Source organism: Octopus sinensis, linkage group LG6 (genome assembly GCF_006345805.1).
Source record: "Octopus sinensis linkage group LG6, ASM634580v1, whole genome shotgun sequence".
In the NCBI taxonomy this organism is placed as follows: domain Eukaryota; kingdom Metazoa; phylum Mollusca; class Cephalopoda; order Octopoda; family Octopodidae; genus Octopus; species Octopus sinensis.
The window spans coordinates 72,578,550-72,650,638 of NC_043002.1; the positions used below are offsets into that span (position 1 = coordinate 72,578,550).

At 37.5% G+C, this 72,089-nt stretch overlaps 1 protein-coding gene and 1 long non-coding RNA gene across 3 annotated transcripts; one reads left to right on the forward strand and one right to left on the reverse strand.

The window, feature by feature from the left end:
- Positions 1–3,937: 3,937 nt before the first annotated feature.
- On the reverse strand, positions 3,938–50,844 carry LOC115213418 (retinochrome-like). Of its 2 annotated transcripts, none has more exons than XM_036503993.1 (6): positions 50,480–50,844; positions 23,883–24,042; positions 19,478–19,605; positions 9,984–10,080; positions 7,009–7,228; positions 3,938–4,478 (listed from the first exon to the last, which is right to left on the reverse strand). In XM_036503993.1, exons 1-6 carry the CDS (start codon positions 50,544–50,546, stop codon positions 4,263–4,265), a joined length of 888 nt encoding a protein of 295 aa, XP_036359886.1. In that variant the 5' UTR covers positions 50,547–50,844; the 3' UTR covers positions 3,938–4,262. The 2 variants fall into 2 exon arrangements, with proteins under 2 accessions (XP_036359886.1, XP_029638241.1); XM_029782381.2 differs by lacking the exon at positions 50,480–50,844 and adding an exon at positions 40,632–40,931.
- Positions 23,234–46,142, forward strand: LOC118763955. Its single transcript, XR_004999725.1, has 3 exons — positions 23,234–23,382; positions 36,918–36,929; positions 46,122–46,142. It is a non-coding gene; the product is annotated as an uncharacterized LOC118763955 (long non-coding RNA).
- Positions 50,845–72,089: the final 21,245 nt, after the last annotated feature.

Here is a 72,089-nt window from a genome sequence, read left to right on the forward strand (position 1 = left end):
AGCAATTTGGGGAGGGGCGAGTCAATTACATCAACCCCAGTGTTCAACTGGTACTTATTTAATCGACCCCAAAAGGATGAAAGGCAAAGTCGACCTTGGCAGAATTTGAACTCAGAACGTAGCGACAGACGAAATACCTCTAGGCATTTCACCCAGCGTGCTAACGACTCTGCTAGCTCACCAGGGACATCAGATGAATAGAAAGATTTCTCACATAGGCGTAAGACAAGAAACTTTAAGGAGAAGCTGGTATGGTTGATTATATAAAGCCAAGTACCTGACAAGTACTGATTTCATCAAATCTGCAAGATGAATGGTAAAGTCAATCACAGCTGGACTTGAATAATAATTCGAATAATTATATCAACCAAACATATTTCCTTTTTATTACCAACTCTCAAAATTTGTTTCAGCTGTTTACGTTTTAAGTTCAAATCTTACTGAAGTCAACTCTACCTTCCACCCTTCGGTGGAGGTGGAAGGGGTCAATAAAATAAATAGAAAATGTATTCATCAAATACTGGGTTTGATATGATCAACTAACTCCTTCCACCAGATTTATAGCTATAGGTCTATGTAAGAAACAGTTATTATTATTATCATTATTATTATTATTGTTATTATTATTGTCGTTGTTGTTGTTGTTGATGTTGTTGCTGTATTTTTTGAGAAGAGGAGTCTTCAGGAGTCAATATATTTTAATCATTTAGATTCAGTTTTACGAAAAACATAATGCTAAAAGCCAAAAACTTATTTGCGAAAGATTGGATTTCATACACACACACATACACACACACACAGATATGTATATGTTATATATATGTGTATATTGTATGATTTATTTGTATATATTCATAAATATGTGTGTAAGTATATATATATATATATATATATATATATACATATATATATATATACATACACACATACTATATTGGTTTCATATTTTGGCACGAAGCCAATTATTGTGGTGGGGGTGTTTAGTCAATAACATTGACCCCAGTTCTCAACTGGTACTTATTTCATCGACCCTGAAATGATGATAGGAAAAGTTGACCTCAGTGGAATTTGAACTCAGAATGTAAAGACAGACAAAATGCCACTCAGTAGTCTGGCCAGCCTACAAACAATTTTGCCAGTTCACCCTCACCTTGTTTATACATATTATATTATGATTTATTTGTATATATCATTTGGATCTTTTTTAACCAACAGATTCTTTTGGCTATATATTTGAATGCATCAAGGCGCTGAGCTAGCAGAAACGTTAACATGCTGGGCGAAATGCTTAGTGGCATTTCGTCTGTCTTTACATTCTGAGTTCAAATTCTACCAAGGACAACTTTGCCTTTCATCCTTTCAGGGTCAATAAATTAAGTACCAGTTGCATACTGGGGTTGATCTAATCGACTGGCCCCCATCCCCCAAAATTTTGGGCTTTGTGCCTAGAGTAGAACACTATATATTTGAATGGATGTATTGGTTTGATGTTTGTGACAAGTCTGAGGTGATGGTATAATGGTTTTATATGTGTCATTGCTAATGCTTACATTGATATATGAGTATATCTGATGATACATACTGTGTTATAGATGATTTTTATTGTTGGTAGTGTTGTTATTGTTGTTGTTTAGTCCCAAGTTGTCCCTGGTTGACACAGACTTATACTCAAAGGCATGCAAGCCTTGACCAAACTGTCTGTTTAGGTAGGGAAAAATCTAGGACTATTTTATCAAATGGGTTCTTGCAATATTAAGACAGCGGGCAGTGAAGGCTGATTTGAGGGAAGATTTGGCTGCTATTCTAAGCAAATTGAGCAACTGTGTAGAGGCATCCCTCTTTGGCATATTATTATTGTTGATGGTGGTGGTCATCATCATTGCAGTCATTGTGGATATGACAAGATATCATGTTATTCTTATTATTGCTTTTCCTTTTCACTGTTGTTACCATTTTTCATATATTTTCTACATTAAAAAGCATCGTAAAAGCAAAGCAAAAATGTCATTACTGATCATCCAAATTAATGCTGTCGATGTCATAATAATTTTTAAAAGTGGTGGTGATAGCGATGGTGGTGGTGTGTTTGTTAATATGATCTTTATATCTTTATTAATAATCATAGTAAAAATGTTGTTGCTGTTGCCATCTCATTTCTTACAATATATATATATATATATATATATATATATATATATATATATATATATATATGGGTATATATATGTATATGTATATATATATGGGTATATATATATCAGGTTGTCAGAGAAGTTATGGTTTTTGTTTCAACTCCTCATCTTTTCTTTGTGAATCTAAAGTTTCATCCCTTATATTCATACGGCCGAAATACAGACGTCTTCTCAATGCGAAAGTCCGACAAAGCCAAGACCATGCCAAGGAACACTACTTTCAGAGCAGAATGTATGTTCCATGTGTTTCATGTTGGAAAGGGGAGGGGGAGGCAATATTTTTTGACGGGTAGTTTTTTTTTTCAGAGGGTGGGCTTTGTTTCAGTGTATGTAACATATTATAGTTTGGTGGATCAACGAATTGATGGAGGCTGCTCCAGTAAGCAAATCTTCAAAAAAAGATTTTTTTCTCTGAAGAAGTGGGAGAGTATTTTATTTTTCTCATTTTCCCTCCTTTTCTTTAAAAATAGGGGAAAACAAGAAAGATAGCCTCCATTATTTTTTTCCTTTTATACATGTTAATTATTAATTTTGAGAAAAATTTTATCATGAGATTTTATTTTTGTTTCTGTTTTGTTTTTGCTTTTCATGTTGGGGTGAGTTTTTTCTTTTTGTTTTTTAAAGTTGAATTGCCTTTCTAATGCCAGACTCTCAGATACGTATACTGAGAGAAGCAAAATAAAGTGCCTAGGCTTAAAAAAAAACCACAATGCCTCAGGCATGGTTTGAACATAAGACCTGCAGATTGGTTAGCCAGCACACTAGGTGTTCACTCACCATACATCCTATAATTGAACTGATGAGTGAGTATTACATACATATGTGTGTGTGTATATGAGTGTGTGTGTGTGTATATATATATATATATATATGTGTATGTATATGTATATGCATATGTATGTGTGTCTAAGCATGTGTAAGTATATGTGTGTGCGTGTGTGTAGGTATATATATATATATATATATATATATATATATATATATAAATATTCACATGTATGTTTGACAAACAGACATTCAGCTTCACTGAGTAATTCCAACGATGCTCAATGTGTGATTATTAAACATACACAGGCAAGCTTATTCATAGATTATCCACAAACCACTGTTTCAGTATGTATGTACGTGTGTGTATATGCATTTGTGTGTATATGTATGTGTGTTTCTTTTGGTTATACTTTTCTAGTTTCTCTCCAACAGAGAAAAAGTCGGTCTTCAGCCCAGAAACAAATCTCATTCGTTGGAATTTCGACAACATCAACTAGATGGTCTATACACATGTGGTGTACATATATATAATTTGTATATGTATGTAATTGCATGTGTGAGAGATTGTGTGTGCATGTGTGTATGTGTGTGTGTGTGCACACATGTATAATTGTATAAGTGAAACAAGGTGGAAAAAAGAGTACTCGAATACCAGTGGTAGAGTAATATGCTTTATTTAAAGCAGCAGAAAATTCAACAAAACCTGTTACTTTGAGTTTCGCGTTGCCGTTCATCGGACAGTTTTTGCTAGAATAGAACCGATATCGGTTCTATTCTAGCAAAAACTGTCCGATGAACGGCAACGCGAAACTCAGAGTAACAGGTTTTGTTGAATTTTCTGCTGCTTTAAATAAAGTATATAATTATATATATATATGCGTATGTATGTATGTATGTATGTATGTAGGTAAGTATGTATGTATGTATGATTTTGTAACATGCATGTTAAATTTGCATTGATACAACATAAACACAAATTTACATTTAAAAGATACCAAAGGACATAATTTAACATAGGAATAAATCTAATATTGTTTTTTTTTAAAGACTCCTTCAACACATATACATTTAATAAACAAATCTGTGTCTGTATCTAAGCATATATGCGTGTATTGTGTTCATGAATACAATTTCATGTCCGTATGTAGGTTTCTGTGAATTCCATGTGTCTTGGTTTGTGACTATAATTATATTTATATGTTTCTATATACGTATATCTGTTTTTGTATGTAAATATGCAAATATGCATTCATTCTCTCTCAGCTGCGCCATATGCAGTGAGCCAATGGTTTCTCAAATCAATTAAGGCTTCTTGGATTCTGCTTTAGGAATGCTGCGGATACCAGCCACCAAGATGATCAGTGGGTACAGGATGACTCCAGATTTGGACAGGAGAGGGGCCATGGTAACAGACAAATGAGAAAGAGTGGTTCCTCCATCAGTTATTGCTGAATAGATGGAAACATAAGCAAATCCAGACCACGAGACAAGTGCAATAGGAATAAATATGGTTGCCATCTGAAAAGATAGAGAAAAATGCAAGAATCTTTTAAGAATTACATTGATATATATCAAATTCATAGGAATAAGTTAAATTACAGTGTTTATGCCTATGCTGGTGCCGCATAAAAGCACCCCGTACACTCTGTACAGTGGTTAACATTAGGAAGGGCATCCAGCCATAGAAATCATGCCAAAACAGACAAATGCGGCCTGGGCAGCTCTCCAGCCGGCCAGTTCCAGTTAAACTGTCCATCCAACCCATACCAGCATGGAAAAAACAAATGTTAAATGATGATGATGGTGGTGGTGGTGGTGGTGATGATAATGATGATGCATTTCTCAAGAGCATTTTACATTTAAAATGGCCATATCAAGTCCAAATATTCAACCTGTTTTGTGTTCAGACCAACATTGATACATCACATTTACCCTACAATGTCATTCTAAAAATGAACAATCACATAATCGAACTCTTGTCCCAGGTGTTTATAATGATGATGATGATGGTGGTGATAACAACGATGACGATGATGATGATGCAGATACTAATAACGATGTTGATGATGATGATAATGATTCTTTAGTCACCATTGCACCACCTCCTCTATGCTCGTAGCCATTATTACACTACCACATATACCACACCACTACTGTCACATTTTATAAAATCCCAGCTACTGTCACATCCCAGTACCATTACAACTTATATCATATCAACTACAACCATAACAGAATTACAGCTACCACCGTGCTACCACAACCAGTTCCACACCACCTTACTACTACATCACACCATCTTACTACTACAGCCATCACCATATCATTACAACTACCACCTCTACAACCACTATCACCACTACAACCACCATTACAACATTACAAATACCACTATACCTCTACTACTACAACCACCACTACAAAAACTACTACACATCTGCAACCCCACCACCACCACTACAACCACCATCACCACCAAGACTATAAAAACTACTACACATCTACAACCACCATCACCACCACCACTACAAAAACTACTACAAATGTACAACTAACACCACCACCACCACTACAACCATCATCAACATCACCACTACAACTATGATCACCACTACAAAAACTACTACACATCTACAACCACCACTACAAATACTACTATATCTCTGCAAGCACCACCACCACCACCACCACCACCACTACTACAACTACAATCACCACTACAAATACTACTATATCTCTGCAAGCACCACCACCACCACCACCACCACCACTACTACAACTACAATCACCACTACAAATACTACTATATCTCTGCAAGCACCAACACACCAATGCAACCATTATTATACTACCACTCAAACACTATCACATCCTCACCACTGCAACCACGATTCCAACACTGCAAACACCCCACCACCACCATTATTACAATCACCATTCTACTCCTTTTGTTGCCAAGGGAACTGAACAACGGAGTCTAATACCTTAATATGTAAAACGATACAAACTTGAGACATTTTAGCCAAGAGGCTGATAACTTTCTGCTGAAGTTTGCCAAGACACAATAACAAGGGGAAAGGGAAGAATAAATCAAATGATTCTTTGGGGTGGGGGGTACATCTTACACACACATACTCACACTCCCCCCACACACAACACACATGCACATACATACATACATACACTCACAGATATACACACACATACATATACTCATAGATGCACACACATACAGACACACACACACACACGCACACACTCATACACGCATACATACACTCACAGGCACACATGCATACATACACTCAAAGGCACACATGCATACATACACTCATAGATGAGCACACGCATACAGACACAGACAAACACACACACACTCATAGATACACACACATACACTCATAGATGCACACACACATACACAGAGACACACACACACACAACACACGCACACACTCAGATACACACACATACACACACATGCATACATACACTAATAGATGTGCACACACATACACAGACACACACACAACACACACACACTAATAGATACACACACACATACACACTGACACATGCATACATACACTCATAGATGCGTACACACATAGACAGAGACAGACACACACACACACACAACACACACACTAATAGATACACACACACATACACACTGACACATGCATACATACACTCATAGATGCGTACACACATAGACAGAGACAGACACACACACACACACAACACACACGCGCGCACGCACACACTCATAGATACACACACACATACACACTACATACACAGGCACACATGCTCGCATACACTCACAGATGCACACTCACACACTCATAGATATACACACACAAATACACACAGACACACCACATAGACAGACACACATGCTCGCATACACTCACAGATGCACACTCAACAACACACACACACTCATTGATACACACACACCACATACACAAACACACATACAGGCATACACACACATACTTCTTAGAATTTGAAAGAAATATGAAAACAAATGATAACCACTTACAGCAGTTAGCTGCTCTTCAGATAACAAATCACGGTCCTTTTCCTTCTCGCTGTCCGACATGTTGCCAAGTGCTGTCCATGCCTTGGAGACAGCATAGCAAGATACAACAATTGGGAAAGAGTAGGTAACAATAACCATTGACATGATCAAAGACTGGAAGCTGTCAGTGGCATTGATATAAGAAATGGTACAAGAGGTTCCTGTTGGCTCCAGTCCATACCTGTAAAATAAATCAAAATAAAAGTGAATTTAGAGTATGCATGTTATGTTTATGGTGATGGCATGTGGCCTCGTGGTTAGGCTGTTGCACTCACAAATGTGAGATCATGGGATCAATTCCCAGATAGGGTGGTATGTTGGGTGCTTGAGCAAAACACTGCATTTCATATTGCTCCAGTATCCCTTTCGATCAGTGGGAGGTGGAGAATGTTGATCTGCTTACCTAGCCAGTGGAGTAGTGTCATTGGATGGCTAAAATGATGCAAAGCGCATTGTGACCAGTGGTGTGTAACATCATCTGATAGTCTGATTGGTGACGTGATCACGTGTGTTTATGAGAGGGACAGAGAGTGAGAGGTCATGATTGTGAAAGACAGTAAGTATATAAGATAATAAGATAATAATGAAATTATTGTATACAGTGCTCAGGTGCACCACAACTTGTCAAAAAGTGCGTATAAAGTATATGCAGTAATGTACAAATGTCTGGAAAGCGAACAGTGTATGAGTCAGATACATGCTTGCGTGTAATTGGAGGGGAGAAAATCAGGTGTAATGTTGGTGAATCTCAGGAAGCATGGAAGTTTTGAAGGATGCAGTGCTCTGACAACTAACAACTGATGCTGGCAGTCTGTTCCATGCTTCAGCAACTCTTAGCGTGAAAAAATGTTTCCGAAAGTCATGGGAGCTGTGCTGTTTTCTGACTTTGTAAACAGTCCACGGGTGTTAGACAGAGGGAGTTTGAAAAGGTGCTCAGAGTTATTGTTTGTAAGATGGTTAATAATTTTATGGGTGTCTGCCAAGTCAGCTGCCAGACGTCAGAGTTTCAATGTGTCCATGCCCAGGGAAGTAAGGTGTTCAGAATATGGCAAATGCCTGATGGAGGGTATTCTCTTGGTTGCACATCGCTGAATAGCTTCCAGACGATTAATATCCTGGGCAAGATAGGGGTTCCAGACCAGTGATGCAAATTCCAGGTGATATCGCACCATAGCTATATAAAGCCGCAGATAGACAGCCGGAGAGCGGCTCACAAAGGACTTGGTGAGTGATGCCAAGACACCCACAGCCTTCTTGGCAATTTTAGCGATCTATTTTGTCCAACGCAAATCGCTGTCGACAATAACGCCCAGGTCACGTTCACACGAAGACTTTTTGAGATTAGTGTTGTGGAGGGAGTAAGTAGACACTGGGTTTTCCTCCCAAAATGCATGGTGGTACATTTGTCCACAGCCAGCTTGAGTTGCCAGTCCATGCTGGATATGCATTGGAGAGAGAGAGAGAGAGAGAGAGAGAAAGAGAAAGGAAGTGTCTTTATGGGTTCATCAGAGGCAGGGAGTATGCTTGAGAGTGTGTGTGAGAGAAAACATACTTGTGAGTGTGATAGGAAGAGAGAAAGCATGTGAGTGAGAGAGAGAGGAAAAGCATGTTTGGGTGTGTATGTAAGAGAGGAAGAGAGAGGGCTGTAGAGAGAGAAAGCATGTTTATGTATGTGTGTGTGAGAGAGAGAGCGCGAGAAAAAGAGAGGGTGGTAAAGAGAGAGAACATGTTTGTGTGTGAGGGTGCATGTGTATGTATGGGGGGGCAGTATGTGTGTAAGAGAGTGAAAGAGAAAATGCATGTTTGTATGGGTAAATGAGAAAGAAAAGAGAGAGAAAAAACTGGTGTGTGTCTAAGAGAGGGAACACACACACTACTATTTTGGTAGAGCTAAATGGCCACAGCTAATGTACTAAAGGTTCAATATTTTTGAAGGGCATAAAGCCACCTCCTTAAATATTACTCCCCACTCAGTTGAGGGTGTCTTGTGAGTTATTTGGTGACCTTACTAGTTCCAGTGCCAAGTAAAAAGCACCCAGTATACTTTGTAAAGTGGTTGATGTTAAGAAATGCATCCAGCCACAGAAACCATGCAAAAGCAGACATCGGAGTTTAGTGCAGACCTCTGGCTTGACAGCTCTTGTTTGAATCATCTAACCCATGCCATCATGGAAAACAGATGTTAAATGATAATGACAAACAAATCAACGTACAGATGGATAGGTACATAGGTTATAAGAACAGACAAGCACACATATGCAAATGGAAACCGAAACACATGACCATATAAGCACTCACACTTTACTCCACACAAGGACACATATGGAGACACAGATCCACATATATAGAGATGCAGATCCATACATACAAACATAGTACATAGTTGCATAACACACAAACACACACACACAGACATGCACACACAAGGAGACAGAGGTGCATACATATACAAACACACGCTCACACACACACATACATAGAAAATACACAAACACAAACATGCAAGCACATGAATATGCAGGATACATACATACAGATGCACGCACATACATACACATATACATATGCATACACACACATATATACATACATACACATGCATACATACATACACACATACATACATACATGCATAGGCACACACACACACTGACCCACACACATGCGCACAAACAAACAAAAAGGAACGCAGTGTAAATAACGGACAGAGTCAAGACTATTGAAAAGGTTGCAAGACGCAATGAAAATTTTAGGAAAATAAAAATAAGAAACAAGTGATAATTTCACCGATGAGTGTGTTACATTATAAGGCACAAAAAGAAAATGACTCTCCCCAGACACAACAGAATATGCTCCAACACATGAACTCATATAAAGAATCTTGCAAACCAAATCCAAAGACGAAAGATAATGACACAGTTTCAAAGAATACTTACTCGCCCCATCCCAGAAGAGGCATGACAGCCCAGAAAGTACCAACTGAATACATAGCGGCAATCAACAAGGTGTAGTAAATGGAAGGCATTCTTTTGTCTGGAATTAGAAACAATAGCATAATTCAATATTACTCATATGGAAAACATCATGAATAGTGTCTCTTTTTTTTTTTACTCTTTCACTTGTTTCAGTCATTTGACTGTGGTCATGCTGGAGCACTGCCTTTAGTCAAGCAAATCGACCCCAGGACTTATTCTTTGTAAGCCTAGTTCTTATTCTATCGGTCTCTTTTGCCAAACAGCTAAGTTACGAGGACGTAAACACACCAGCATCAGCTGTCAAGCGATGTTGGGGGGACAAACACACACACACACAAACATATACATATACATATATACGACGGGCTTCTTTCAGTTTCCGTCTGCCAAATCCACTCACAAGGCTTTGGTCGGCCCGAGGCTATAGTAGAAGACACTTGCCCATGGTGCCACGCAGTGGGACTGAACCATGTGGCTGGTAAGCAAACTAATTACCACACAGCCACTCCTGCACCTCTAGTGTCCTTAAGAAAGTTTGACAAGCATTTAGAATAATATATAACATTAACACAGAAAAACATTTTACAAAAGCACTACTGCAAGGGAATATGGTAATGGATTGTGGAAACCATTGGGTCAAATTGCTGCATTTACCATTAGTTGGAATATTTCCAGGTCCTCCTGAGTCACTTGTCAAGCAGAATCCTAAACAATTCTCATCTCTGCAAGGTACCTCCTCATTTGCCATTACCATGTGGTATGTGGTCAACCAACACAAGCTGTCAACCCAGCCAGATTCTCAGTGAAGATATCTGCGCAGGAGGACAAAGGTTTGGGTCTTTAGGTCTCTGGTCCTCCCTGTTCTGAAGTAAGACTGCGAGACTGGGACACTGTCCAAGACCCTTAGGAGCTGCCTGAACTCCTTTCGTACCAGGACACTTTGCAGGATTATGGATTACCATTGGTTGGATTTTGTATCCAACAAACAACACAACTCAGAAACAGGGATGCATCCTGTTACATGTATGATTTAGGAGCACCAGCTCACACTCTTTGATCAAATCATTAGAGTCATCTTAGACTGTTTGGCCAAATCCTTAGAGCACTGGACAAAAGACCAGCAGTATTATTTTTTTGAATTCAAATCTTACCAGTGTCAACTTTATTTTCTGTTCCTTCTGAGGTCAATAAAATAAAGTACAAGTCAAGTAGCCTAGCATTGGACTCCATTTAGTATTCCCATAAATCAGGAGTTCCCAACATCTTTCATTCTTTTTATCTCCTGGTACCTTTTTGAAGGTGGATTTACCTTCCACTCTGTTTTATTCAGTAAACCATGTGAAAAGCATTCATGTAAGCATATTATTCAATTGGTTCCTTTGATGTTGTAAATGCAATGAAACAAAGCTAGCCAAAGTAAATCAATGAAAACTCTCTTAGCCCTTTGACAACATAGTTAAATTTCAATTATCATCCAAAAAATAACATTGATATTTTCTGCTTCTGCAATACTTTTTCAGTATCTCCTGTAGGTACAATTTTCATATCTATCACCAAAAGTATTTGAATATTGTTCTGTAAGGGAATTTTTGATGAAATATGTGAAAGGAAGGATAGGAAAATATTAGATTTATAAGCCCTAAAATTCACTCCATAATTGCTCACCGGCATATGGCATTGTGGTTAAGAGCGCAAGCTAATAACCCCAAGATTCCAAGTTCGATTCCAGGCAGTAATTATTATTATTATTCAGTAACCTGAATAATAATAATAACAATAATAATTTCAGTGCCGGTGGCACGTAAAAAGTACCCACGTACACTCATGGAGTGGTTGGCGTTAGGAAGGGCATCCAGGCATAGAAACATTGCCAGATCAGACTGGGCCTGGTGCAGCCTTCTGACTTCCCAGACCCCAGTTGCACCTTCCAACCCATGCCAGCATGGAAAGTGGACACTAAACGATGATGATGATGATGAATAATAACATCAGAAAAATACCTTAGGAATGAGAACCCAGTTTCAAATTTCCCCCAGGTCACCTGATGAAGGCTGGAGAGTACATCAGCCAAAATGTATTAACAATAATGTATTAACAATAAACAAGATGAGGACAAATATCCATCAAATGTAAATAATGTACATAATTCCTCATCTCTCAAAGATAGAATTGCATGTGAAACAATTATGAAAATCTGAAAAATTGTCTTTTGTAAAAGGTGTCACTGGGGATGTCTTCACTTCTGGCTGTAAAAGGAGAGGTTGTATAAAACTGCTTTCTGCAGTTAACAGTAGTGAAATTTTTATCAGATATATCCAGTTTCCACATTCAAAGGGTTAAAAAATATGTCTTTGATGTATATTGTTGACGTCTGTATTATAAATATTATAAATGTATGTAATCATCATCATACTTATCCTCATAATAATAATCATCATTTCTACTATAGGCACAAGGCCTGGATTATTGTGGGGAGTGGGGACAATCAATCACATCGACCCCAGTATGCAACTGGTACTTAATTTATCGACCCCATAAAGATGAAAGGCAAAGTCGACCTCGGTGGTATTTGAATTCGGAGCGTAAAGATGGACGAAATACCACTTAGCGTTTTGTCTGGTGTACCAACAATTCTGTCAGCTCACCACCTTAATAATAATAATAATAATAATAATAATAATAAATGCACTGATGCAGTACCAGGCAGTGGCTCTCGTGGATTCTGATCTTAATTGATTGGAAATGTTATCATGTACATTGTTTTGTCTTGGTATAAAAGATGGGCTACAGATTTGCTTGTCAGTTGTTTGACCGTAACCAGTTGAGCATATCCCTTAGTGGCTGATAATATATGCATTTCTGATCATGAGCAGAAGTAGTGGGGGAGCATCATAGCCTAGTGCTGAGAGAGATTCTTAGGGGTTTAAATAATTCACTTCTGGAAAAATGGGTGTTTCGTTCAACATCCTTAAACAACCCTTATTCAGGGACCTTTTGAGCGTGATGGGTTTACTTGACCAGAAGAAAATTGTAACTAGGTCCCACCTGCAAGGTCATGTGCTGTTTATCTTGATATGAGATGATCATGTCGCACACATATGGTTGTGATGCATGTGCCTAGTGTAGTCATGATGGGTATACTGGGTTACGTATATTTTACCCCAATGTCACTTTGATGGCATGCACTGCTCTCTCACTCAATAATAATAATAATAATAATAATAATAATCCTTTCTACTATAGGCACAAGGCCTGACATTTTGTGGAGGAGGACTAGTCAATTACATCAGCCCCAGTGTTTCACTGGTGCTTAATTTATCAACCCCAAAAGGATGAAAAGTAAAGTCGACTTTGGCGGAATTTGAACTCAGAACGTGAAGATAGACGAAATGCCACTAACCGTTTTGTCCGGCATGCTAACAATTCTGTGAGTTCACCGCCTTAATAATATTACTACTACTACTACTACTAATAATAATAATAATAATAATAATAATAATAATAATAATAATAATAATGGTTTGAAAATTTTGGCACAAGGCCAGCAATTTAGAGAGAGTGGGGTGTAAGAGAAATACACTGACCCTAAAGATAAACTAATAATTATTTTATCAACCCTGAAAGGATGAAAAGCAAAGCTGATCCCAGCAGAATTTGAACTCAGAACACAAAGAGAAAGGAAATGCCGCTAAGCATGTTGTCCGCCATGCTAACAATTCTGTCATCTTGTCACCTTACAATGTTAACAATTAATAACATGTACTAATTATATTGTAATTGTACAGATATATTGTTTGGATTAATAAAATAATATGAGATTATATCAACTGCCATCTATTCAAAAGAATTCCTAACTATTAAGTATCAAATCACTGAGTATCTAAAGTAGTTGTTAATTTAAAAAATATTCTGTTATTGATTATTATGATAGCTATAAAATATTGTTATCACTATCATCATCATCACTACCATTGTCATAATTATTGTTACCACCAACACCACACCACCACCACTATTACCATCATCGTCGTCATCATCATCTTCACCACCACCATCAACAGCAGCAACATCACCATCATCACTGTCATCACAGCCAACAACAGTATCAGTGGAGGCGCAATGGCCCAGTGGTTAGAGCAGCGGACTCACAGTCGTAAGAACACGGTTTCGATTCCCAGACTGGGCATTGTGAGTGTTTATTGAGCAAAAACACGTAAGCTCTATGAGGCTCCGATGCAGGGTGGTGGTGAACCCCACTGTACTCTTTCACCACAACTTTCTCTCACTCTTTCTTTCTACTTCTGTCACAAAGCAGAGGTACCATAGTGTAACCCACTATGGTGTGGTAAACTTTCAGACCCTAGTCTAGATTGTGAATCCTCTGTACCCCAGGATGGTTCAGCTCTCCACCTGTTAAAAGCCACCATTTACGAAATGAGGATAACAACGTAGCTTTTGCACCCGTGCAACCGCCAGTTTCGCGTGTGGTGGGTGGATCTTCAAGTTGCCACACGCATTCTTAGTAGCTTAGAGTAGGCTCGAATTAGAGATTATTCTTCGTGACTAATGGCATGAGTCCTGATTGGAAGAAGAAGAAGAAGAAGAAGAAGAAGAAGAAGAAGAAGAAGAAGAAGAAGAAGGAGGAGGAGGAGGAGGTCCAAAACATTAAGACACTTCATATTCCATTTCAGCTTCTCAAGGATTCCACAAGCATATTTGATGACATAAAGAAATGAATGAGTAGGGCACTGCCTTGAAGAGTTTTCACTAAACAAATTGACCACAGTACTTATCTTTTAACGGCTTGGTACTCATTTTGTTGGTTACAGGGACACAAACACACCAACACCAGTTGTCAAGCAGCAGTGAGGGACAAACAAAGACACAGACACACACAGACATTACATTTACCTATATCCTTTTATTTGTTTCAGTCATTTGACTGCGGCCATGCTGGAGCACCACCATGAAAATTGACCCCAGGACTTATTCTTTGCAAGCCTAGTACTTATTCTATCGGTCTCTTTTGCCAAACCAAACCGCTAAGTTACAGGGATGTAAACACACCAGTATCGGTTGTCAAGTGATGTTGGGGGAGGGGGACAAACACAGATACACAATTATATACCTACATATGTATGTATATATATATATATTATCATCATCATCGTTTAACATCCGCTTTCCATGCTAGCATGGGTTGGACAATTTGACTGAGGGCTGGCGAACCAGATGGCTGTCCTTCCTAATGCCAACCACTCCAAGAGTGTAGTGGGTGCTTTTACGTGCCACTGGGATGGGGGCCAGTCAGGCAGTACTGGCAATGACCTCACTTGAATCATTTTACACATCCCACTGGCACAGGGACCAGTAAGGTGATGCTGGTAATGATCCCGCTCGAATGGTGCCTTTTACGTGCCACCGGCACGGAAGCCAGTTAGCCACTCTGGCAACGATCACACTCGGATGGGGCTCAAGTGCCAGTAAGGCAATGCAGGTCATGATCACACTTGAATGTTGCCTTTTATGTGCCACTGGTACGGAAGCTGCTTAGCCGCTGCTCTGTCAACGATCACACTTGCATGGTGCTCTTTGCTCCTTGCTAGCATGGATGCCAGTCATCGAATTTGATATATATATATATATATATAACGGGCTTCTTTTCATTTTCCATCTACCAAATCCACTCACAAGGCTTTGGTCGGCCCGAGGCTATAGTAGAAGACACTTGCCCAAGGTGCCACGCAGTGGGACTGAACCCGGAACCATGTGGTTGGTAAGCAAGCTGCTTACCACACAGCTACTCCTGTGCCTATGGCTGCTTACCACACAGCCACTACTGTGTCTATGAATGTTTATAAAACATAGAATTCCTGTCAAACCTGAAGAGTCTTATAATTATCTCTACCACCATCACTGTTATTATTACTACCACCATTACTATCCCTACTACTACCATTAATATCACTAACACTACTATCACTACTACAACTGTCCCTATCCCTAACATATTATCAGCGAGTGAACAAAGAAGCAGCTACATGGTTGCTCAACTCGCTAGATATAGCAGCCAATTCTCCCTCATATTACACACCCTTTCATCTTAGTAAAAGAAGAGCATATTGAACAAAAGAGCCCTAGATTTTCAAAACGACGGGATGGTCATGGCTGGAACATCTTCAATCAATTGATCTGATTGATAAATGCTAACCTCTTCCACTATATCTAGTCAATGAAAACCTCTCTATACAGTCATTTAAAATGCTGGCAAAGTACAGCCAAATCTCCCTCAAATCACTCACCATACAGTCTAAGAAGAAAATACAGAATAATGCAGTCTGGGATAAATTAACTCTTTAGTATTCAAACCAGACATATCCAGCCCAAATATTCAATGTTTTTATATACACATACATACATATATATATATATATATATATATTATATATATATATATATATATATATATATATATATATATAGGCGTAGGAGTGGCTGTGTGGTAAGTAGCTTGCTTACGAACCACATGCTTCCGGGTTCAGTCCCACTGTGTGGCACCTTGGGCAAATGTCTTCTACTATAGCCTCAGGCCGACCAAAGCCTGGTAAGTGGATTTGGTAGACGGAAACTGAAAGAAGCCCGTCGTTTTTATATGTACATATATATATATAGATATATATGTGTGTGTATATGTTTGTATGTCTGTATATGTCCCCCCAACATCGCTTGACAACCGATGCTGGTGTGTTTACGTCTCTGTAACTTAGCAGTTCGGCAAAAGAGACTGATAGAATAAGTACTAGGCTTACAAAGAATAAGTCCTGGGGTCAATTTGCTCGACTAAAGGCGGTGCTCCAGCATGGCCACAGTCACATGACTCAAACAAATAAAAGAGTAAAACTAGCCAGATCCAGCCTCTCACACCTACCCTACAGTGTCATTCTAAAAGTAAACAATCACATCATTGAAATCTCAAAGCTACAAAATTATTCATGGTTTATTCAAAACAATGTGAATGAATAAGTATTACATTTGATAGAGTAATCTGGATGCCAAAGGGTTAAGCATAGTAAAGATGATAAGATGGCCAAAGTGTTATGTGTTTGATCACAGATTCATTGAGTGAGGATGGACTTCGAACTAAACAGTAACCCCATCACCACTAACTCAATACTAAAAGCAACACTGCCATAGTAATCATATTTGTTATATAAGCTATCAAAAGGTTCATTTACACACCAAATAAGGTTAATACAATCAACATTCAGAAGTAGCTTACTTGTTAATAGGATTAGAGCTTTAGATTCATTGAGGTGGAAGTATTTTTGAATTCAAATCTGATCAAATACTTTCATACATTCAAACACACAAATAAAAAAAACCCAGTGTGTCCTCTAAGTTTTTTTGTGAGTATGCATAGAAATTTGCTTTTGTGAGGTGGCGAGCTGGCAGAACCATTAGCATGCTGGGCAAAATGCTTAGCGGTATTTTGTCTGCAGTTACATTCTGTGTTCAAATTCCACCGAGGTCGACTTTGCCTTTCATCCTTTCGGAGTTGATAAATTAAGTACCAGTTACACACTGGGCTCGATGTAATCGACTTAATCCCTTTGTCTGTCCTTGTTTGTCCCCTCTATGTTTAGCCCCATTGTGGGCAATAAAGAAATAAGAAATTTGGTTCTGTATAAATTTTGTCTTTCTTTACAGAATGTGTACACATCAATTATGATATAAACATCTTTAAATAGGATAAGGAGTGGTTGTGTAGTAAGTAGCTTGCCTACGAACCACATGGCTCCGGGTTCAGTCCCACTGTGTGGCACCTTGGGCAAGTGTCTTCTACTATAGCCTCGGACTGACCAAAGCCTGGTGAGTAGATTTGGTAGATGGAAACTGAAAGAAGCCTGTCATATATATGTATATATATGGATTCCTCCTTTTCGCCTTCGGCCCAGTGCGTCCATGCTGCCAACAAAGCACGCGGAATTCTGTTCTTGATTCGACGGTCATTCGGAATGCTCACAGCAGCCATATTCCTACCGCTCTATGTCATGCTGGTGAGACCCTTATTGGAGTACGGGATTCAAGCCTCTTCTCCTTATCTCCTCAAAGACATACAGCATCTCGAAAGAGTCCAGAAGCTGGCTACCCGCATGGTTCATGGTCTCAAGAATTTGTCTTATGAAGAAAGGCTGAAGACACTCGACCTTTATTCTCTAGAAAAACGCTGTCGCCGTGGTGATCTCATTCTCCCTCACAACATCATAAGCGGAAAGTGTAACGTCTCGAAAGAGCTGTTCTTCACTCCTGCTCCAGAGCGTCGGCTGCAGGGTCATTCCGAAAAGCTCTATCTGCGACGACTTCATCTCAATCAAATAAGAGGGGCTTTCTCCGTCCGGGTTGCGGATCCGTGGAACAAGCTGCCAGATGAGATGGTGAAGATGCCAGATGAGATGGTGAAGATGCCGATGACCACTTTGTTCAAAGTCTCCCTTGACCTCAAATGGCCTGAACTCTTTACATGAACACCACCCTGTACATAACTACATGGCCTTGCTTTTTGCTTTTTGAGCCAAAAATTAATTAACTAACTAACATATATATATGTATGTGTGTGTGTATACGTTTGTGTCTGTGTTTGTCCTCCAGCATCGCTTGACAACCGATGCTGGTGTGTTTACATTTACGTAACTTAGCGGTTCAGCAAAAGAGACCAATAGAATCAGTACTAAGCTTACAAAGAATAAGTCCTGAGGTCAATTTGCTCGACTAAAAGGCAGTGCTCCAGCATGGCCACAATCAAATGACTGGAACAAGTAAAAGAGTACTGAAACTTTCCATGAATAGCCTGATGTCCTATGCAAAACAGAACAAAAATATAGAAGGAAGAAGAGAACAGAAGGAACAGAAAAGAAGCGGACTCTGCTAGTCACAGCAAAGGCAACCCATCTCAGAGAATGGTAACTCTAAATAAAACTAGTATAGCCTACAGAGACCATTTAACCCCTTAATATTAAACTATAACTACAAAAGTTTGGACCATAATCATAATGTTAAATACATTTACCATGTTTATCATAAACTTGGAGACTGGACGTTGTAATTATAAATTTGGACATTACCAGCAAACACACTTGAACAATGTAATCATGGGCATTATCATTAAACATTGAGCATTACTATCATAAAAATTGGACGTTATCAGCACAGAGCTTAGCACTGCAATAATGAAAATGAATGTTATCATCACACACTGGAGCACAGTAATCACAAATATCAACATTATCAAACACCTGAGCAATGTTTTTACGAAAGCAAACATTACCACTACACATCAGAGCATTGGAGTTACAAATATGGATATTATTATCACATATCTAAACACTAATTACAAAATGTAAATATAACATTATACATCTGAGAAAATAAGTACAAAAATGTAACAAAATACTCACAGAATTCTCTATGGCAAGTAGCAATATATCGTTCAATACAAAATGCAAACAGCATCCATATGTGGGAAATTCCAACAACAAATCCAATAAATCCATAGAAGTGGCAGCCAAAATTTCCAAAAAGCCATCTGCAGAAATACAAGGAACAATGATTATTTCTGCTCAATAGAGAACTTACCATTATGCTATAGAAATGATTAAAAAAAAATTAGGTAAAAATCACATGAAGTTTTGCATTTTTATTTTTCATTTCATTAAGACTTATTATCAAAGTAATTGTTTAGTTTGTTTTAAAGACCAGGAATGGTGAAAGGAAAAGTTGGCCGCCTCAGGATTTGAACTCAAGTCTGGAAAAATATTCCAAAGCAATTTTTTTCTGATGTTCTAATAATTCTGCTAGCTCACAAATGTATATTTTCTATTCTTGAACCCGTTGCTATGATGGTAAAGGGACCTTACTGAACTGAAAGATACAAAACCCAATAAAAGTTCTACAGAGAAACAGAATCACAAAAAAATACTGCAACTTTAAAATATTCGAAGAAAGAAAAATTCAGGTGAACCTGGAATGGAAGATAGCAGTCTATTGATTAAGAAAAACCTTCAGTTAAATCCCTGCTACAGGTACAATATCACTCTAGATCATATATATTATAATATTATTCATATGTATTATAACTATTGTATTGTAGACCTCCAGGTATGCATTGCTGAATTCTTCTAGTTTCCAGGCCTTCAAAAAGATACCATCCAGACTACAAGCTTCACCAGCCTGGACTGATTTGCTGTCTATCAGTGGTGAAAGAACCCTTCCTTATGTAAAGTTCTTCAAGAAAGACTATATCAATATTGCTCTCAGTGATTTCTGGAGGTTTACCTAGGTCTTCAAAGCACTTTTTCTATAATCCAATCATCTCTCATTTCTATTATCCAATCCTCTCTCAGAGCCTTTAGTCTGGAAATATTTCACTTCTTCCATCCATTTTATTTACTGCTTTTTATGCAAGTCTTCAAAGCTGCAGTTGAATTAATTTTAATTTATGGTTCAATAAATGGACAGTTACAGCTTCCACAAAGAAAACTCAACTCTAAATGGCACATGCACCAGAATGCTCCATGTAGTTCTAAATATCTCATGGCATCAATACATAAATAATAAAGAATATAGTAGGACATCCCATATATCACAGAGACAATATGAAAACACAGGCTGAGATTTATTGCTCACAGCTGTTGTAACAAGGAGGGGCTAGGAGCTGAAGACCTTCGGTGACGACCTTCTCATGGTAAACAGGGAAAAGGTAGACCAGTAAAAAAGACTACAAAAGCCAATTGCTTGAAAACATTGGATGCACCACCCAAGATCTTTAAAATGCCAAGGACAACAGAAAGGAATGGAAGACACATGTCAGGAATGCCAAGAAATTTTCACTCTACTAACTATGGTTATTGTTGATGTTATTATATTATATAATAAATATTATATTATATCATGAGCATGGCTCAATGGTTAGAGTGTCAGGCTCATAATCATGAGGTAGTGAGTTAAATTCCTGGACAGGGCTGTGTGTTGTGTTCTTAAGCAAAACACTTTATTTGATGTTATTCCAGTTCACTCAGCTGTAGAAATGAGTTGCAACATCACTGGTGCTAAGCTGTATTAGAAAGGATCACAAAAGTACAGCTCCCAAAATTACTACAGAGCTTAATGACAACCTCGAGAACCCAGTTTCCACAAAAACTGTTTACTGGGAGCTGCACAAAGCCAGATTTCACAGGAGGGCTGCAATCAGAAAATCACTACTTTCAAAAGCAAACGTTGCAAAGCATTTAGAGTGGAGTAAAAACCTACAGAATTGATCCCTAGAGCAGTGGAAGAATGTTATTTTCTCAGATGAGACATCCCTTACCTTATTTCCGACCACCAGCTGAGTATACATGTGGAGACAGCCAAAAGAAGCATTTGACCCAGACTGCCTTCTTCCAACTACTGAACATGGAGGAGGATCTGTGATGATCGGGGGGGGGGGGCTATATCTTAGAAATCCACTGGCCCAGTGGTTTCCCTTCATGGCAGAATTAATAGTCAAGACTATTTAAGCATTTTATCTGATCAAATTCATCCTATGGTTGTGGAACTGTTTCCAGAGGGAAATGCAATCTTTCAGGATGATAATGCACCAATTCACACAGCTAAAGTTATTACAGAATGGTACGAGGAACCTTCTAGTGAAGCTGAACATCTTATCTGGCCACCACAGTCTCCAGATCTCAAAATTATGGAACATTTATGGTACATTTTAGAAAAACAAGTAAAGAGTCGATATCCTCCACCATCATCACTATAAGAACTGGAGACTATTTTAGCTGAAGAATGGACAAACATTCCTTAGGAAACAATTCAAACTTTGTACGAGTCCATACCTAATAGAATTCAAGCTATAATTACTGCCAAGGTGGTCCTACTCTATATTAAAATAAATTTGTTTGAAATTTTAAGGTGTTTCCATTATTTTGTCCAACCCCTGTATATCATATCAAGGCAGCAAACTGACAGAATTGTTAGTACACCAGGCAAAATACTTAGCGGCTTTCCTCCAGCTCTTTAGATTCTGAGTTCAAATTCTACCAAGGCTAACTTTGCTTCTATCCTTTGGGAGTTGATGAAACAAGTACTAGTTACACACTGGGGTTGATGTAATCAACTCATCCCCACCTCCCCCAAGCTGCCGTTGTGGAAAAAATTTTAAATATATTATATTTATTATATTTTATTATATTACAGATAGACTAACAGACAGATATACCAGGTGACCCATTATTCAAATATAAATTGAAACATTGTTAGTCATAAAAACAGATGCAAATGCTATACTACACTTCCTAACATTCTTTTGTTTTATTGTTTACTCATAATTAAATGTGGCAGCTCAAACAAAATGTGAACAAATTGTAGAATTGAAAATGGCTGGCATATAGAACAGTAGAGTGATAAAACAGTTGGGAAAATATAAAGGGCTATGGTGAATACAAACGGTAGCCATTTTGAATTGTAAGTTTATGTGAAAATATTGTGAATAAATATAAAAATGAGTCTGAAAACTTTCATTAACCAAAACCTAAAACTTTTTATTTTATCTTGGTATCTCCCTAGACACAGCAAAATTTTTATTTTAGGATAAAATGAATGAGTAAATATATATGCCATGCCTGGTACTATATACTCTTTTACTCTTTTACTTGTTTCAGTCACTTTGACTGTGGCCATGCTGGAGCACCACCTTTAGTCGAGCACATCGACCCTAGGACTTATTCTTTGTAAGCCTAGCACTTATTCTATCGGTCCCGTTTGCCAAACCGCTAAGTTACAGGGACGTAAACACACCAGCATCGGTTGTCAAGTGATGTTGGGGAGGCAAACACAGTCACACAAACATATACACACACATACATACATATATATATATATATATATATATATATATATATAAAACGGGCTTCTTTCAGTTTCCGTCTACCAAATCCACTCACAAGACTTTGGTCGGCCCGAGGCTATAGTAGAAGACATTTGCCCAAGGTGCCATGCAGCAGTGGGACTGAACCCGGAACCATGTGGTTGGTAAGCAAGCTACTTACCACACAGCCACTCCTGTGCCTATTGGTTAACATTTTAGTTACCTAAGGTCATGTTGACAAAAACTGTAGAGAAGCCAGTATAAAATTTATTTGTTTTTTTTCTTTTCAGTGTCAATATACTGTATTTTAACATGTATAAGGAACCCATTTTTGTCAAAAATTAGGTTAAAAAAGTATGGGAGTTTCTTATACATGGATAGTATTATAATCCCTTAGAAAACCTTTTCTCCAAATTTTAAGTCCCCAAAATTAGGGGATTCCTTACACATGTTAAAATACTGTAATATTTACTAGTGATATATTGAAGAGAGCTGCCATTTAACTCAACAGCTTCTTATAAAAATTCTAGAGTTGGTCTTGTTTCTACTGTTCTACTGATTCTACCTTCACTTTAATATAATCACAATAACAAAAATATGAACAACAGCTATGGTATATAACATATAAATATATAGGCGTAGGAGTGGCTATGTGGTAAGTAGCTTGCCTACGAACTACATGGTTCCGGGTTCAGTCCCACTGCATGGCACATTGGGCAAGTGTCTTCTACTATAGCCTTGGGCCAACCAAAACCTTGTGAGTGGATCTGGTTGATGGAAACTGAAAGAAACCGTCGTATGTGTGTGTGTGTGTCTGTGTTTGATGCCCCAACAACCGATGCTGGTGTGTTTATGTCCCCATCCTCGACTAAACGCAGTGCTCCAGCATGGCAGCATTCAAATGACTGAAACAAGTAAAAGAGTAAAAGAGTAATTATAGACAAACTTACCTTCCAGCAATACTTGAAGATGAATTCAGAGGAAATCCAATATTGACCAAAGCACTTGTCAGAAGGAAGTAGATCAACATGCTGTACTTCCTTCGAGGTTGTGTATTCTGCCTTGCCAAAACAATTGCTGCAAGTCCATTGGTTGCGAAAGCCGTTACACCTGTTTCAATAAGAAATATATAAATAGGGGAAACAAATTAGTAAAATAATATTAATATTATTAGCTTTTCAAATTTTGACTACATCTATCATACTACTGCAATCATTATTATAATTCTGTTGTGTTTGAGGAGAGTCATTTTCTTTTTGTGCCTTATAATTTAACACACTCACTGGTAAAATTTCCACTTATTTTTATTTTCCTAAAATTTTCATTGCGTCTTGCAACCTTTTCAATAGTCTTGACTATTTAAAAGGTTGCCAGACGCAATGAAAATTTTAGGAAAATAAAAATAAAGAATAAGTGGAAATTTTACCGATGAGCATGTTAAATTATAAGGCACAATAAGAAAATGACTCTCCTCAGACACAACAGAATATGCTTCAACACACGAACTCACATAAAGAATCTTGCAAACCAAATCCAAAAACGAAATTATTATAATTATTATCATCAAATCTTATGAGTGGATTTCATTGTCAGAAAACTGAAAGAAGTCTGGAGAATCTGTGTGTGCGTGTGTGTGTGTGTGTGTGTGTGTGTGGTGTGTGTGTGCCTGTGTGCATACCTGTGTCTGTGTCTGTGCATGTGTGTGTGTTGTCCTGTCATGATGTGATGGCTGTAAATTAGCATCACCATCATACAAGCGATGTTGTTTATTTCCAGACTGCCATGAAAAATATTTTCTGGCCTTTGCCCATCATCATCATCTGCTTCATTCATATTCACAAGAATAATTTCCAGAACATGACACAAACATTGTAGAACAACCCACAGATAAATAAACACAATAATGCAGACATATAGACACATACAAACACATATATACTGCACACACACACACACACATGCATTTTTTAATCGGTTTTATTTTTAACCAGCAGAAACTTACAACTGACTCTCTTGCACTATTCTACAGATTAAAAATAAAAGATGATATACATACTGTATATTTCCATTTGAGTCTCTGATGAAGCTATAAAGTGTTACTCAGACACTCAACTAGGAGTACAGTGCATCTTATAGTGAAACAGCTGTAAGCTAATAAAGTTTGTGTCATTTATTCCTTTGTCATCTCTTTTCTTTTATACATACATATTGGGTCATCCCATAAATAATGCTGTTTTTTTCAACTGCATGAACTAAGAGAGGGATGGGATAAACTACCTGCATCAACCTGCTATAAAAGCAGTAATTTTACCTTGTGCTTATTCTTAGTACAAGTTTTGAAGAGTGCAGTTCGATTTTAACAGTTGTTTTTTCAAAGCTATTAAGGAAGTGACAATGGGGCATATTCGCCATGTTTTGCTTTATGAGTTCAATAAGGCAACAGCACAACGGAAAGTGCAAGGAATATTAATGCAGTATATGGGGATCAGACAATAAGTGTATGCCAGTATCAACAATGGTTCCAGAAATTCTGAGCCGGAAACCACAGCCTAGAAGACAAGCATCATTCTGGAAGATCTGTAGAGCTTGATGAGGACACCCTGCAAACCCTAGTGGAACAAAATCCCATTGTAACTGTTGAGGAACTAGCGGAGAAGCTTGGATTTGATCATTCAACTATTCATCAACGCTCACATTAGAAGAAAAATTACCATCTTTGATTTCAAGACAAAAAGTGTTCCTCTATCAGGATAAGGATTGGCTACATACAGCAAGGATGACATTCCAAAGGCTGGAGCAGTTTGAATGGGAAACGATGACCCACCCACCATATTCGCCAGACATTGCCCCATCTGGTTATCATTTATTCCAGTCTTCAAAATCATTTGGACAGAAAAAATATGAATTCTGTAGATGAGGTCAGAACAGTACTGGAGGAGTACTTTTCATTAGGGACAAGTGAATTTTGGAAGAGGAGCCTTGCAAGTCTACCAAATAGATGGAAGAGCATTGTAGAAAATGAAGGAGAGTATATTTTAGATTAAAAAAGAACTTTGATTATCTTAATTTTGAAAAATAAAAGAAGTATAAAAAACCGCATTATTTATGGGTTGACCCAATACATATATATATAAATTTAAAATAGGATAAAATCTTTATAAGAATTTATCAAATAGTCAGCGTGAAAAACCTCATAAGGGAAAACTATAATTATTCCCTTTAAATATATTTATTTATATTAAGGGCATTAATACGCATAAATGTCTCACACTATAAGGGACTCTTAAAGTCTGATATGCAGCTGAATCTGTTTTTAAGGAGCTCGCTTCTAGAGTTGCATTCCCTCGAGTTCGGTACACTGTATTTATTATGGTAGTTTTGACTTTAAGAGTCCCTCATAGCATGAGGCATTTATGTGTATTAATGCCCTTAATATAAATTTTTAAAAAATTTATATATATATATATATATATATATAAAAGAGAGAGAGAGATAGGCAACAGTCTAGTTCCATACAAAATGAACCTGAATCATATATTTAGATGCTTAAAGTAACAAATCCATTAGTCCATTCAATAACGAATTTTGAACCTTTCTTAAAAGTATCTGCACTGATGCTATCACATGTGAATATGCTTACCTCATTCAGTGCATTGATAGATCTAAGTTGATTCCTGTAAACTAAATTTCGATGACCCCTACCCATAAGAAAAAAAAAAAAGAAAAAAGCAAGGTGTAACTCAAGGTGGTCATTCAATTATACCACCTCTGCTTGTCCACCTTCTTGGAAAGTTTTATCAAAAATAATTCTTCACACAAATAGCAAAATGGGATGAAGCAGCATCTGGTTGAAACCATATTTTATGTTATTCTGACAAAGGAATTTCAGAATAAGAAAATACTGCATCATAGGACATATGTTCCTTTGATTACATTATTGTCAAAAAAACGTGTACTGAATAATCTTTCACCAAATACCCTTGTCCAAACCACAATTCTTGGATCAGAAGTATAGATACATACATACATACATACATACATACGTACATATATATGTGTGTGTGTGTGTGTGTGTGTGTATGATTTTGAATGTGTGAATATAATGATTGACAAACGAACAGGAGTTACATAATTACCCCTGACTCTGATGAAGCTATGAGATGTCTCGCTGACACTTAACTCAGGATACACAGTAGGGTGAGGGTGGAGTGAAAATAAAAAATTATGGAAATTGAAAATGCCTGAGGACTAAAATGCTGCTATATTTGATTACTAGAAAAATGCTAAATTTTTGCTGAGATCAGTCAAGGGCATTTACTCCCTCAAGCCCCCTAAATTCCGAAAATGGGGGATTTTTGTAAATTTTTTACAATAGCGGAGTTTGGGGAGTTTGAGGAAGTAAATAAGTAAGGAGTGATCTAAGCGAAAATTTAGCGTCAGGCATTATCAATTTCCATAACTTTTTATTTTCACTCCACCCTAACACACATGTATGTGTGCGTGGGTATATAGATTGTGTAATCTAGGATAGCAGGAAAATAAAAAATTGTGAAAACTGAAAATGCCTGAGGCCTAAAATCTTGCTATATATTATTACTAGAAAAATGCAAAATTTTTGCTTAGATCAGTCAAGGACATTTACTACCTCATACACCACAAACTCTGCTATTGTAAAAAAAATATACAGGAATAGACGTAGGAGTGGCTGTGTGGTAAGTAGCTTGCTTACCAACCACATGGTTCCGGGTTCAGTCCCCCTGTGTGGCACCTTGGGTAAGTGCCTTCTACTACAGCCTCGGGCTGATCAAAGCCTTGTGAGTGGATTTGGTAGACGGAAACTGAAAGAAGCCTGTCATATATATATATATATATATATAAGTATGTATGTATGTGTGTGTATATGTTTGGGTGTCTGTGTTTGTCCTCCCAACATCGCTTGATAACTGATGCTGATGTGTTTACGTCCCTGTAACTTAGCAGTTCGACAAAAGATACTGATAGAATAAGTACTAGGCTTTCAAAAAATAAGTCCTGGGGTTGATGTGCTTGACTAAAGGTGTGCTCCAGCATGGCCACAGTCAAACGACTGAAACAAGTAAAGAGTAAAAGAGAAAAGAGAGAGAGAAATCCCCCATTTTCAGAGTTTAGTGGGCTCGAGGGAGTAAATGCCCTTGATAGATCTCAACAAAAATTTTGTATTTTTCTTGTAATTAAGTATAGCAACATTTTATCTCTCAGGCATTTTCAATTTCCACAATTTTTTTTTATTTTCACTCCACCCTAATACACAGTTCCTTATAGCCAAAACAGCTATAAGCTAATGAAATTGATTATTAACCTCCTCTTCTTTAGTCAGTCATTATTAGTATTACATTCTTCTAGGTACTTCTGATTCATATAAGTCCAGAGTGGAGGACATAAATAAATTCACACCTTCTAAGTACAGAAGCATGGTAATATTGTACATTACAAGGATAAGCATATGGGATTCTAATAATTGCTTGTTGGTAGTGCTATGGCAAAGAATATATTTATATCAGCCCCACAATGTGACAACTTGGACAAACGTCTTCTACAAAGTCTTGTGAGTGGATGTAGTAGACAGAAACTGAAAGAAGCCTGGCATGTGAGTGTGTGTATGTGTGTGTTGTGTGTTTGTGTCTGTGTTGGGTCCCCCACCACTACCTGACAAATGGTATTGTTGTGTTTACATTCCTACAACTTAGCGGTTCAGCAAATGAGACAAATACAATAAATACCAGGCTTTAAAAAATGGTACTGAAGTCGATTCATTTGACTAAACATTCACAGTGCCCCAGAATGGCCACAATGTAATGATGGAAACAAGTAAAAGACATTATATAGGTGCAGGAGTGGCTGTGTGGTAAGTAGCTTGCTTACTAACCACATGGTTCCAGGTTCAGTCCCACTGCATGGCACCTTGGGCAAGTGTCTTCTACTATAGCCTCGGGCCAACCAAAACCTTGTGAGTGGATTTGGTAGACGGAAACTGAAAGAAGTCCTTCATATATATATATATATACCACTGCAAGGCACCTTGGACAAATGTCTTGTCTAAGGAGCTGACCAGAGCCTTGTGAGTAGATTTGGTATACAGAAACTGAAAGAAGTTTGTTATTTATATATTATCTCACCTTGTTTTGACAGCCTACCATGGTTGTAAACAAGCATCGTCATCATGCAGACAGACTGTGTTGATTTGATGGAGGGAGTGAGCCAATGTACAGCATAATCATTTGATCGCTATGAACAAATCATTTGCACAAACAGTTCAGTAAACCAGTGGGTCAATATGATAATGAGTTCTATTGAAGAACCCTCATCTGTCATTTACGATATATTTATATATAAATATGTGTGTGTGTGTATCTATATATTTTTCTTTTTCTTTTATTCTTTTATTTGTTTAGTCATTTGACTGCGACGTGCTGGAGCACCACCTTTAGTCAAGCAAATCGACCCCAGGACTTATTCTTTGTAAGCCTAGTACTTATTCTATCAGTCTCTCTTGCCAAACCGCTAAGTGACGGGGACATAAACACACTAGCATCGGTTGTCAAACAATGTTGGTGGGACAAACACAGACACACAGATACTTGTCCAAGGTGCCTTGCAGTGGTACTCAACTCAAAACCACATAATTGGAAAATATGTATACAGCCATTACAATTGCAGAATTCGAGAATGACATTCGGTTTCTATGAGCACATAGTTTCTTATGAAAACATGCAGTCTTTTATAAAAACATGAAGTTTTTATCAACTCAAGTTGTCTTTAAGAACATGTTCAGTCACTTTATGAATGAAAACTGTTTCTGTGAAAACATTGTTTCTATGAACACAAGCAGGTTCTCTGAATACAGATGATCTCTATGAATGCTTAAGCCTATATCTCTATAAACACAGTCAATTTCTATGGTCTCTCTATCTCATAGTGACACCTGCAGTCACTATGAACTATATACAGTTTCTATGAACACATGCAGTAATTTATAAGTATCAGGTCATCCCATAAGTTCTGTCCGAATTTTGAATAAAGAAAACAAGTGATCAAATGTTATATATAATTTAAATTTAATCCTCAGTGCACTTTCCTTGATTATCTATGACTTCCTTCCATCTATTTACAAGCTTTTTAATCCCATCAATGTAAAATTCTTTTGGTTTCAAAGCGAAGAACTCTGAAATGTCAGTTTTGACCTCCTCCTGGCTTGCAAAAGTTATGTCCCCCAAATGATTCTGTAAACTACGAAACAAATGGTAGTCTGAAGGAGCAAGGTCAGGAGAATAAGGTGGATGAGGAATTTTTTCCCAACCAAGCTCTTCGATCTTCTGTGATGTGATCTTTGCAGTGTGGGGTCATGCATTGTCCTGATGAAACATCACTCCTTTTCGATTCACTAAAGTGGGTCTTTTTTTCCTTCAAAGCTTGTTTCAAACGCTCTAATTACTGACAGTAGATATGAGCATTGATTGTTGCATTAGGTGGTAACAATTGAAAGTGAATTACTCCTTTGCAATCCCACCAGATAGAGAAAAGAACCTTTTCCCATGAAGTTCTTGGTTCTAGTTGGGTTTTTTTCACTTTTACCAAACCACTGTTTACGACATTTAACATTTCGATAGAAGATCCATTTTTCGTCACCAGTCACAAGTCTATCCAAAAAGGGTGAGATGAGTTCGCATGAATGGAGGGAAGAGCAGATGTCAACTCAGGATTTGTGGTTGCTTTCAGACAATTCATGAGGCACCCATTTTCCAAGTTGTTGAAGATGGCAATGAACAGTTGAATGGCTTGAACTAAGCTTTATTGCCAATTCTTCAACTGATAATGCAGGAGTTTCTTCAAGTAATGCCTCAAGGAGCTTATTATCAAACTCAACCAGACATCCTGTTCGATCTTCATCTTCAAGGCTGAAATCTCGATTTCTGAATTTTGCAAACCATCTTCTGCAAGTTCTTTCATTCAAGCATTCTTTCCCATAAACTGAGTGTATGTTTTGAGTCGCTTCAGCTGCAGAGTTTCCTTTTTTGTATTCATAAAGTATTATGTGCCTTAAATGCTCATTGGATACTTTCATGTTAGAAAGGGTTTTAATCAAAGAAATTTTAATTCTATTATTCTGTAAAATATTATTTATTTAGTTTAAATGTACACAAATCCATAAAAATAATTTTTAATTCCATTAGACATTCTAAAATACTATTAAATTTCATTCAATTTTAAAAAAGGTAAAATTGGACAGAACTTATGGGATGACCTGATACATGCAGTCTCTACATATACTGGTAGTTTCTATAAATGTATGGTGTCTTTATGAACACATACAACCTCTATAAACACATGAGCACAAGCAGACTGTGAACATATGTAGTCTCTATGAACACATGCAGTTTTTATGAACACGTACGGTTTTTTTTATAAACATGTATGAATATACTTTGTCTTTATGAATGCATGCATTCTCCATGAACATATGTAGTCTATGTACACATGCACTCACAATGAACTAATCGCAGGTTCTATATAAATATGCATTCTGCAAGAATGTATGCAGTCTCTATGAATATTATACATAGGTGCAGGAGTGGCTGTGTGGTAAGTAGCTTGTTTACCAACCACATGGTTCTGGGTTCAGTCCCACTGCGTGGCACCTTGGGCAAGTATCTTCTACTATAGCCTCAGGCCGACCAAAGCCTTGTGAATGGATTTGGTAGACAGAAATTGAAAGAAGCCCATCGTATATATGTGCATGTGTGTATATATATATATATATATATATATGCTCTATATATATATATATGCTCGAAATGTAAAAGACTTTTTCAATTCCCGAGCGTTATATTAATACATCTCTTTGTTTTCTACACCACCTGTCTTCATAGTTTGTTTTTTTGTGAATTCTCCCTATATATATATATATATATATATATATATATGTATGTATGTGTGTGTACATGTTTGTGTGTCTGTGTTTGTCCCCCCAACATCGCTTGACAACTGATGCTGGTGTGTTTACGTCCCTGTAACTTAACGGTCCAGCAAAAGAGACTGATAGAATAAGTACTAGGCTTACAAAGAATAAGTCCTGGGGTCAATTTGCTCGACTAATGGCGGTGCTCCAGCATGGCCACAGTCAAATGACTGAAACAAGTAAAAGAGTATAGACCAAATATCTGCCAGCATAAAATATGCAACCAGAAGAAAAACAGAAAACACACAAACACACATATGTATGTATGTATGTATGCATGTATGTATGTATGTATACACACGATTAACTATGGGATTATAAATGCAGACATTCTAGCTGAAATAATTGCATGTAAAACAATAAAAAAAGTCATGATAGAGTAGCAGACAGGAGAGCTTGATAATTCCCTTTGGAGCCTGTGTCATTTAATATCTGTTGCTGTTAGGCGTACCATGTTTTCTTGAAGTTTGGTCTGTAGTTTGCTTTTGGAGATAATCATAATGGTGTTTTGTTGTTGTTGTTTGCTCTAATTGAGGGTTACATACTCAGTGACCTGAGAGCTTTATAGAAATCAAAAAATAAATATGTTCACATCTTTAGTTCATCGTCATTATCATCATCATCATCATCATCATCATCGTTTTAATGCACACTTTGCCATGCTTGTCTGGGTCAGACAATATTTATTGAAGCAGATTTTCTACAGCTGGGTGTCCTTTCTGTCACCAACCCTAAGCAAATACACATCTAAAACACACACATACAAACATACATACACACAGACATAAGATCAATTCCCATATAGATGCAGAACAGACCTTGGAGTGAAAAGGGAAGTCACTTCAGGAATCTTGCAAACTAAACACGAAAATGAAGTGTATGACCTTTGAACATTGGGCCTCACAGAAGCAATGACGAAAGACTGAGACCTCTGGAGATATGCTATGACTGAAAAGGCCTGGCAAATAAAGTGAGTTCACAGCTGTAACCTACACCGGTGTCGCATAACCAACCCACTCAAAAGTACCTTGGATCATAGAGTGACATGCTGTGCTTGAGGAGACCTATTGAGTCAAGTACATCAAAATCAAAATCAAATGGAAAATGTAGTTGTGATCCCTGTGCTGGTGGCACGTAAGAAGCATCATCCGAACATGGCCAATGCCAGTGCCACCTTGACTGGCTTCCGTGACAGTGGCATGTAAAAAGCACCAACCGGTCATGGTCGTTGCCAGCCTCCTCCGGCCCCTGCGCTGGTGGCACGTAAAAAGCACCCACTACACTCTCAGAGTGGTTGGCGTTAGGAAGGGCATTCAGCTGTAGAAACACTGCCAGATCTGACTGGAGCCTGGTGCAGCCTCCTGGCTTCCCAGACCCCATTTGAACCGTCCAACCCATGCCAGCATGTAAAACGGACGTTAAATGATGATGATGATACACACACACTTAATGTGTGTGTGCATATATATATATATATATATATATATATATATGCTGGTAACGCCTGGGGCTGCACCAGGCTCCATTGTCTGTTCTAGTATTGTCTTTACAGCTGGATGCCTTCCTAATGCCAGTCACTCCACAAAGTGTACTGGGTGCTTTTTACATGGCGCCAGCACCGGTATCAATTCTTTTATGGCAAACAAGTCTTTTTGAGTATAGCAGTGCGAAAGATATCTCAGTCCTTATTCATCTGAGTGTCTTGAGAAATATTAATATTTGTATCTCTTTCTCTCTTTCTCTCTCTCTCTGTATATATATATCATCATCATCATCATCATTATCATCATCGTTTAATATCTGACCTCCATGCTAGCATGGGTTGGACGATTTGACTGAGGACTGGCAACCCAGGAGGCTGCACCAGGCTCCAATTTCATCTGGCAGGTTTCTACAGCTGGATGCCCTTCCTAATGCCAACCACTCCAAGAGTGCAGTGGGTGCTTTTTACATGCCACTGGCATGGGGGCCAGTCAGGCAGCAATGGCATCGACCATGTTTGAATAGTGCTTTTTACATACCACCGGCACAGGAGCCAGTCCAGCGACATTGGTATCATTGCTCGAATAGTGCTTTTTATGTGCCACCAGCATGGGAGCCAGTCATGTGGCACTGGCATCGACCATGAGCAAATGGTGCCTTTTGAGTACCACCAGCACTAGCATCTACCACGCTCAAATGGTACTTTTCACATTCCACTGGCACAGGTGCCGGTTAGGTGGCACTGGCATCAACCACGACAATGATTTCACTTGACCCAACAGATCTTCTCAAGCACAGCATATTGCCCGATGATCAAAGGGTACTCTTAAGTGGGCCAGTTATGCGACACTGGCATCAACCACAGTTACGATCTCATTTGGCTTGCCGGGTCTTCTCAAGCACAGCATATCTCCAAAGGCCTCAGTTGCTTGTCATTTCCTCTGTGAGGCCCAACGTTCGAAGGTCATGCTTCACCACCTCATCCCATATATATATATACATATATAGGATAGCATGTGGCTTAGTGGTTAGGGTATCCGATTCGATTTACGAACAAAAGGTCGTGAGTTCAATTCCTGGTGACGCATTGTGTCCTTGAGGAAGACACTTTATTTCACGTTCCTCCAGTCCACTCAGCTGGCAAAAATGAGTAGTACTTGTATTTCAAAAGGCCAGCCTTGTTACATTCTGTGTCATGCTGAATCCCCCTGAGAACTACATTAAGAGTATACAAGTCTCTGGAGTGCTCAGTCACATGCATGTTAATTTCACGAGCAAGCTGTTCCGTTGATCATATCAACTGCGTCATCATAAGTGATGGAAATATCGTCATCATAAGTGATCGAAAGCTCCTATATATATATATACATATAACTACATAAATAATATTTTTATAAACAAACCCGAAAGGCTTTGTGAGTTACATAGAGAAAGCTACTCATTAAATATCATTATGATATATATTATATACAATTATTATATATATATATCATCATCATCATCATATATATATATATATAAGAGTAAGCATGCAGCTTCACAGAACCGCAGATAAATAAGAGGAGAACATGAAATATTTCTGTGAACAATGGATTGAGAATTATTTACACTCATGGTAATAAAAAATGGGTTGGTCTGAAATTCCAAGAATTTTACCAAATACAGAAACCCTAAGAAAAAGAGTGAGCAAAATGGCCAAAACATTTTGATTATAACAACCAAGGTGCGGACATTAGTTCAAATGTACGAGTATATAATAAAGGTAATTCCCAAGCTCAAAAATTGAGGCAGAACAAATGTACTTATCTTATATTTTTATGTGTAATCATAATAATTTTGAAAATTCCTATGCAACACTGGTTCACTGTTGATCCAGATTATCATTCAAGATTCTTATGATGATTTATAAGTATCTTTGTATCAACTGTTCTATCTAATCTTCATATTAATTAATAACTTAAGCTGGACAAACGTGGATAATAACTACCAATAATAAAGTTGGAATACCCAGATTATAAACAGAGTATTATATATGTAAACTACATCTATCAATCAGTTGATAGCCTTTACACTCAAGGTCAAATATATCACAACTAACCAATGTTATCCAATAGAATTCATATAGTAAACCACCATTTTAATGGACCCCCAAATTAACAGATTTCAGATTTAATAGATCAAATAATAATTATAATAATCCTTTCTACTATTCTACTACAGGCACAAGGACTAACATTTTAGTGGATGGAGATAGTCAATAACATCTACATGATCAATCAAAAACAATGTGAATAAATTACGGAGATGTACTTGCATAGCAAATGACCTGATCTGAGATCGTGTGCTGGAATGAAAGCAATTGTAGCGTGGAAGGTGTTTATAAGCCATTTAAGAAACACACAAAATCTGTTAGATTCACTTCAACATTTAAATTTAATTTGTCAAAATATTTTCGTCGTTTTGAGACCGCGACCCGTTCACTGACAAAATTCTGTGCACGGAATTTTGTCAGTGAACAGGTCGCGGTCTCAAAACGACGAAAATATTTTGACAAATTAAATTTAAATGTTGAAGTGAATCTAACGGATTTTGTGTGTTTCTTAAATGGCTTATAAACACCTTCCACACTGCAATGTGAATAAATAAGCATTACATTTGGCAGAATAATCAGATTATTTAACCCTTTGGGATTAAAGTTTGGATAATTTATCAGCTTTTGTTCTTCATTATTGAGTGGATGCAATGGCAAGCGATTCAATCTAATTGTAAAACTATTTGTCACCTTTAAGTTGTCTTTGAGCAGATCTGCCAAGTAAGACCTATGCTATTGACCCTGAAAGGATGGAAAGTAAATCAATCTTGGCAGAATTTGAACTTAAAACTGGAAGACAGACAAAATGTCACTAAGCATTTTGTCCAGCATGCTAAAGATTCTGCCAGCTGGCTGCCTTGATGCTGATAATAATCCTTTTTACTATAGGTGCAAGACCTGATATTTTGAGGGAAGGGAGCTATTCAATTACATCAATCCTAGTGCTCAAGTGGTACTTATTTTATCAGCCCTGAAAGGAGGAAAGGCAAGTTTGACCTGATTGGAATTTGAACTTAATAATAATAATAATAATAATAATAATGATGATGATGATGATGATGATAATAATAATAATCCTTTCTACTATAGGCACAAGGTCTGAAACTTTGGGGGGAAAGCTCCAGTATTCAACCAGTACTTATTTCATCAATCGGATAGGATGAAAGGCAAAGTCAACCCCTGCGGAATTTGAACTCAGAACGTAAAGACGGACAAAATGCTGCTATGCATTTCACCCAGTGTAGGAGTGGCTGTGTGGTAAGCAGCTTGCTTACGAACCACATGGTTCTGGGTTCAGTCCTACTGCGTGGCACCTTGGGCAAGTGTCTTTTACTATAGCCTCAGACCGACCAAAACCTTGTGAGTGGATTTGGTAGACGGAAACTGAAAAGAAGCCCATCGTGTATATATATATAGATATATATATATGTACATATATATATATATATAATATATATATATATATATATATACATTGTATGTATGTATGTCTGTATGTATGTATGTAATGTATGTATATGTTTGTGTGTATGTTTGTCCCCTCAACATTGCTTGACAACCAATGCTGGTGTGTTTACATCCCATAACTTAGCGGTTTGGCAAGAGAGACCGATAGAATAAGTAATAGGCTTACAAAGAATAAGTCCTAGGGTCGATTTGCTCGACTAAAGGCAGTGCTCCAGCATGGCCACAGTCAAATGACTGAAACAAGTAAAAGAGTGTGCTAATGATGCTGCCCAGCTCCCTGCCTTAAAAATAATAATAATAATAATAATAATAATAATAATAATAACACTCTCCTGTCATTAGCATCGTATACCCATTCAAGGGGATAAAAAAATCTATTCAGGCATGTGCTTGTGCTTACAGGTAGCATTTAGCATAAGATCAGATAATAGCCAGCCCAACCACATACAAAATAAGCTTGATGCTATTTGATAGCCCCTACATACAGGGATGGCCATCGGGGGTTTTTAAAGGTAATCTCATGGAAAATCAGGAAGAAATCTAAAAAAAAAGAAGCAATATTATGTTGTCACACATCATATTTCCGAATACATCAAAATCAAAATCAAATTCGATGACTGGCATCTGTGCTAGCGGGGCACAAAGAGCACCATACGAGCGTGATCGTTGACAGAGCGGCTAACTGGCTTCCATGCCAATGGTACATAAAAAGCCCCATTTGAGTGTGATCGTTACCAGCGTCACCTTAGTGGCACTTGTGCCCCGTGCTAGAAGAGTGCTAAGAGCACCATCCGAGCGTGACCATTGCCAGAGCAGCTAACAGGCTTCCGTGCCAGTGGCACGTAAAAGGTACCATTTGAGCATGATCGTTACCAGCGTCGCCTTACTGGCATTTGTACTGGTGGCACGTGTGAAAACATTTAAGCGAGATCATTGCCAGTATCGCCTGACTGGCCCCCGTAAAAGCACGTAAAAAAACCCGGAGTGGTTAGTGTTAGGAAGAGCATCCAGCTGTAGAAACTCTGCCAGATCAAGATTGGAGCCTGGTGCAGCCATCTGGTTCGCCAGTCCTCGGTCAAAATCGTCCAACCCATGCTGGCATGGAAAGCGGACGTTAAACGATGATGATGATGAAATATCCTTTATTTGTCACCTTTAAGTTGTCTTTGAGCAGATCTGCCAAGTAAGACCTATGTGATATAAGAGTGGGTGTAAATGACCTTGAAACATGTAATTGCTAATAAGTCAAAAAAAAAAAAAAAAGACAATAATCTCCCAATCTACCTAATTATGTTGAATGATAAATGGATTATATACTTACCTAAGAGAGAGAAAGAGAGAAGAGACAGATATTTTACAACTATTTTTCCATGCTATATCATGGGTAGTTTCCTACTGAAGCAATTAATTTTATAATTAGATCGAGTCACCTGCCATTGCATCAGCTCAGTAACGAAGGACAAAAGCTGATAAATTATCTAAACTTTACCCCTAAAGAGTCAAATAATCAGAGACTGTGTGGTAAGTAGCTTGCTTACCAGCCACATGGTTCCGGGTTCAGTCCCACTGCATGGAACCTTGGGCAAGTGTCTTCTACTATAGCCTCGGGCCAACCAAAGCCTTGTGAGTGGATTTGGTAGACAGAAAATGAAAGAAGCCTGTCACATATATATATATATATATATGTATATGTTTGTGTATCTGTGTTTGTCCCCCCCAACATCGCTTGACAACCGATGCTGGTGTGTTTATGTCCCCGTAGCTTAGCGGTTTGGCAAAAGAGACCGATCAACTAAAGGCAGTGCTCCAGCATGGCAACAGTCAAATGATTGAAATGAATAAAAGAAAAATTCTGTCGAAGGTAATGCATATTTATTCACATTGTTTTGGATTAATCATGCTTTATCTTGTAACTTCAAGATTTCAAAGATTTGATTGTTTACTTTTAGAGTGATATTGCAGGATAGGTACGAGAGGCCAGATCTGATCAGTTTGAACATATAACAGGTATTACATCTATATTCGTTTATTTATCATAGGTTTGTGTGATCAGAGCTGACCAGGAATTCTTTAGGGCGAGGAGCTAGTTGATTACATCAACTCCAGTGTTTAACTCGTACTTATTTTATCAACCCCGAAAGGATGAAAAGCAAAGTTGACCCCAGTTGGATTTGAATTCAGAACATAAAGACAGATGAAAGAATGTAAAGCATTGTATCAAGTATACTGACAATTCTACCAGATTGCCATCTTAATAGTAATAATAATAATAATAATAATAATAATGGTTTCAAATTTTGGCACAAGGCCAGCAATTTCAGGGTAGGGGGATGAGTCGAATACATCGACTTCAGCACTCAACTGGTACTTATTTTATCGACCCAGAAAGGATGAAAGATAGACAAAATATAAAGATAGACAAAATGCTGCTAAGCACTTTGTCCAGCATGTTATAACAATTCTGCCAGCTCACCACCTTAAATAATAATAATAATAATAAATACTTGGAATGATCAACAAAGGAACTGAAGATTATTTAAGAATGATCCCTAGGTTACCATTCATGCAGGAAGTGCAAAAGATTGTCTTAACTGGTATGTCAAATATACTAAGAGCTTTGTCACTGAATTTTCTTTCCTTTTTTCCCCTTTATTTTCTTTGTTTAATTTTTTCTTTTTTTCTTTGTCTATCTTCCCCATTTTCTCTATCACATGACTTTGTTTTAACGGTCTACCAATGTATACTGTGAATTTCTCTGCCCTAGGTGTCAGGGAGACACTCAGCAAGAAATGGAAACAGAATTGAAAGAAGATGATAATAAGAATAATAATAATAATAATAATAACCCTTTCTACTATAGGCACAAGGCCTGAAATTTGGGGGAGGGGGATAGTCAATTACATCAACCCCAGTACTCAACTGGTACTTAATTTAACAAACCCCATAAGGATGAAAGACAAAGTCGACCTCGTAGTGACAGACGAAATACCAATAAGCATTTTGCGTGGTGTGCTAACAGTTCTGCCAGCACGCCACCTTAACAATACTAATAATAACAACGATAATGATAATAATAATAATAATGATATGGTTGTGTGGTTAGGGAGCTTGCTTCTTAGCTACGTGGTTTCAGGTTCAGTCCCACCGCGTGGTACTTTGGGCAAGTGTCTTCTGCTATAGCCCCGGGCTGACTGAAGCTTTGTGATTGAATTTGGTAGGCAGAAGTTACTGCCATGTGTTGTTGTTGTCAAGCAACAAGACAGGTAAGGATGATTAGGTGATGGTCTAGGGCTTAGGGGCGGGAGACCTCAGACCTTGGAAAAAAAAAACTTTGGTCGTCTTGTTGTAGTCGAGGGCTCTTCGTTGACACCTGACACCACTTGGAGGTGGCCCTCAAAGTCGCTGGAAATGGAGATTTCCAGGTCCAAATTCTTGAACAGCACTGCTGTGTGTGTATATGTGGGTGTAGGTGCTTATGCCTCTCCGAGAGAGAGAGAGAGAGGAAATAATAATAATAATAATAATAATAATAATAATAATAATAATAATAATAATAGTAATAATAATAATAATAATAATAATAATAATAATAATAATAATAATAATAATAATAATAATAAAGAAAGAAAACAAGAAAATCCAATGGAATGAAATGCTACTTACCAATTATCAAGTAAAGAGCACCAGTAACATAATGTTCCCACATGGAAAAGGTATGCAAGCCAGAAGATATGCTGCTATGATGAACACCAAACATTTTTGCTCAAGTTTTGATGTCAAGATTTGTTTGTTTTGTTTTTTGTTTGATTTTGGTTAAAAGCTGAATTGCTTGATGCTTCTTTAAACAGCAGATCAGATATCAAAAAATTGCAAAAATATTAGAAAAGAAGCTGTTTGAGCAGCAAGCACGAATCTTAACAGGTCTTCCTTGCACCACCTTACAAGATGAAGTGTGTACGGTTGTAGAGATCACAGAATTTATAGTGTCCAGGATTTGGATGAAAGGAGGTGGACAGGGGGAAAATGCGTTAAGAGGTGGGCAGATAAATATCTAAATACCGGATCTAATGTAAGACAGAGGGTGGCAAATTTGACATGCATTCACGCAAGCTTAAAACGTGGCAAACGGGGGTGGGGTGGACGTGGTAGGGGGTAGAGGAGTAAGAAGGGGATGGGGAGAAGTCTGGGCCAAAGCAGAAAATACAGTGGTTAAAATCTGATTAGAGAATCAATAGATTTGATGGATCAATGTTAAGTAGATCTTTCTTGCTTTCACATTTAAATTCATGGTTTAACACCAATATTTATGCACGTTTGCATACTTGCTACTACTATCCACATGCACATATAAACACTACACATATACACAGATTTTAATAATGCTCTTTGTCTATCTAGCTAGAGCTATCTAACTATTTGCCTATGTGTGTGAGAGTGGCTAAAACAGACGTAGGCATGGCCAAGTCATTAAGAAATTCATTTCATAATCATGAGAATGGGAGTTTGATCCTACTGCATGGCTGGACAAGTGTCTTTTACAACTGCCTCAGACCAGATTAAATTTATATATATGCTTACTAATGAAATGAAAAGGCATGCTGTGATTGTGGCTTTGAAGGCTAAACATGGTGATTTAGATATTTCTTGTTTTCTGAAAGTTGCAAGATCTTTTGTCCACAAGATTGGGTGTGAGTTAGAGAAGGAAGATGGAAGTGTATTACCTGTATCAAAATGTAAAAAAACATTCCAAACGATCTGATTTTATCAGGACACCTGAATTTATTCAGGAAGTTAAGCAAAACATTGAAGACAATCCAGGAAAATCAATAAGGGCAATTGCAAAATCATTTCGTGCGTCAGAAAAAGCAATCAGAAATGTTGTGCATGAAGACATCAGATACAAATCTTACATGATGAGGAGAGGTCAATTCATGTCAGAAAAAAAAAAACAAAAGAAAACAGTTTAATCAGATCGAAAAGATTTGAACAATCTTAAAAATCCATCTGAATATGGTGTGATTTGGTTTTTCTCAGATGAGAAAAACATTGATCAGGACCAGACAACTAACAGAAGAAATGATAGATGGCTATGTGCAGACCTTTCTGAGGTTCCAAGAGTATTGCACACAAAATTTCCTGCAAGTATCATCGTTTTGGGTGTTGTTAGCAATGAAGGACATGTAATGCCTACTCACTTTTTTCCACAAGGCCTTAGGATGAATGCTGCTGCATATATTGAGGTTCTGAATAAAGTTGTTAAGCCTTGGATCAACAGAGAATGCAATGGATGGTCCTATGTCTTTCAACAATTAGAATTAGAATTTTATCTGGTGGGACTCTGTACTCCAAAGTTCAAATCATGAGACTTTTGTGTGCTTCTGCTTGGTCCCATTTTAGATAGGTTCTCTGGTGCCTCATCTCAACACACTTGCTGGCTTGTTCCTCCACAATCAAAGCTCACACCACATTTTGGACCAGTAGCTCCTTGTCACAGAGATACTGAAGTACTACCCAGGCTAGCCCTTCCACACAGCACAACACCCACAAGTGCTCTGTGTCTTGGCTACAACTCTGAAGCCTTGACAGCTTCCATTGCTCTCCACTTCTGTCTTGTTATGACCTCAATAATCAGCCTGAGGAGCTTTAGGGTTACAGGGATCTCAGTACTGCAACACCTCCCCAGCACAGATGACCATGAATTCTTCTCTCAGGCTGCTGATGGGAAGTTTCATATAGAGGCACCGAGGAAGCCTCAGCCATTTCCACAGAAACTTGCTGACTCCCCTCTCCAAGCCCTCCAATGTGGAATTTGGGACCTTATATACCAAGAGTGACCAAAGAATCTGTGGGAGGATGCCATGTTAGTAAATCTAGGCCTTAAACTTGCCAGGAAGACCTAACTTGTCCACTGTGGATGGTCAGGTTTCCAGTGCTTTGATGGTTTCATGGATGGATGAGATGTCACTCAGGCTACTCTTAAACACCTTTCCTAGGCTTCTCACTGATTTCTCAGTGACAAATGGTATTTGAGTGCAACTAACCAAGAAACTGAACCTGATTCTAATCTTACCTTTCTTCAGCACAAGATATCTGGACTTAACTGGATTAAAACTCATGTGATACTCAGTCTTCAACACAACAAGGATCTTTAGGATCCTTCTGTCCCTCGTGACTGATGTTGTTACAGATCATCCATAATGGTCCTAATGTAGGGGGCAGCCAAACACTGGACATTGTCCTAATAGGGGCTGCCAAACACTAGACATGTTCATTGCAAGCACATAAAGGGTTGCTAAAATGGTACATCTAGTGCTAGTCCCTTTATTGAGATTTTGCTACTCTGATGCTGTGGAAGCAGCAATGACTATCAGACTGAAGCTGTTGTAATAGTCCAGAATGAGATCTCTGAATCTGTCTGGGACATGGTGCCTGTTTAGAGCATCTTCAACCAGCTTATGGGGTATGGACCCATAGACATTTTTAATATCCAGCATCAGCACTGTTAAGTCTCCTTTGTTCTCTTGGGCTTCCCTGATTGACTGGATGACCACACTTCAGTGCTCCACACACCCTGACACCATTGGAATACCTCCTTTCTGAACTAAGATATCATGACAGGAATTCCTTAGGAGGTAGTCAATCAGGTGCTAAGCAACAATGCTGAAGAATACATCCCCCTCACCATTGAGGAAGATTATATTAAACAGACTGATGGTCTTTGACTCTTCCTCCAGAATCCACACCCACTTCTACATACCTCCATCACTAAGCCACCCTGTCTCATTTCTAAATAACCAATGGGATCCTCTAGAGCCTGTGGAGCACCCATGGGCAGTTCTTTTACACCTTGTAAGGTACCCTACTTAGTCCTGGATCTAAACCTGTTCATGCCTTCTTGACCGCATCCTGGTCATCCTTCCAGTTGAGCTTCTTCCCATCAAATTCTTTAGTTGATGTAGGTGACCTAATCAAGGACCAGCAATCTCTAGGTCATGGTCCCAAGAATCATTGCTGAAGGTGGCTCTGACATAAATGTTAGTCTTACCTTTGGAACAGTTGAGTTGATCACTATACTTCTGACCCAGTAGTTGTTTTGTAAACCATCACTGGTTAGCTAGAAAATCAGCTCCTTTCTTGGTTCTCTCTCTGCACTGTCTCTTATGCCTTTCAATCCTCCTCAATGGTGTATATTCAGCAAGTCCATTAGAGGACACCGCTCCTCCTCCTTTGCTTCTCTGAATTGCCATTTCAAGTTCGTAAGCTCTTGCCTGAGTCAGTGGATACTTTTGCCATTGTTGCTTATAACATAGGAAGGCATCATCTTTTCTTTCTCTTCCAGTCTGAATCCCTCAGCCACAAGTCTGATGATAATAACGGTCATTGTCTGAACACAACAAAAGGCATTACCTTTGGCTGTTGCTTTGGAGATGTAGTCAACTTGACAATGCTCTGTTATTCTACTTAGGTCAGGGGCTTGCAACACTTGGAGACTCTGAGACCTGTGGGCTGAATGTTTTTCCTGTGTCTCACCAGGAATAGTCCCTGTTACGTTGTAGCACATTCACAGCCTCCATGCATTTCGTTCTGGCCTGGTGGATCTTGAGGCTATGCAGGTTTTTACAAATCACACATCGATCTATCTATCTGAACCCGGAAAAATTTAAAACAGAGAGTTACTTACTTGCAAATAAATGTGTTAACATGTGACATTATTGACCATGGTTACCGTGGTCTTTTCCGTAGGCTTTTCTTTCCACGGATAAACCTTATCTGTTCCCCCCCCTTTACACTTTACATCATGACATTTCTGTGATACATGATCCCTATTGATCGTTTTTTTATTTTATTTTATTTTTTTACGATCCCTTTTGATCGAAAACCTACCCCCACCTTTTTTCTTTTCTTCTTATTTTTTTCTCCCCCAAAAGAAAAGCTCTACTTTGTAATTTGTCCCCTCTGTGTTCAGCCCTGTGTGGCTAATAAAGAAACATATCTATCTATCTATCTATTTCCCTATCCATCTATCTATCTATCTACCTACCTATCTATTTACATTATGTGTGTATGCACATTCATACATGTGTGTGTATAAAACAATCAACAATATGTACACATATCAACGCATACATATTGCAACAAACAAAAAACATTAATACATTCTCACCATAACATGTGTATATACATTTAAATGTGTGTATTTGTTTGTGTGTGTTAGTGTGTATAATTCTGCTTACTCTGTTAATCCTTAATCCATAGATTGGTACAATTGTGTATATAACTTAATTAGCAACATTCCCACCCGTTATCATAGTTAAATAGTACAATTAGTATTTGGAATAGAAATTTGAAGCAGGATTTTTTCCCCAAACAAAACAAAATTTAAATGACAACATTACAATGATAAAACAAAACAATCAGATTCTGTTTTATTTGCTCTACCCACCTGACACCCCACCACCCACCACCATCACACTCTCATATATCTTTTACTTGTTTCAGTCATTTGACTGTGGCCATGCTGGAACACCGCCTTTAGTCAAGCAAATCGACCCCAGGACTTATTCTTTGTAACCTAGTACTTATTCTATTGGTCTCTTTTGCCGAACCACTAAGTTACAGGGACGTAAACACACACACATATATATATACATATATATACATATATACGACGGGCTTCTTTCAGTTTCTGTCTACCAAATCCACTCACAAGGCTTTGGTCGGCCTGAGGCTATAGCAGAAGACACTTGCCCAAGGTGCCACACAGTGGGACTGAACCCGGAACCATGTGGTTGGTAAGCAAGCTACTTACCACACAGCCACATATATGTTGCCATGAATGACCACTAACTCCACAAGTTTTTTATTCTCTCTCTCCGTTTATTTCCTCATGTTCCTTCCTGTTGAAGAGCATTGGCTTGAAATGTAAAAAAACTTTCTCACTTTCCTGCGCATCAAACTAATACACCTTCTTGCTGTTTATAACCCTGTCTATTGTCTTGTTTTTCTGTAAATTTCAACTATCTATATGTGTGTGCATATATATATATATATATATACACACACATATATATATCATCATTGTTTCATCATATAGGGTTGAATTATGCAATAGAGGCAGCTCTCTTTATATATGTGTATTGTTGAAAGGAGCAGTATACACACACACACACACACACACACTAATAGTGCAGGCATGACTGTGTGGTTGATAAGCTTTGCTTCCTAATCATGTGATCTCATGTTCAGTCCCAACACATGGCACTTTCGGCAAGAATCCTCTACTAATACCAGGTTGATCAAAGCCTTGTGAGTAGATCTGGTAGATGGAAATCAAAGGAGGCCCATCATGTATACATATATATATATTCAGCTACATATATTTCATTCAGTTATTCCGGAAGCCCGAAGGGGACCTGTGAAACTTGAAGTAGCATGGAAACTGAATCAAACTGTTTTAAATGATATATGTAATTCCTGATAAATGTTCATTTTTTTTTTCGTTTGTCCTCTCACTCATACACACACACATATATATGAGTGATATATACGCCATGATAGATCGGTAGCCACTAAACATTTTTTTCTCTCCTTGTTTCTTTCTGTGGAAGAGCGTAGGCTCAAAATGTTAAAGACTTTTTCAAATCCTGAGCATTATACTAATACATCTGTTTGTTTTCTAAACCACCTGTCTTCGTCTTTTGTTTTTTCTTGAATTCTCCCTATATATATATATATATATATATATATATATATAAAGATAGATAGATAGATAGATAGATATAGATAGATAGATAGATAGATAGATAGATAGATAGATAGATAGATAGATAGATACAATATCAAACACACACACAAAATATGTTTTACCAGTTCATGGGGCAGGCTGAGATTTATCAGCATGAGAGAAAATTTTCTCATCAATACACCAGGTGTAAAGACACCAAGAAGTCATAGACAAGTGAAGTAACTCACGCCAGGTCCCATTGCAGGAGTGGTAGACATTACTGTTTCGACATCTTTGTGACTTATCAATACCAAATACCCCAAAAAATGGCCAGACTCAAGCTAAATCACTCTCTATAACTATATGCAAACTGGTGTGAGAACCACATGCTGGTATGTCCCAATGTTTCATACCAGGGAAAAAGTCTAAATATGAATGAGAAGCAGTCCAAGGAACATAAAAGTATTGAACATACACATATATTTATGTATATATACTTATGAGGCTTAGGTCAACCCTGGGCTGTCCAAAGCTCGTAAGTATATTTCATAGATGGAAACGCAAAGTAGAAGATACCTGCTCAAAGTGCCAAGCAATAGGACTGAACCCAAAACCCCTTCACCACACAGCTATACCTATGCCTTTCTAATAATTGAGAATTTTTGTGTACAGCATTTAGTATGTCACATCTTAACATATATTCAAATTTTTATCATTGGTCCACTTGAGTTATCTCCCTTATCTCATATTTTTCTTTCTATTTTTATAGGTAATAAGACTGTAAAGCCCTGGAAATTAAGTCTATACTATCTGATTCTACATCAGCTAAGCTACTGTAATAGAATTCATGAAACATAACGTGACTATGAGACTACATGACAGACAACTAACTGCATCATGATGGAATGCAATAGACAGATATTAAAGTACACGAGGTGTCCTGCCTAAGGCCTGCTTATAAGTATTAGTAACATCTGTATAATAAGTCTTCGTAAGCAGAAATCTGTATAGCTACTGGACAACGATTTAAATAATGGTGTTTTGACTAGACACAAAGAGCCTCAATTTTAAAGCTTTACCTCTGTAACATGTATTGCTAATAATTATTGACACTTTGAATACTAGATAGAATCTTACAGGAAAAAAAAACATGGAAATTGAAGGCTTGGACGGATGATAAGACTGCTTTTATGTTTGAACAACATTGTTGCATGCAAGTCATTATAATAGCTGGCAGTAAAACAGTAAGCTGGTAAATTCATTAACACACCAGACCAAACGCTTAGTGGCATTTTGTCCATCTTTACTTTCAGAGTTCAAAACTTGCCAAGCTCCTCTTTGCCTTTTATCCTTTCAGAGTTGATTAGATAAATACCAGTTTTGCACTCCCCACAAAATTTCAGGCTTCATTCCCACAGTAGACAGGTTTGCCCATGGTGCCACGCAGTGGGACTGAACCCTGAACCATGTGGTTGGTAAGCAAGCTACTTACCACACAGCCACTCCTACGCCTATCTTGATTTTTTCTGAAAGTTTTGAGGAAACAAAGTCAATTCATGTGAATTGTGCTATCAACAGTGAGAATATTTGACATGATTTTTATGGCTGGATGCCAGCATTAAGAAGGGCATCCAGCCATAAAAACCATGTCAAATATACTCACTGCAGATAGCACAGTTCATTTACAGAATATGTTTGTATCAGTTCTATTGATAGAGAATAAACCTTTTAAACAAGTTAACACCTAGTCTTTAGATTGAATAAGATGATGAAAATATCGCGTCCCCTGGTGTAATGTATAATTGAAGGAACAGGCATGCCTTTTTATTTATTCGGGTACTTATTTCTTTTCTTTGATTTTCCCAAATTTATTTTACTATTGTGTTTTCTGTTTTGTTTGCAGTAAATAATTTTACTACTTACATGAATGGATGTTGAGTTAGCAGCAGACACACATAAATGTGTCCCGCTTCCGACTTTGTTTCCACATAACTTACAGAAAATTGGATGAGCGCGCACACATATATACTGACACACATCATATAAATCTCTACAAAATGGAACTTAAAAGTTAAAAAAAAAAATATGTGTCCACCAATATTTCTCTTTCTTTTCTTTTCTTTTTTTTTCACATTAATTTCTGAAATAATTGGAATCTACGCCATCTGAAAAGTATTTGTAGAAAATATCACGGAAAATATCACGGAAAATTTTATGAAAGTTATGAAGAAACAAAGTCGATGGTGGGACACACTTGTGTAGGTATGCTATGTTAGCCATTTATATAAATAAATTAATTAATTAATAAGCGAAAAACTTGTTAACATGAAGAAACGGGACGGAACACGACCTAAAACAATAAGGTAATAATAGGCTTGAATAATGAATATTTGTTGTAGTTACTCCTTAACCCTGATCTAACAAATCTACGATCGAAGGTATGCTAACAAGTATATCCCGTCTTTTTCCCAAGTATAATGCATCCAGAGCGTAATAATGAGTTCTCTTTCACTTTAACGAAAGGATTTGATCTAAGAAAGATGTTGCTGCGATTTCTAGCAGGTTGGACGACCGCATAAAGATACCCATGTTTAGAAGTTGGTTGATCTTTGAGGAAAGCAGCACATTAACTACGCAGTTTTCATCAAAGATAACCAAAGAAAGAAAAACAAAAGTTGAGATTTTTTTGCACATTTTCCGTATCCAAGCAAACTTAAATAAATAATAACGATCTGGAATTGAAATCGATTCGCAGATTTCGATTCTCCGATACTTCTACCAATGATGTGCAACCGATTGATACACTTCGTGTTGATTTGATGTTTTTCTGCTTTCTTTTTTCCTTTCGCTCGTGATTGTGTTGTCTTCGGTTTGGGATTTGTATTTTAATGTGGAATATTTATGCAATTAAGTTCACTGTAACAACTGTGAATAACAAAACAATTTTTTTTTCTTCTACCAATTCTAGCACATCAATAAAGGACGCAACATATTCTTGCGTTGAATTACCTCCCCTGATTTAACAATTTGGTTTATCAAATTTTAAGTTTAATAATTCAAAATTTGATTATCCTTTAATCCAAAAATAATTGAGAATTTCAAAAGACATTTTCATGATATATAGACAAATATTTCTTTTTCACACTACTCACTAGCTCAATAATCATATAATATACAAAAAATCAGAAAATTCTTTCAAGTTTCGCTGTAATTGTATGTGTGTGCGTATATATATATGAATTTAAAATACTTGGGACAATATATCAATGTTATGATTATATATGCGTGTGTGACTGAATGTAAACATAGCGGTTTCCAATTAAAGCATAGTAATTATCTATTTTTTTTCTTCATAAAACAATGTATTAGAAGTATTTCCGAAGATAATTTTTTTTCTCTACTCTTGGTACTTTTCAAAAAGAGTTGAATAGTAGAATGCTTAGGTATAGCTTGTGGGTTGAATATTTTGTTCCTTTCACTCGAAGCGACTATGATTCCCACAGAATTAAAAAGAGAGTATGTATATATATATATATGGTGGGACGAGCAACGAAACAGAGATTCTCTCAGTGGTATATTTTTTTTCAGGGGATACATCTTGTTGAAGGGGGCAAATGGGAATTGAGGTCAAGCTGAATCCTTCGGTGTTTTTTTTTTTTATTTTTTTATTTGGGAGTAACAGGAAAATAGTTGGATAATTCAACGAACATAACTTTTAGTGGAGACGAGCACAGAACCCAAAACTAATAATCTTATCATATTGAAAATAAGGGGGAATAGAACTTACCAAAAACAGCATATAAGATACCTGTGAAGGTATGTTCCCAGCTCGTAAATTCATGTGAGTTATTCATGGTAATTAACGTAAATCTAGATTTCTTAAGGAAAGCATATGCTTTTTTTTTTCCTTTATCTTTCTTTCTCTCTTTCCTCTCCCTGCTAATCAGTCGTCAAAGTTCTGTCACGGTGTTTAACTGTTGACAATATCAGCGGTTGTTAGCTATCTTGCCTGAATTCTACAGACTCAGCTCTCGAGAAATCGAGAACACTCGTTCATTTGGAAATTCTGATTGATGGAAAATCTTTATCCTGATGCCCTGTTGTTAATTCTGATAGAAGTTTTAAATTACAGGCCATTATTGGCTAAGATTTGTCTCAGGGAGGTGACTAATTAATCGTTCTCTCCCTGACACAAATACACTTAGTATCAAAATAAAGACTTTATTCTCTTCTCTTCGTCCCCCTCGCTCCCGTTTTCTTTATGCTTGCGTGTATGTGTGCCCACGCGTGCGTGTGAGCGGGTGGGTGGTTGGCTGTGTGCGCGTGTTTGTTTCAGCCAGGGGAATCTTAAGCGAAGATAAGTTTCAACAAGCAATGAAACTGGCAGACTTTGAAAGCAGCTTTTTGATCCCTCATTATGATTGAGATTTCAATTTTTGCTTATCTTTAGTTAAGCATAAGCTGTAACTGATATGCCATTAAATATTATTGATTGATCATGATCGGACGACAGTGACAACGATGTCGATGACGACGACGACAATCACACCTTTAATTATCATCGGCGTCGCGATCATCATCATCCTCTCTTTTTCCTCCTCCTCCTCGCCGTCATCATCATCAACATCACTTCAATTCAATTCTTCTGTGTGTGTATGCGCATACTTATGTGTATCGAAAGAGTTAGAGGGTTTTGGATGGCTTAATACAATATTTTGGTCCTCTCAACTCTTCCTAACCTTCCACTATCAAGAGAAAGTTGGTTGGTCCAGTTAGACTAACACCGCAGGTTGTATTGATAATATTAGTGACGACAAGGATAATATGCCGGTTGTGCTAGGAATGGTTCTTTCTACTACTGCCTGATCGAGTAAGATCTCAGCCGTAACAATCCGCCGCTATCACCACTATGACCTCTATTTCTCTCTCTCTCTCTCTCAAGGCACATCTACATAAGTGATCTAGTGATCCTTTCTATTATAGGCACAAGGCCTGAAGTTTGTGGGGAAGGAGACTAATCGACCCCAGAATTTCACTGGTGCTTAATTTATCGACCTCGAAAGGATGAAAGGAAAAATCGACCTTGAATTTGAACTCAGAACCTAGCGGATCTACATAAATGATGATAATGATGAAAATTGCATTCATTTCTTTAAATGAAAACATTAATAATAAAGATGTAGGAAATTTAAAATTAATCTGGTGAAAATTTCTAATAATACAAGAGTTTGGAAGAAATTTAATTAGGTGCAGGCATAGCTGTTTGGTAAGAAGTTTGCTTCCCAACCACAAGGTTCCGGGTTCAGTCTCATTGATTGGCACCTTGGAGAAATGTCTTCTACTAAAGTTCTGAAGTCTTGTGTATGGACTTAGTAGACGGAAAATGAAAGGAGCTCGTAGTATGTAGCGATTCGGCAAGAGATCGATTGAATAAAAAAAACCTTAAGTCCTGGGATCGACTAAAACTAGTTTATAGAGCAGGCCCCAAAAGTTTAGCGGGTTGATTAGAATAGCTTTGGCCCTGCTATAGTTACAATTCTTGGTTCCAATGAGTCGGGTATAACAGTGGAAAGAAATACAAGAAAACAAGTTGCAGTTATCTGCGAATTGGTACAGCAAATGTTGAGACATCTTGAATGAAGAAAATATACAGTTGGAACTTGGTGGCGTTTGCTGGGTACAATGGGAACAGAAATACGTGACGTGACTTAGTTGGTGGTCTCTCGAATCCGCTCTGCTTATTGGTGTAACGCGTCAAGGCTACTTGCAAATAACTCTCCTCTCTGCCGAAATCCTAACTCTACCGTCTTTGCACCTCACTAAAGAAAAGCGGGTAAGCAAACAATTTCCCGCGCTAAAACCAGAACTCGACCATCACGTGTCCGGGTCATGTGACCACTTGTAGAAAACACGCGTTTGAGCCAATTTCTCACTATTTTCCCCCACTTAGCTATGCTACAGTTCAAATGCTTCGTCAGAGAATGTTACGTATTATTGAGAAGCTGGCAGAATTGTTAGAACGTCAAAGAAAATGCTTCGCGCTCTTTATTACAGCTCTTTACGACTGAGTTCAAATCCCACCGAAGTAATATTGACTTTCATCTGTTGTGGTTGCTATTGACTAACTTTCTTCCTTCGAAATTATTAACATTGTGACTATATTAGAAATAATTGGTAAAACATATTGCAAATATACAAACGAGAAGTTCGTATTTATCATACTTCGATTTAATACATGTTTTTATCTTAAAAATTTGTATTTATTTAATAAATAACCACGCGTACTATATACTCGTTCTTCACTTCAGCTTTATTATTATTATTGTTTTTTTCCTTCTTTCTTCAAATTTTCTTCCGTTTCTCGCCGAGTGTTTTCCATACACCTAGGGCAGAGAAGGGCATTGTATGCATTCCCAGATTACACGCGCAAATTCACAGATAAAATATGTATTTAAAAATTAATAAATAAATAAATTCATGGATGGATGTTATTTTCACAGCGACAGTGCTCTTCTCAGTACATGAGCAGTTCCAGTTAATATTATTATTATTTTAATGAGAATGGACTAAACAGGACAGGAAGAGACACGTGGGATGGTGAGTCGCTGAAGAGGTCACAGGACGTGTGACGAAAGATTTCAGACAAAGGACACTAAAATAAGAATAATAATTTATTTAATATAAAGACTATTTGCCAACATAATGTGGCAGTCTTGGATGGGACGATTGTTTAGCCCCAGAAAACGTCTTTTCCAGCTGGCTATACGACATGTAACGGTTGATTCTCAGGAAGGCTGCAATGTTCTTGTTCGAGGGTCACCAGTTGTAACGGGAGAAGTTGATTGGTAAACAATATGATGAACGATGCCGTAGTCAGCAGTTGTGACGATAAGAGTTTGCTATTAAAACGGCAAGTTGTAAAATGTGTAAGATGAACAATGCATGAAGTTTTAAGGAAATGTTTATTTACCGTTACGTTACAATACCTTGCCTCGATGGGCAGGCTGATAAATCCAAAAGCATGCGAAAGTTAGATGCAGTAGAATGTTTGAGTTTGAGTTCTCTTCATTGTTTAGTAGTAATTGTGGAGACAGACAGAATGATGTAAGAGAACAGAATTCGAGCTAGTGAGAGTGACAGGGTGTAGGAAGTTGTCTGAAGTTGCTGGTAGGAATTTTTATTTCTCTCACTGACCATTATATTCTAGCAGTCCTTTCCTTACTAATTGAGTCGTCACGAACTGCCTCGTTCAGTTGCCGACAAGTTACTAACTCCCTTTTTGCTTGGGTGTGCTTGCTTATATAAAGATCCAGAAGGATAGATATACCATTGAGAACAATATATTTAGTTGGTGGTCTTGTTATCTCTTATTCTAGCTTTTGGTGAAGTAGAAGAGGTTAGAAAGGATCAAGTGGTGAAGACATTATTTCGGTCTAGCTAAAGACATCTGGAAAATGTAAAACTGCTGTCAGAGAAAAACCATTGTTCCACCGTGGGAAAAGTTCTGTAGCAGTGTTAATTTAAATTTGGCTATGGTGGATCGAATCCACTTCATGCACGCAACATAATGTGGAAGTCTTGGATGGGACGATTGTTATTCTTGTCTAGCCCCAGAAAGCATCTTTTCCTGCTGGCTATACGACACAATATATGTGTCCTTATATTTTCGAAGAGCGGAGCTCAGCAGCCCCATCCAGTGCTGGGTGGGGCTAAACAAAAGTAACAATCGTCCCATCCAAGACTGCCATATTATGTTGGCAAATAGTCTTTACTTTAAAGCACTGTTACTGAATATATCTCTCTCTTTGAGAGATTTAGAAATAATTTATTAAACAGTTTTGTATAAATACCATGAAATAGCATTACTTGAAAATTATCCACACTAACAAAATATATGTTCCCAATGTTGATTTCATATTTTGGCACAAGGCCAGTAATTTTGGGAGAGTGAGTAAGTTGATTACATCAACCCCAGTGCTCAACTGGTACTTATTTTATCGACCCCGAAAGAATGAAAGGCAAAGTCGACCTCGTCTAAATTTGAACTCAGAACGTTAAGACGGACGAAATGCTGCAAACCATTTTGCCCGACGTGCTAACGATTCAGCCAGCTCGCCACCTTCCCACCTTACATATATTCCCAATATAAACCCTCATATAACAAGTAACCCTTTAGTTTAATATAATTTGTATAGTTGTATAGTCGTAAAATTAACGCTTTGTTATTTTTCTTAGCACAGATGAGCCCTGACAGCTTTTTATGCACGTGAAATTTGTCTCTGGCATCTTAAATATATAGACTTAAGTATGTCAGTTTTCGGACTCATAAAGCCGGGGTTTAACACGGTCATCATGACATATAAGTGAATGAGAATTCAGTCGGGAGGCCATTCCGTACCGGGGTTGATTTTCCAGCTATTGCTGGAACCCATTTACAGTTAAGTGGACTGGAATAACGAGAAATTAAATGTTTTGCTCCAGAACACAACGCACCACTCGGTCCGGGAATCGAAACCACAATCTTACGATCGTAAGTGCAACATCCTAACCATTAGGCCACGCGTCTTTACAACTTTAGAAATATCTACGACAAGTTTTGGCACAAAGCCAGAAATTTCGACCTCGGCGGAATTTGAACTCAGAACATAAAAGCCGATAAAATGTTGTTGGGCATTTCGCCCGGTGCGGCAACCATTCTGCTAGCTCGCTACCTGGGTTCAAATTTTGGCACAAGGCCAGCAATTTCGAGGAGGAGGTTTGTGGATTAGGATCTTTTCATTTTCAAGGCTTGATTGTCAGATTTTTCTAGTTAACTAAATAATTTGAAACTTCGTATACTGGTAGAGCGTCTCAAAAGAAAACACTAGTTTCAACTTGTTTATTTGAGAAAAATGTATTTTATAACTTTAAACAGATTAAATCTGCGAATTTTAACCAATCGTATTGTTTGTTTTCATTTGAAATAATTAACTGCATTATCTTAGTGTGACGTAGAAAGCTATTTTGTGACGTAGACAGCTGTGCGTAGGTCTGTAGCAATGATGTACATGTGTGTGTATGTGTGTGTGTTTGATGGGGTGTGGGAGACAGAAAGTATGTTGTGTAAGTGAAGTACTTCTGTTAGTGTGTGTGAAGAGACAGAGAGAGTAATGTGTGAAAGAGAGAGATAACTGAAATTTTTTACTCGGTGTATGTGTGTGTGTGTGTGTGTGTGTGTGTGTGTGTGTGTGTGTGTGTGTGTATGGCCGATTCAGTGTTTACATTATTTCGAGTTAAAACGAAAGATTACCAAAAAAAATTTTGTCTATATCTTCGATCACTGTCATTATTCCATTGAGTCAACCTCATTATTTTCTACATAGCAAAAGTAATCTTTCGTTTTAACTCGAAATAATGTAAACACTGAATCGGCCATACATACATACACATACATACATAGATACATACATGCATACATACATATACACATACACCGAGTAAAAAATTTCAGTTATCACGGAAAGGTCTACTACAAACGAAAGATTGCTAAAGATAAAAAGTTACACGAATAAAGTAAGGAATAAAAATCACAAAAAATATACGAAAATTTACAAAAACTAAGTTAGTTATATAATATATAAGTTATATATTTAAAAAAATGTGAATAAAAACGAAAGGAATACGGTAACAGGGTGTTTACATTTCACGTATGTTAACTACGTCAGCAAAATAGCCGTTTACGTCTAAAGAGACGGAGTAAATAATATGAAGCCGAAAGACCGAATACCATTGGTTAAAATTCTAATTATTAAACAACGTTAAACTTAGAAATTACAATTCCGTTTTCATTTTGGTTTACAATTATGTTTTCTTTTGACACATTCTACCAGTATACGAAGTTTCAAATTGTTTGGTTAAGTAGGAAAAATCTGACAAATCAGGCCTTGAAAATGAAAAGATCCGTGGATTACATCGACTCCAGTGTTCAACTGGTACTTATTTTATCGACCATTCTGATAGGATAAAAGGCAAAGTCGACCTTGGTGGAATTTGAACTCAGAATGTAAAAAACTGGAAGAAATGCCGCTAACCAGTAATGATTCTGTCAACTCGCCGCCTTAAGGTTTCAGTTTTAGCACGGTTTGAAGGGAGAGGATGATTCGATTACATCGACCTCAGTAGTAGACAGGTAATTCATTTCATCGAGCCAGACAGGATGAAAGGCAAAGTCAACTTCGACGTGATTTGAGCCAAGAATATAAAGAGTCAGAAAAAATATTATTTAGCATTGTGTCCGATCCACAAACGACTGTGTCAACTTGCTGCTTTGCCTTGGCAAATAATCCTTTCTACGAAAGGCTCAATACCTGAAATTGGGGGAAGGAGCATAGTCGATTATATCGACCCCAATACTCAACTGGTATTTGTTTTATCGACGCAGAAAGGATGAAAAGCAAAGTCGGCCTCGGCTGAATTTGAACTCAGAACGTAAAGACGGACGAAATACCGCAAAGTATTTTACCCGGTGTGCTAACAATTCTGCCATCTCGCTGCTTTACCCCAGTATATAGTAATAACTTCTAACAAGCTCAAAACCATCAATTTCGGGAGAAATAAAATCGGTTAAATTGTCTTCTAGTATTTGACAGGTATTGATTTTGTTTTTACTAGCAGAGCTAAAGAGAAATTTGGAGACGGTGCTTCTCGGACTGCATTTTTAGAGATGGTATATTTGATGTATTGTGTTGTGTTTTTGTTTTTTTCTGGGAGTGAGAAGTGCGGATCAAACTCTAAGTATCGTTCCGGGTGACATAAGTTCTAGCTATGACTGTTATATAATCATCACAACAAACATGAACAATCAACGTCGCCCATTGTCTCCCTTGATAAAAGGACTTTCACTTTGTTTCCCGCCAAAACAATTAACTTGTACAACAACGGGAGTCGAATAAAGTATCTTGTATCGTTAACACGTTGTTTCAGTCTCTCTCATTTTCTTAATCTTTCATACTAAATACTCACTACTTCCTTTAATACTCAATACTATATATATATAACAACAACATGGTGTCAGAATACTAAAAGAACCCAAAATACAGAAACCAAAGGAAAAAAGAAGTTGAAATCATACTTCAAGACGAAATGGAAAATTTACCGCATCCAAAAGACCTAGACTTTAATCAGGAAAATCTAGCCGCAGCATGGAAAAAGTGGAAAAAAGAATTCATCTCTTTTTAATAGCAACAGAAGTGACATGAAGCCAGACAAAGTAAAAACTTCAATGTTTTTAACTTGCATCGGTTCCAAAGGCCGAGATATCCATTCCACATGGATTTCGATTCACCCGACGAAGAAATGAACCTTCAGACAGTAATCGAAAAATTCGATGCATATTGTGAACCCAGGAAAAACATAACTTTCCTAAGACACAAATTCTTCACATGTGGACAAGCGGAACATCAAAAATTCGATGAGTATGTAGTAGAGTTGCGCCAAAAGGCACAACAGTGCGAATTCGGCAACCTCACAGACAGTCTCACCAAAGATATTCTGATATGTGGAATCAGAGACATGAGATTAAGAGAAAGATTATTGAGAGAACCAAATTTAGACCTACAAAAAACAATTCAAGCAGGTCAGAGTGCAGAGCAAACACGACTTCAATCAAGGATGCTAAATGCCACATCCGAAACAAGAGATAACGAAATCTCGCGGGGGTATATAGTCAACACGACAGAAAAGGCGCCAAAACTCAAATTACCCGCCATATGCAATCCAGACATCAAAACGAACAGGGCGGAAGTGACAGAAAGCCCGCGAAGTTTCAAGCGCCAAGTCAACACTACGTCACTAACTGTCACTATTGTGGTTATAATCACAAAAGAAATAAATGCCCAGCATTTCACAAGACATGTGAAAAATGCAAGAAACAAGGACACTATGCAAAAATGTGCAAATCAAGAAAATTTGTACATAAAGTAGAGATACATACCGACGATGAATCAGATGACGATACACATGTACTCGAAATGATCACTGCAAATAATTCCCGCGTGCACAAAATCGAAAAGTTCAAGACTCCAAAAGACATTTGGACGGTCGAACTAAAAGTGAACAACTCGAATGTAACATTCAAAATAGATACAGGAGCAGACGTAACCGTACTGCCATTCAGAAAATATAGAAATATAATTCCAAAACCACAACTGCAAAAAACCTCAACTCGATTATCAGCTTACAATAACACAGCTATAAAAGTGCTAGGAAAATGCACAGCAGTCATTAAATACAAAGAATTATCAAAGCAAATAAAATTCATTGTTGCAAAAACAAACTCGCACGCAGTTATAGATGCAAAGACAGCTAAAGATCTGAACCTGATTCAGAGAATTTCAAAAATAAATTCGTCGAACAAAAACGACATATTAGAAAAATATGAAGACTGTTTCGGAGAAATCGGCACTTTGTCAATAACACATCATATCACAGTGGATCCACAAATAACTCCTGTAATTCATCCACCAAGATCGGTTCCTTTTTCTATAAAAGAAAAACTCAACAAAGAATTAAAAAGAATGACAGAATTAGATATCATAAAACCTGTTAGTGAACCTACAGACTGGGTAAATTCCCTAGTCATCGTTGAAAAAGCCAACGGAAAACTCCGACTCTGTTTAGACCCCAAGAATCTAAACAAACCATAAAAAGGCAACATTTCAAACTCCCTACAGCGGAGGACATTTTTGCACAAATGCATAACCCTAAATATTTTTCAAAACTCGATGCATCTAATGGATACTGGCAAATTCCAGTTGACGAAGAAAGCTCCCATCTTTTAACGTTCAACACACCTTTTGGAAGGTATCGCTTCACACGACTACCCTTTGGAATTCACAGCGCCAGTGAAGTTTTCCAAAAAGAAATTTCAAAAATAATAGAGGGCATAGAAGGAGCAAGAAATTCACAGGATGACATCATAATCTGGTCCAACACTTTAGAAGAACACACAAATAGACTACAACAAGTTTTCGATCGAATCCGAAAGCACGGATTAAAGTTAAATAAATCAAAGTGTATCTTCTATGAATCACAAATCAAGTACCTTGGGCATATATTAACCAGCGAAGGGATAAAACAAGATCCAACCAAAGTACAAGCAATCATTCACATGCCACTGCCAACAAGTAAAAAAGAATTACAAAGATTCCTAGGTATGACAAATTACCTATGTAAATTTTTATCTAATTACTCCGAAGTCACAGCACCATTGCGCCAGCTTCTACAGAGTGACACGTTATGGTCATTCGACAAACCACAAATCGAAGCAATAAAAAAGCTAAAAGAAATGATTACCAGAAAACCAGTGCTACAATTTTATGATCCAGATCTACCAATAAAAATAACTACAGATGCTAGTAAGCATGGGCTCGGAGCGATACTTGAGCAGAAACACAACGAAAGATGGCTACCTGTTTCGTTTGCATCTCGTGCAACAACTCAAGCGGAACAAAACTACTGTCCGATAGAGAGCGAAGCTCTCAGTATAGTTTTCGCATGCAAGAAATTTCATCAGTTTATATACGGAACTCATTTCAGAATCGAAAATGACCATAAACCGTTGAAGCAAATATTTAAAAAATCGATCACTAAATACCCCCCCCCCAGAATCCAAAGATTTCTACTAACATTACAAAGATATGATTTTGACCTAAACCACATACCTGGTAAAGAATCAATTGTTGCAGATACCCTATCACGTGCATACCTTGAGCAAAATACTCCAGAAGTATCAGACGAAGATATGAAATCGCACATTCATGCAGTAATAAAAAATTACCCCATAACCGACACTAAATTAAACGAGTATAAAGAAGCCACTGCAGACGACCCGTCTCTACAGACACTCGTCACATATACAAGAACAGAATGGCCCCCAAAAGACAAAATACCAATAAACATCAAACCATTCGTCTCCGTTCGTGATGAAATATCAATCGTCAATGGTCTCGTTCTAAAAGGTTCAAGAATAATTGTACCTAAGTCATTACGTAGAGAAGCTCTACAGGAAATACATACCGGACACATGGGTATCGAAAAATGCATAGAGAGAGCGAAGGAATGTATATACTGGCCCGGCATTAACGCTCAAATCAAAGACATGATTAACACATGCTCATACTGCATTGACTACAAAAATCAACAAGCAGCCGAACCACTAATAAATCATGAAATACCTACTACACCATGGACCAAAGTGGGTACAGACGTATTTCACCTGTCTGGAAATTCGTATGTCACAATTATTGACTATACAACAAGATTTTTTGATCTACACGAAATAAATGATTGCCAGTCAAAAACCGTAATCAAAAAATTAAAAGAAACTTTTGCTAAATTCGGAATTCCGCAAACAGTTGTAAGTGACAACGGTCCAGAATTCAATTCGGCTGAATTCAAAAATTTGCAAAAAATTGGCATTTTCATCACACGAAGACAAGCCCGCATTATCATCAAGCGAATGGCATGGTTGAGAGAAAATACAGACAATAAAAAAGACGCTAAAAAAGGCATTCAAAAGTGACGAAGAACCTCAGTTAGCGCTCTTAGCATTACGCACGACTAAATTACAAAATGGTGCACCATCCCCTGCAAATCAAATAATGAATAGAACATTGCGAACAAATCTCCCAAACATACTACACGACAAATTGGTATCAGGCCTCACGAAAAGAAGAAATCAAACATTACAACAGAACTCCCAGAGTTAAAACCACACGACACGGTTAGAATTAAGTTTAACAACAATTGGTTTAGAAGGGGCAAAATAATTAAAAAACTAGAGCAACCTCGTTCATACTTAGTAATAACAGAGGAAGGAAATACAGTCAAACGAAATAGACAACATATTCTTAAAACAAACGAACACGTTCGCATAACAGAAGAATTAGATTATGAAAATATATTTCCAAAGTCAACAAACACGCATGAAAAAACAAAAACAGCACAACTACAGAATTCAACACTACAAAATAATAAAACCACAAAAAGTGGACGACGAATAATTATTCCCTGTAGATACAGATGATATTAAAAAAATTTAAAAAAAAAAAAAAAGGAAGATGTTATATAATCATCACAACAAACATGAACAATCAACGTCGCCCATTGTCTCCCTTGATAAAAGGACTTTCACTTTGTTTCCCGCCAAAACAATTAACTTGTACAACAACGGGAGTCGAATAAAGTATCTTGTATCGTTAACACGTTGTTTCAGTCTCTCTCATTTTCTTAATCTTTCATACTAAATACTCACTACTTCCTTTAATACTCAATACTATATATATATAACAACAACAATGACGATATAAAATATAAGGGTGTAGTTTGGCTGAAGTCTTTTGGTGTTGTCAACTATTCTTATATTATTACCAGGAAAAGACTTTGACTCAGGTCATTCCACGTCGAGACTCATAAGGCAACAAGCTTCCTCTTGTGGGGTTGATATGTCTCTGATCTTTCCACTCCTAACCTCCAGGTTTTCATGCATTTAACGTCTTCATAGAATGTTTGGCGCCGGGTGTTCTTGGACCGGCCTTTTTTCTTGTTTTCGTTTTTCTGATGTCTATGCCATTTCAGTCTTTGCATGCATTGTGGTTGGCAGGTGTAAAATGTGAACCGCCAGGTGAGACCGGCACAGTACCGTGATGTTTTGCAATGCCTGAGATTTACTTCGCCGAAAGATTTTCTCGTTCGTAATTCAATCTTACTAAGTTATTTTGAAGAGCTTTCGCAATCATTTTTTGAAGAATGCGTTCAGCTTTCTGGCAACCTTCACTGACATTTTTCATGTCTCACTGTTATACAGAACCATGGGCTGAACTATTGCTTTATATAGTCGAATCTTTATTTCACTGGTGCTTGCTATTACTCAGATTTGGTGCATGTTATGAAACATAACCTCTGTTTTTACAATTCTATTTTTTACATATTTTCGTGCTTTCACCACTACTGAGTACGTTGCGCTGGAAGGAGAAATTATCAACGGGTCTCACAACTTGCTATCCGAAAAAAATTAAAGGTTGGATCATGAAATTAATCTACATCATCTTGATCTTTTCACATTGAATTCTTGGCCCTGTCTTTGCTACTTGTTCTTTGAGCTTGGTTGTCGTTCTTGCAGCCTAGTTCTTGTTTCTTCTAGTTGTACGATGTAATCGGTAAAAGTCCGATCACAATGTATTTCCGTTTCCTTGCACCATACTACTGCAGTGTTTCCACCAGATATCTTCTTTATCACATAGTCAGTCGCCAGCGGGAAGAGGAGTGAGAGGATATAACCTCGATATACACCAGAAATGATGCAAAAATATTTAGCGAAACCAGTATCTATCCTGGCACAGTTGCTGGAGTCTTCTGTACAAAATCTTGAAAATATTGACGAAAGAACATACTTGGGCGATCTTCCGTCCTCGAGCGATCTTCCGTTCTTGAGCAATCTTCCATTCTTGAGTGATCTTCCTCATGAGTCCTGTCAAAGAACTTTATTGAAGTTAATGAATATGACTGATGGGGCCTGCCAGAACTTTAAACACTGCTCTACAAAAATTATCCCGCTTTTTCTTCGTTAGCTTGCCGAGACGATCCAGCTTCCTCTGTTGTGCTGCATGCATTCAGCCAACCAGGTTCTTGTTTCCAGAGCATTCTTTGATGCCGACAGTACACAAATATCTATTTCAGCCTCTTGTTCTCTTTCTCTACACACTCCGACAGGATGGTCTTGGACTGTGACACATGGCATGTTATATGACCAAAATATGATAGCTTTGTAGATTTGATTCTCGACAGTAGGTGTCTTCGCCTCAAAAAGCAGCACTGCACCCAAAATTGAGACTAGTAAACTGTCATTTTTTTTTGTACAATATACCCAGCAATGCAGAAGACAAATGCTTTTGAGGTGCGGATCTTTCATAAATTGGGCAGAATAAGGTGGAAAGGCAATGTATCAAACGCTGTAATACAAGAAAATCCTTGCCTTATTGAGCGAGAAAAAAAAATTTTAATATTGTTTTACGTCTTGCTTTTTGTTGATGCTTGTTTGTTTGCTTTATAAGGTTACGAGTAAAGTAGTAACATTCTGTAAAGGAGGATAGTCATATGAGCTAATCAGAGAATCTGACGTTTTTCGATTTGCCCTCAATGATAAATGCCAAACTAGATTATTCCTCATTTACAAAATTATAGACATATTTATTAAATCATTATTTCGTGATTTTTTTTCTAGATATGGGGTCTGCATACATACATATACATACATACCTTCGAGTATGTGCGTATACATATGTAGGGTGTGGGGCACAATGAGTAATATGTACTGCATTTTTGACTGAGAAAAATGAATTTCTTTACAAATGTTCACTACCTTACAAGAACTATATCAGCTAAGTAAATTACTTTCTCTAAATGCATTAGAAGCACTATAACATATTCAGAACGCTATTTCAGAAAATAGTTTCCATTCTCTTTGAGCATAAAAATGACAAATTTAGGTGGGTAAATTGAGTAAGACAAAGTAAAGTGAATTACCTCGTTAATTTTCTAGTGCTACATTTGAAGAAAAAAAAAACTTGTACACGTCAATCAATATCTGTTGTAAGATGTCAGAAATGCTACAAAAAATTTTTTAATATCTAGGTCAAATTTTTAAAATATCTTAGAAAAATGGCGCATGATATGAAATTAAAACTCAAATCTAAAACCTCGACATAAAATATTCTCTATACCTTCTTTACAATCTGCTGGAGTAGTTCTCTTGATGTATTTACGCGCCAAGCAGTTAAAGGACAGAAATTATTGAAATTAATCCTTACTCATTTTACCCCACTTCAGTTTGTTTTGTTTTTTTCTTTAGTGTCTAATCAAATTAGGGAAGGGACATTGCTCAGTGGTTAGAGCGTCGAGCTTACCATCGTGAGGATGTGAGTTCGAATCTCGGACCGGGCTGTGTGTTGTGTTCTTGAGCAAGACACTATTTCACGTTGCTCCAGTTCACTCAGCTGTAGAAATGAGTTGCGACATCACTGGTGCCAAGCTGTATCGGCCCCTTTGCCTTTTCCCTTGGATAACAATGGTGACATGGAGAGGGGAGGCTGGTATGCATACGTGACTGCTGGCCTTCTATAAACAACCTTGTCCGGACTTGTGCCTGGGAGGGTAACTTTCTAGGCGCTATCCCATGGTCAGCAGCTTAATCAAATCAGACATTAGTGCGGGATGAAAATTGACTTGTAATCTAACAGAAAAAAGAATTTTGACTGTTTAGCACCAAAAATTATACAGATATTTTATTAGCAACCTCAATTAGGATCGGGTCGGAGTTGCGGAAAAATTTCTTGAAAAACAGTGACTTGTCAGAGCTCACTATGTTTCAAACTCTCTCAACTTCAACAACAATAACAACAACAACTATGCAGAATTTTTTTTCTTTTTACTCTCAAAGATGATGCAACACTCCAAAATGGTGATGCAATACTTACAAAATGTAATGCTTTCGAACAGGTAAGGAGAAAATAACGAGAAATCAGAAATTACTCGTTTTGCCCCACCCTCATGTACACACACACAAACATACATACACATAAATGCACATTTATGTGTGTGTGTGTGTGTGTGTGTGTGGTGTGTGTGTGTGTGTGTGTATGACAATTAAGTATGCTAGATAATAAAAATTTGCTTCTGAAGCAGTATTTTCAGTTCTGTTTTGTTTTGTTTTTTTTACTTTTCTTTTTCACAGCTAAATCGTGACTTCATAAAACATTGGATTAACATCCTATAAAATGTTTAGCCATAGAAAAACCGTAATCCGTTTATAGGATTAACAAGCTTCAATAAGATGTTATGGTATTCAATGTACAGAGTTGCAATATTACTTTGTGAAAATATTCATTTTATTGACAAAGGCTGAAGTAATACAGCTGTAATTGAAATATTAGTTACGTAGGAATTTTTGGTTAAACTAAAGCGTTAAACCCGGTCAAAAAAAAAAAACTGTAATAGGTGTAAAACAACTTCCTCAAAACGAATATGACAAAAAAAATGCGCACTTGCGAAAGGGGGGTGGGGGAGAAGCCTCGGAAAATTTACATCGGGAATTTCCGAAAGCGTCTGACCCGGGCACAAAAAAAAAATAGTGTAATAGGTGTAAAATAACTTGCTCTAAACGAATATGAAAAAAATGCGCGCTCGCGAAAGGGGGGGGAGGCCTCGGAAATTTCATATCTTCAGTCCACAGCCTTTAAACTAAGAAAAAAAATAGTGTAATTGGTGTAAAACTACTTGTTCTAAACGATTATCAAGAACACACACACATGAATCACAAACTCCGTATTTTTGTACGTATTTCGCAAAAAAAAAAAAAAAAAAAAAAAATTCTGGAAAAAATGAACTGTTGGATCTCCACCATGTGAATCAAAATGCGTGTCAGAAACATCTTGAAATACTACAGAAATTATGTTATGAAAACGATAATGTATACATACCTCTTTGAGTGGTCCATCGACAGTGATGATAAAGAAATGAGATGGGTTGCGTTTGGAGGAAAAAATTATCTCGGGCCAGGATAAAGACTTGCTGCTGCCAATAAGAATACGTGTATTCTCTTGGCAGTAGTTTAAGGCTTTCCATAAATAGGGATCTAGAGAGGTATTGTTTTAATTAACAGGCACGAATGCCTGGGCGAACAACTGATCTCTTAACTGACCCCCACAATCTCTCTATTGTCTGTGTGCACCGACGCGTTTGTAGGATCAACAAAATTTTCACTGTGGTTGATCCGAAAGTGGGTATAGCCGAGATTTCCCAGAGAATTATACGCAGCCCAAGAATCGCTATATACTATGGACTCTTGGCGTATATATCGAGTAATTAAGGGGATCAGTGTGGCGGCATCTCGCCTTTCCTCTTCACCACACTCAGATGAAAGATGTATCAACAATTTCTTTTTGGCTACTCGCTCTATCCCACCGAAAAGCCAGATAGTTTTTGTGAGTCTTCCACGATTATATTTTCTTCTTACAATAACCGTCTCATCAATTTCTACTTCAACTCCTGGTCGGTCCTGATACACCCAATGCTGACAAATCTCCGAACAGAAGGATCGCCAATCAATCGAGGTCGGATATGAAATCCTTAAATTCTCCATAACTAATGCATGCGACCAACAGTCTGTGAGAAAGTAGTTTACAAATAACAGGACTTTACAGGGTGGTATCTGACTCCGCTCCAAAAAAGTGTTGTTGTATAGGGATATAGAATATCCACATTCCGTGGACCTTTGTCTTCGACGGCGAACAGTCATTCGACATAGGAAGATGCTTGTGTTTTCGCGGAGTGTACATGGTAAATGACATCTAGAGCAGTCTACTGTACTGGGAATGATATGTTTTCGAAAGAAATCTAGTGCCTCACTGTCATTATTAAGTCGGTGAATTCCATCTTGTAATGTTAATTCATATGAATTGCAAAGTGCCATTCTGTTACTGAAGACCAAGTGTATCATACAATTTAACGCTTGTGTATCCACGACTGAAATGAATAAGAACTTGTTGGTACCAAGTCCATAGGCTTGTCAGAAGGAGCGGGAAATCCTCCACACCAGAAGATGGAATGAGTAAACACTGGTCAATGAAAGGTCAGTCTTTTGTCTAAGGACAGTTGTTTACAAGAAACAACTGTGTTCCTGGTCAATTTAATCACCGTCGCTGTTGGACAGTCGACATAAATAGACAAAGCCCTTTGACTTGATAAAAAGATTTAAGATATGGAAGATCCTACATACAAAAACTACGTCCATTTAAGTCCATTCACGCGAGCGCTCTGGGTAAAATGTTATAGTGCATGACCATCTTTGGGACATAGGTAATGTGTTGTAAAGTTTGGTGAAAATCTGTTGAGAATTGTGGAAATGTATCCGTTAGTCATTATACGCATACATACTATGAGATATATATATTACAAAATATAAAGTTATATCTTGAGTGACAACAACGCTCAAGATATGCAACGGACTGGAAATAGAAGTGCTCCAATGAGCTGTATACACTTTTTTATCCAAGGGGGGGGGGGCAATGCGAGCAACAACCACAGGAACATCACAAAATTCAAAGATAGACCAAACACATACAAATCTTATATACTAATTTATATCTAAACAGTCCGACATTTAAAAAAAAATTTTAATTCAGTAATATATAAGTATCATATACAAATAAAAAATATAAATATAAATTTTGCATATAACAAGCTTAAAACTGTTAGAATAAGAGAAATAAATATGCTGATAATAAAATAAAAATATGGCATATCAAAAGACGAATAAAATTCCGGCGAATAGTACATAGAATATAATACACATATACAAGCTTACAAAAATATAAGATATACAGAAGTCCATCTACGGGCCGTTTCGGAGATGTGACAATTAATATTAGACATATCAGTACTTAAAATTGGCACTCCCCTCATCAGGATGTCCTATACAACACATATAAAACATGAACAAATACACAATCACATACTGGTCATTCTCAGAATACAGCATTTACGTACTCCCAGAAAATTTTTTTCGTCGATCCTGAATGGAACTTTATACGCATACAATTCGATCCAGCCGCCATAGTAAACTGTATGCACACAACGCCATCTGGACCATTTCACTTCAGCACTTAATTTATTTTATTTTATTTCAATTTTATAAATTCTCCCATATATGCAAAGCCACATATTCAGGTTCGAGTCCTCGACTAACAGCTATTTTTTAAATAATTATATTACTTTAGTTATATCTCGTTTACCACTCACTATACTTACTAAACTTAACTCAATTGTTATTGCTCAGCTCTAACTTATTCTTTGTAAGCCTAGTACTTATTCTATCAGTCTCTATTGCCAAACCGCTAAGCTACGGCGACAAAAACTCACCAACATCGGTTGTCTAGCAATGGTGTGGGGACAAACACAGATACATAAATACATATATATATATATATATATATATGTGTGTGTGTGTGTGTGTGTGTGTGTGTTGTGTGTGTGTGTGTGTGTGACGGGCTTCTTTTTGGACCAATGCATACGCTATTTAGAGAGTATGATTGACTATGTTTAACGACTTTCCTCACTTAAAAATGCCTCGTGCTTAAATATCGCTTAATTTTTTAACACCTCTAGCATGTGTTACATACTATGACAGGCCGTTGCAGAAATACTAAAAATGTAATGATGAAATAAAGGCATGTTTGAGCGTGAGTAGCAAGCTCTCCAAGCACCTGCTACATGTGTACAAAAGAATGTGAGTCCCTAAGAGGACTGGTAAACCATATTCATGCTGCTCATGTTTGTACGTGAAGATATCAGTTCCTAATCATATATAGCACAATATATGTACAGAGAAATCTCGGTTTATGAACGCCTCTCATCACAAACAAATCGATTTACGAAAAATTTTCGAACATAAAAGGTCTCCGGTGATGAATGAAGTCTCGAGGAATGAATACGCAAGCCGGCAACGACGGTTGGCAACAATCTGAGAATATCAGCTGGAGAACGCCAGTTTTTGTTTAGCTTTCGCTCAGTGCACATCCCTGCGTGAATTTGCCATGCCTCCTCTTGAACTACTTCGTAAACCGAAACTATTTTCGGTTTACAAACATTTCGGGTAAAGAGCCACCTTCAGGGGCGAATTAAATTCGTAAAGTGAATTTCTTCTGTATAGATAAAAACATTTGGAGAAAAATACATTAGGGAATAAATAAAAATCGTAATATCATAATGAGGTACGTTCTTATCATAAAAGATATCGACTACCGTGTGAGTTGGGGATGAGTGTTACTGGCAGGAATAAGGGACATTGTCTTCTATCTTATAATTCATCATCATCAATATCCATAATCTCTTTGTACAGTTCAGTGTTGGAATTGAGCTTAGTGTAGACTCCTCTTGTAATTTTTATGTTAAATTCATGATTAAAGCTGTTACGAGCAAAAACTTGCAGACATTCTTCTATTAGTGCCAGCAATTTAGTAATATTCTTTGCAGTCAAAGGCGGGGAGCTGGCAGAAACGTTAGCAGTATTTCGGCTGTCTTTACGTTCTGGGTTCAAATTCCGTCGAGGTCGACTTTGCCTTTCATCCTTTCGGGGTCGATAAATTAAGTACCAGTTGCGTACTGGGGTCGATCTAATCGACTAGCCTCCTTCCCAAAAATTTCGGGCCTTGTACCTAGAAAAGAATATTCTTTGTAGTCAATTTAAGTGCAGTTCGTAGAATTTCTGTAGGTTTTATTCGTATTCTCAGCATGCTCTTGAACTAACGGTATCAATTCTTCGTTAGATAAAGTTTCTCTATGGAACACTAGCAACTCAGCTGTATTATTCTTGATCACTTCTTCAAACCCTACATTATTTGCCAGTGTCACAATATCTCCCCAAATTCGATGTAGACTTCCTACTTGTAGAAAGTCACAGATATGTTTACGTCATATATTTTTCCAAGCACCATTTACACTTGAGGGTTCACTTTATCCCATGACTCAGCTATGTTGTCCACAGTATCTATTATGTTGAACTTTTTTTCTAGAAGTCTCTAAATGTAACTTTATCCTCTTGTAAATTGCTTTCATGAGTAGTTTTTAAAGGTCTCGTTTAACATGCTATGCTGTTAGCTCTCACACATCGATCCATTCACTAAAGCAAAGATGTCGTATCCCTGAGAATTTATTTTACTCTCACATTATCAATAAGCTTCCTTAAGTTCATTGAATATTTTAGTATGTTGTCTGGAATGAGCTGCTTTGATGAAGAAAATGTTGCAACATGTCATTGGTGTGGTGGGACAATGACGGAAGCTCGAAAATAAGGGGGAAATGGTGACATTTTGCCAATTTTACATTATAAAACTCGCGGCTGCCAAACTTGTGTGATTTACTCGTTTATTTTAATTATTGTATTGTTTATTCTGGGTTTCTTATTATTTACTAAGGCATAAATGAAACATGGTTTTATTAATATTAAAATAGTAAGAATTTTGAAAAATATATTTATAATACTGTGTACAAAAGAATTCATAATAAAATTGAATAGCATAGGCGTAGGAGTGGCTGTGTGGTAAGTAGCTTGCTTACCAACCACATGGGTTTGGGTTCAGTCCCACTGCGTGGAATCTTGGGCAAGTGTCTTCTGCTATAGCCTCGGATTTGGTAGACGGAAACTGAAAGAAGCCCGTCGTATATATGTATAAGTATATGTGTGTGTGTGTGTGTGTGTGTGTGTGTGTGTGTGTGTGTTTGTCCCTCCTCCCCAACGTTCGGCAAAAGAGACCAATAGAATAAGTACTAGGCTTACAAAGAATAAGTCCTGGATCGATTTCCTCGACTAAAGGCGGTGCTCCTGCATGGCCGCAGTCAAATGACTGAAACAAATAAAAGTGTAAAAGAGTAAAAGAGTAAAAGAGCAACTTGATTATAAACATGAAATACAAATTTAAATAGTTTTGTAGATCAATTAAGCGAACATTTGCTAGAAACGTAAGAAAAACGTTTTCAGTACTCTTCCTCATCTGCACCCAACAGAAATAATCAAGGTGAGATTGGAAGGTTCTTTGGTTCACTCCTCTCATCTTTTCCAATGTACGAATTTTCGAATCCAACCAGATTCTTTCAATTGCTTGTGTATTGGTTCCAGTGTTTGGATCAACGTAATGTCTTTGGTGGTTGACAGTAGAATGGCGGAAATTTAGATGATCTAGATTGGAGTATGCTGGCCATTCGTTGGAATAAATAACCGAGTTTTCTGCAACTTCTCTTTGAATTCAAGTGTTTCGCGATTTTAGACCGATGTTTGGCAGGCGCCTTTAATTGCCCTTTAAGTTGTAGAACACACGCCAAAGTAGCACCGTTTAATTGCTGAAATTGGTAAAAAAAGAAAATGAATTATTGAGAGAGATATTACCGATATCTACGTATATTTAATTCTCGTACCTCTCCACACATGGATAAAATATAAGGGGTTGGTACAGTTAATATATTTTTCCTTAAGGTGACGGGCTGGCAGAAACGTTTGGACACCGGACAACGATAGTCCCCTATCCACAGCCTGTATATGACGCTCTCCGACTCCCACCTGCTCGGTCCAATGAAAGGTAGTCTTCGGGGACAACAATCTAATGACCGTGAGGTAGTGAGTACAACAGTGGATTCAAGTGACGGTTTCAACAATGGCACAAATGCATCGCTTGGGATGGAGACTATGGAAACCACTTGACTGCTTTTGTAGAGAGGCTGGGTTACTCTACCAGAATGTACTGTTTGATTGACTAATGTCAATTAAAATTTAAAAAAGTCCACTTTTACATTATTTTCGGCGCAACCTT

Excerpts from the sequence above, each read along its gene's own strand:
- LOC115213418 (XM_029782381.2), bottom strand. The coding sequence starts at position 40,725 with ATGTTTGGTGTTCATCATAGCAGCATATCTTCTGGCTTGCATACCTTT. Across the intron at positions 10,081-19,477 it reads TACTTGCCATAGAGAATTCT|ACAAAAGAATGCCTTCCATT; the intron begins GTGAGTATTTTG and ends TTCTAATTCCAG. Across the intron at positions 7,229-9,983 it reads CCTCTTCTGGGATGGGGCGA|GTATGGACTGGAGCCAACAG; the intron begins GTAAGTATTCTT and ends TTTATTTTACAG.